The sequence below is a fragment of the Homarus americanus genome, unplaced genomic scaffold, assembly GCF_018991925.1.
Source record: "Homarus americanus isolate GMGI-L3 unplaced genomic scaffold, GMGI_Hamer_2.0 scaffold49667, whole genome shotgun sequence".
Lineage (NCBI taxonomy): Eukaryota > Metazoa > Arthropoda > Malacostraca > Decapoda > Nephropidae > Homarus > Homarus americanus.
This window is the reverse complement of record NW_024738608.1, coordinates 9,333,767-9,385,332: the sequence shown is the minus strand read 5'-3', so window position 1 is coordinate 9,385,332 and position 51,566 is coordinate 9,333,767. Positions and strand designations below refer to the sequence as shown.

General features: G+C 38.4%; 1 protein-coding gene across 1 annotated transcript; it reads left to right on the top strand.

The window, feature by feature from the left end:
* Positions 1–16,704: 16,704 nt before the first annotated feature.
* LOC121874264 (sorting nexin-27-like) lies at positions 16,705–51,248 on the top strand. Its single transcript, XM_042378368.1, has 10 exons — positions 16,705–16,971; positions 21,953–22,055; positions 26,145–26,407; positions 37,790–37,919; positions 41,695–41,872; positions 42,167–42,279; positions 43,449–43,598; positions 45,519–45,659; positions 49,095–49,223; positions 51,122–51,248. The coding sequence occupies exons 1-10, from the start codon at positions 16,760–16,762 to the stop codon at positions 51,176–51,178; spliced, it is 1,476 nt and encodes a 491-aa protein (XP_042234302.1). The 5' UTR covers positions 16,705–16,759; the 3' UTR covers positions 51,179–51,248.
* Positions 51,249–51,566: the final 318 nt, after the last annotated feature.

Below are 51,566 nucleotides of genomic sequence, written 5' to 3'. Positions count from 1 at the left end.
GCTGGTATTCAACCCCGGGTGAAACTGCTGGCTAAGGTGTTACTTAGCAGAAAATGCGGTGATGAAAAGATAGTGACATGATGGCCAGTGACATCATGAAAGCACAAGAATTCAGTCACATTAAAACAAAATTAGGAGCCATGTTGCAGTAGCTTATTATAACCACGCTTTAAATAATATCAACTGCACGAGACTTTTTTTATCCCAAGCATGGCTTAAGATGCCATAACACATAAAAAGTGCCCAACGTAAAAGAAAGGGTCTGCTTACAAAGTAAAAGATGAAATATTACAAAAAAAAATTAACTAGCAAAATAGCGTATTTACCTCTCAAACTTCAACGGTGCGTATGACAAGGATATAAATTTGCTGTTTTATGTTGTAGAGGGGTGTAGACCTAAGCTAAGTGAGAGTGTAAAAACCAGAATTCTAACTTTGAACTCAATATTTGGTTGAAGGTAGAAAAAAAGGACTCAAAATACCTTTGTGCAAAATAGTGATAGGCGTTTTGGAGGTAAGTACCTAAAATTTATGATATCTTATTGAAAGTTATGTGATCCAGACTGCTATCATATATTTATGACCTCTAGAAACAACAAACTAAAGCCCCCAATACAAGCTAAGTTCGACCTGTCAGTCCGACTGCCTAAACCAGTTTGCGCAGTCCAATTTGTGCAGGTGTAATGGTAGTTTGAATTGAAGGAATGGCTCGCGAACTTTTCCGAAGGCTTGGCTCTCGAACTGAACTGAAGGCTTGTAGGGAATACCTACCTAAAAAGTGGCAGGCCTCGTTTCAGTTGTGGCCTGACTGGTGCGGTGGGAGGCACTTTGTGACGCGCTCCTACTCCAGTACGTGATGACAACCTCACCTGAAGACAAGGCGTTTTGGACGGAGTTTATTAAACTACATCGGGCAAACCCTTGCCTGTGGGAAATAAAATAAAGGGTCTATTTCAACACAAACAAAGAGGCAACTGCTTATGACACATTTGTTAACAAATTAAAAGAAAGAGATGCCACCAGAGATACGGCATCAAGGAAGCCTAATATGAGAAAATTTATCTTCAGTAGTTAGTCCTTAGACCTTTTTTTGCGAGAGCATCTCCTTTTTCCAACACCATATATACACCTGCAATACTCAACGATATTATTGGAACGTCTTCTGGAGCAAGCAGAGTGGCCATGGCTGTCATCAAGCTACGGTGACCCTGTGAGAACTGAGGTCTGGCCATTCGGCAAAACTGAATCGTGTATGTGGGCAAACGGCGCGCTCCCCAAGCCTTCAGTTCAGTCAGATTGATAGGGCGAATTGAGCGTGTAAGGGAAGGTTAACCCAAAAATCATGAGACATTGTGCCCTGTTTGGTACTGACAATCCTATCTGGCTCATGGACTATCTCTAGATCACCTTTCTTGGCCTTTCTTGTATTTCCTATCCCTTTGTTTTTTCTCCAATTTCACCTTTCCTTCCTGTGCGTTTTCTGGTATTATTTCTCAGCCCTTTTTATATTTTATCTTATTTTTCACCAGCCTTTCCCATGATTCCATTCATCAGTAAAATCATGGCTTCATTTTATTCTTATTTACTACATATTTATCTTTTCATACCTCACTCGTCCGACCTTCCCATGATATTAATACATCTATCATCACTCTGTATATCCCTATTTCATTTTTTTTTTCACACAGTCGCAGTCCATCCGTGTAAAATTACTCCATCTTTCTTTCCTAAGTGTTCCTGTCCTTCATTCCTCCCATATTACGGTGCCTTCCTTCCTCACTCCCAAACCCGTGCCAGGAAAAAAGTCACAGTAAAAAGTTGACCAGGAATATTATCACAATTTGGGCAAAGGGAAAAGTTACAGGATATAAAAACATATTTTGTTAAATTAATTAAATAAAAGTCGGACTAAATTACGTTTGTGATTTTTTTCTTGTGACTTTTTTCTCGATAACTTTTTCCTGTGGCGATTTCTTCCAGCATTCCCCTCACCACGCCAGCACATCACAGTCATCGTAACGGGCAATTCAGTCGTGTTATAACTGTGTGCATGTAAGAGGCCATGATTAATCATTTTCGTAACCCGACCTTGGCTTACTTCAGTGTACATGCGTTGTGATGAAAAGCTGTAACACAGACTGTGACTGTGGCCTTGCACACCTCGCCACCGTCGCCAGTGAGCGGTGCACGCGAGCAATGACCTCCACAGTTTGTTACATCGTTCACCAGAACAAATTATAACTGTACAATTATGTTGGAACTTAAAACAGCTACATAAATACAAAAAAAAACGAAAAGAAAACATAATAGATATCTGAATAAATAACTTATGTAAAATATTAAATTACATCCTTAAATCTATCTCATTCAGTTTTTAGATCGTGGTTATTACATAAGGTCACGTAGGTGAAACAGCAAAATTTGATTGATTTCCTTTTCAGGCGTGTTAGAACTTAGTGAAGATTGGCACAATATTGTGCTAACACACACACACAAAATGTCACTAAAGAGCCCGACCTAAACTCTTGTTGAAATCACGCATTTCACCTACTAAAAACTGAAATATAAACAAAATATGAAATATTGCACTAAGACAAGAGACAGACAATTTAAGAGACAGTGAGACTACGAATGTGACGTACCCATAAAACGGAGGTCGTGTGCCACAACCCTATGTTGTCCGTCTCCCGGGATACATTTACTCTGACGGACAAAATATTATGTGAAAATATAAATTAAAAGAAACTTTTCTAAACATACCTGATTTACAATTTATTTTTTATTGGACATTGATATCAAAGAGAATTTATGAACTATATAAAATATTCCTTTTATTTCGATAATATGTATATTACTTGATTTTTTGCAACATTACTACATAGTCAACGAATTAAGTTATAAGGTGAGCTTAACATACATCGGTAAGGGGGGGGGGGGTTAACTCTAACTAGTAATTTCCGAGAGAAATATAGGTCAAAATCGTTCATAACACATCGCCAACCATCAGAAAAAACATAGTTTGCATGTCTAAGTACAAGGATGACCAATACTTAAAATTTACCCTAATATAACTTATCTCGAATCTCAACATCCAAATACTTATGGTAATTAAAGTAAAAATTTACCCATTTCTTCACATAAATGATGATATATGCCAGTGGTTCATTAGTGAATCATCAAAACAATAACAGCACTATGTTTCATGCTTACCTAGCATCAGGCATTCTCAAAACAAAGTCCAGACAATGTCATTACTTCTAAATTTACTAGTATATCTCCATCTAGCACTGATGTACTCTGTAAATGCAATGAAAAAAAAAGAAAGTCTAGCAAGTAAGAATACATGACAGCTGAGCTGGTGTGAACTGGGGAGTTTTTTATGTCCATAAGCTGCCTTCACGGCACATTTCTTCAATTACGAAATGTCCATGACTTAGACCATAAAAAAATACCCTTAAAACTTACCTGAACGTGGCATTTTGGGTCTGAAGAGGCCATCCTTTGTACAGTATTACCTACGACTGCTGCGGTGAGTTTGTTGAAAAACGTCCTCTGCCGGGAAACCGGTGACGTCATTGGAAATGGCGACCCTGTTTCTAGAGAAATAAACTTGTCTCTACTATTATAGCAGGACTTTAAACTTTTATTACAAATTATATATACTGTACCACTCTACGAACGTGGCAGAGTGTATTTCTTGTGTTTACTCGGAACCGACAACTCGTCCATTATTCCCGCTTTGGATGACAATGTTGAGGCGCTGGAACAATTAACTCGGCGCTCTGGTGTCTCTTGTGGTTTTAATAAGTCTGGAACTCAGCTCAGTCACGAACTTTAGTGACTTGGTTCCCCAGGCTCCCAGACTCTCTGACCCTATTGGAACAAAGCCATAATCATGGCTCAGGTTCCTGTACTTTGTCTACTTCTGGTTTCCCATCAAGCTTGTTGCTCTCATTTCTTCACCTATACTGAAAGGGACATAAGTAGGCTCCATGGTGGAATCGCGTGTGTATTGCCACACTTACTGTTTTCCGTCCTTCAAGGGGGCATTAATTTCGAGGGCGTGGCTGCCATATTGGAGTGCCCTCTCGTTGCCGCAGATTTACTGATGAACAGTGTGGACAAGGGCGACAAGGCGAAGAATACAGCGATATAGAGGGCCAAGGGATCGAGGCGAGTGTCTAACGAGGACTTTGGGGTGGACAAAAGAAATTCCCCGGCATGTGGAACACTTACTGCCTACAGTGTTTCTTAAGCATATATGAGGCAATCTTCTCCACGATGGGTTTGTCCAGGTGGGTTTGTTTGCTGTTCTTTTGCGGGCTTCGGTTTAGGTGTTTGGGATATGGTGGTCTACCACTGCGTGACTGCCGCCCTGGACCTTGGATCGTTTACTCTGCGATCGCTCTCAGATGCTCTGGAAAAAATCATCCCACCCAGTTTGTCCAATGCCACTCAGGACGACAGTTAGCAATGCGGTCTGGGAGTCTTGCACGTGTGTGTATGTGTGTGTGTAAATGTCGGGTTGTCCCTGTTTCAACACACTAATATTTTGTCTTTTGTCACTCCACGGCGAAGAAAGAATGACTGAGTTCACTTAGTCTTCTTTATACTGACGTTATTTCACTTTCACACCTTTAAATTTTGTTAAATAAGACTATTTACACTGTAAGTTTAAATTTGCAATTTAGCTAATGCTGGTAATTAATGTGGTAATGTCTCTGCTTTCGTCTGGGCTTATTCACGAATTTTAATAATCGTCTGTATCAGTAGTCGAGTGTTTTGTACGTGTTTACATTACCAGTTTACGCTGCCTTAACTGTGCAACATTAAGGCACAGTACCTCCACACTATCTTTTTTTCTTTTGTTCACGTAAAATAAAACCATACTTCTAGGTAACTTTATAATGTATATTGATTTTTACTTTCTGTCGTCCTTAAGGGACATTATGCATGTATGCATAAAATGGTGACAATAAACAGTATGCCTAACGTCCCTTTGTCTGGTCTGCCGAGTGATACACACTGGTAAGGGTGTGGTTGAAGCAGGTGCTGGGTTCTGTGAGTCGACCCTCGTCTGGGAGCCGAGACTCACTAATGGCTGCAATGTCGATGTCTTACCTAGCCAGCTTTTTTGCCACAGGGACGGTTCTTCTTTCAGGACACTCGTTTGTGCCAGTATCCAGAAGGGTCCTGACATTCCATGTAGCAACCATAAGAGGCTACAATGTTTCTGTAGTCGGCAAGCAACTCTGGGAGCCTAGTCTTGCCTTGAAGGTGATCAATTACCTTAACATGTGGTGCTATTTGATCTATCCTCTCCTGTCTGGTTTGTGTAAAGGAATGTGTAACACTACCAATTGGGAATTGCGTAGACTGTAGAGCAACATTATTATGGTAAACCAGAAAACCACACAAATAACAACCTTCCTTCAATATTTTGAGAGCGCCTTTTTATTACGGGATTAGGTCACCAAGGCCTGGGGACGAAAATATTATAATAATAATTAATAATAATAATAATAATAATAATAATAATAAAGGACCAAAAATAAATACAAACATTAAAAATAAATAAATCGTGAGAAACGATATACAGTATGTACAGGTATGTTGTGTTGTCAAAGTAAGAGAAACAATTGAAACCCTGCAATTGTGTGTAAATGAGGCAGAAAGTCAGATCAGCAACCTGATACTTGGTCAAAATTTTTGTGATGTCATATGGCAGCAGGGTCGACCCTTAGACAACACATTATGCTTCTAATATCTTCCCAGGCGGTAGTACCTTCCTGTCACCTATTCTCTTCCTCGTCCGTGTATGTTCAATGAATATTCTCAGCGCTTCCTGTGAGTCATGGCCTTTGTTCTGATTGTTGATGTGACGTATCTAATCATCTCCTTGCATATTGTGAACTTATATAAAGGTTTTGTCAGCTACATTTTCGTCGACTTTAGCGTTCTTTCCTTGGAGATGGATTCTGGCTTTTCTCGTGCAGGTTTCCTTAACTCCATAATTAGAAAGTTTGCATAGATTATCGAAAATGCTGAAGTGGTTGGAAGCGGTGCTCGCTGGCTGCTGCTGCTCGTGTACCCCTCCCACAAGGTCTTCATGGGTAGAATTTCAATAACGAACTCCTTGACGTCAAAGCTGCATGCTGGACAGTTTTTAACTAACGGTGATGACAAACAGGAACGATTTTAGGGTAAACTACAAAGGATAAATTGTGTTTTTTTCAGTCATTTTAAAATAAGTTCAATGCCGTTTATAATTTAAATGTGGTTTTCTTTACGATGCATATTAAATTTGTGAAATAGCGAGTTCAAGTTTTATAATGTTAGGTTTAAATTCCTAGTTTAAAATATCACCAAAGTAAGAAACAGCACCATGATGCACTTTGATTGATCTATAAAATCTTCACTAATGAATCTATGATTTGTTATTTCTTCTTGTTTCCTAACTGTATTAAAATGCTACGACACCATGCGAAATCAGTCTTCAGTCCGAAGACCACAGTACGATTTTAGAAGTGGTACTGCAGGTCTCATCGGTAATGTTTGAAAACAGTAATATATAATTACATCAAATTAATATGGGTAGTGTAATACTGTAATTGACTGCATTTTGAAGTGTTTTTAACCACATAAATAAGGCATTCATATTACTTTAATTTTCTTATTACCATCTTGTACACGTGTACACGATTAGCAAAAACTTGGTATGTCAAGCTTACACACACAACATGGATGGCAAGTGTTGAGACCATTATTGGTCAAATGACTCAAAACACATTGTAATTAATCATATTTTGTAATGATTAGTCGGTAAAAACTCTGTCAAAAGTTCCTGCCTATCACATGAATTGTAAAGGATGGTGAGGTTACAGTTCACTAAACATTACCGGCAGTATACTGTACTGTACACCTTTTACTCAAGGTTACCACAATGTTCCGCTCAGCTGCACGCATTGCGAGGTTGTCAATTTCTCATATAAAGCACAAAGTTCAACTAGCTTGATATTAATTTAGCAATAAAAAATTAAAACTTCTTACCACTAAAGTATACATAAAAAGAGTTAATAATCTTGATATTTTTTATGTAGGAATTTTTGCAGCATGATAATGTATCTTGAATAATTAATCTTAAATTATATTTTTGAGCCAGGATTTATCATTACAGCTAAATGTTATAAACTACAGTATATGTATGTATAGGGAAAGACATTACGTGAGGGGAAATTTCACCGATTTGCCTTAGGTCGTGTCTTACCGTGTGGGATATATACAATGACACACTAATACACACACACACACACACACACACACACACACACACACACATATATATATATATATATATATATATATATATATATATATATATATATATATATATATATATATATATATATATATAAATATTCGTGAAAACACAAACACCAACACAAATATTGAGGTAATTACCGATTAATCGCCTTAACGGATTACTATACCACTGAAATCCCACTGTAGGAAATGTGTTATGATTTGTGTGGTATGACATAATTTCTTCAGTTAGGTTAATATATCTTGTCCATTCTCAAAATTAAGCTGTCACCTGTACTAAATTATTTTGTATTAACGTGTTATTTTTACTAGTTAGTGTCTTGATGAAGTAAAAAGTGGGTGTGCGAACACCTGGGAGAGCCACACCCACCATCAAGGATGAACGTGTTCAAGGACTCCAGCTTTACCGCTTGTACCTCCCTACTCCACGGTGGCTGATGTTATAAATAACATGTGAGAATTTACCACCTGTTGCAGCTCTCTTTCCCTCCTCTTGTTCCACCCTAAACTGATTTATTGACCAATACACATGTACACAACAGGCCGATACTCTAACCGTTAAATGTGCTCAAACTTCATGTACTGCACGTGCGAAGGGATTATATAATGAGGGCGTGATGCTGTACACTGTGTAGAGTGTACTGTAGAGGGACCCCTACCATCTCTCCTCACTGGCCACTTCCTTGCCCAACGGCTGTTCCACTCCGGACAAGGTTGTCTGACTCATCTACGCTGCCTTACCACATCCTCTGTAGTTTGTTATCCTAATATTTAGTTGCTTCGCCTATTACTTTAACAAACAGATAAATTATCTATAATTGTGCTTAAAGTTAGTATAGACTCTCCACCACTCTAGTGCTCAACATCTTCTCATCTTAATATAATTGACTTAACGACCATCCCAACTGGGTGTGACCATACAGTGGTCTGTGTAGTCTTATCTCGGGCTAATGTGAAGCCTAGTACTGTTCTTGCTTCCACAGCTTGGGCTGGTAGACTCTTCCTTGGGTTTATTTTATCACCCTCTGTTTGAAGAAGTATTTCCTTATATATTTTTTTTTTTATTGGGCACCCCCCTACATCCTGTGTGTAAGGTGAGGCGCAGAAGCGTTTACAGCGCCCAACAGGGAAGCATGCTAAGGTGATGAGTTCCCACACTTGAGAGTTGTCCCTTAGCAAAGGCTATTTGTTTCATCGTGAGATATGATGTACCCCAATAATAAAATCTAAGCTTGTAACTTTGCTTATGGCTCCGTACAGGCCTTTAGTGTTATTTGTTATTGTTCTTCTGGCCACTGATTCACAATAATTTTGCTTGTGTTTGTGGTTGTGTAATCACAATATTTGTATCTTTGTTTTATACTTCCAAATTATTCTATCGTTTTGTAAGTGTAATGAATTAATTCCACCATGATTGAAATTTGTTGTCTTAGTTATGACCGAATGTAGGAAAGAAAGTAAGAGGGAAAAAGTAACAGAAAAGGGTAACAAAAAAGGAATCATGAAAAAAGTAACGGCTAAAAAGTAACAGGAAGTAAAGTATCAGTAGATAGGTGGTTTCGTCCAAACTACCTAATTACCTCTTTGTGCGGCCTAACCTAACCTAACCCAAACCAGCCTAATCAACCCTAACCTAACCTAATTTATCCAACCCTAAACCAGTCTAACCAACCCTTACCGAACCTATCTAACCTTAAATCAGCCTAACCAAACCAAGCATATCCAAACCTAGCCTACTAACCTATCCTAACCTATACCCACTTAACCTAACCTAACCTAAACTATTATATCATATCCTATCCTCACCTAATCTAACCTTCACAAGTTGAAGACCCGACTACTACTTCAGCAGTTTATGAACACCTCCCTCCCCGCCTCCAGAAGCTGTCAACACCTCCAGAAACTAAAGAAACCTCTTCACCACCTTCGGGATGTCATTATACCTACTGTAGGGAAATAATGTAATAATGTGTATTTTATCAATAAAGTCCTTGTATATATGTTTTTATTCACATATTATATCATGTACATGCTGTTACTTTTTTCCAGTAAATTGATACTACCACTGATACTTTTTCCTAGCAAGATTTGTTACTTTTTTCTTGCTATTTTCTTTCCGATCACCAGTCTGACCTCCCCTGGTAATGATATTTATTCAGTAAATTAGTCATACAAGTCCACATTGAGTATATATATATATATATATATATATATATATATATATATATATATATATATATATATATATATATATATATATATATATATATATGTGTGCAAGTAAATCACTGTAGGTGCGCGTGATCTAGGTATATGCTGATAACCGCAATGAAAGAAGAAAACACGAAGTTCCCAAGCGCTTTCGTGTAATTCACATCTTCAGGGGTGAGTGCAGACTTAAGAGAAATACAAACCAAGGTGTATATATACAGAGGAGGGTGAGACCAGGTCCACAATGGTCAGGTATTAGGTAATGACCCTACTAATCTTTAAATAGCACACAACGGTTGGTAGTCAGGTCAGAGGGTAAGGTGACCCAACTTTCTCACCTGGTTACAAATTTTCTTAATTACAAAATTTTCCAGCTTGTACATGCCATTACTCAAATTCATGTTGAATGCTTCGGTATGTTTAATAAGACTAGATTCTATGATGTTCCTACTATCAATTGAATTACAAGGTAATATTGAGGAGGCATTATCCCAGTCAATGCAATGTTTGTTATCCCTCAAATGAACAAACAGAGCATTGGATTCCTGGCCTGTCCTAACACTGTATTTGTGTTGTTTAATTCTAGTTGCAAGATCTTTACCTGTCTGGCCTAAGTAAAACATATTACATTCCTTGCAAGGAACTTTATAAGTGCAACCAATTGTGTTGTTGGGGGAGTTCTTGATTAACATTTGTTTAACAGTGCATGAGTTTTTAAATACCACTTTGACGTTCCAGGTTTTTAGTTGTGAAGGAATGTGTGAGAAATTTTTGTGAAATGGTAATATTAAGATATTCTTATGGTCATGGGTGGGCTTGGGGTCAGTTCTATAAAAAGTTTTCTTAGTAATGTTTAGGCATTTGTCTATGAAAGATCTAGGGTATTTAAGGTTTGAGCCAATATTATAGATATATTTGTATTCCTCATCAATGAATTCCGGACTGCAAATTCTCAAAGCACGTAAAAACATTGTTACACTAAGCCTGCATCAAAGGCTGACACGTCCCTAGACCTAAGAGAATAAATACACATATTATAAGGCTGGCTGTGATGAGACTCGAGAATGCGTTGGAGACGGAACCACCACAGGTCGACACGTTGAAGAGAGAAGAAGAACCAAGGAGGGAGACGGTGGGAAGAACTGACTGGCGCTACTCTGGGGTACCAGGAACCCTAGAGACTTCTACATTGGCAGACAGCGAGCAAGGGAAATATGTTACATTCCCACCCTTGAAAATCTCGGAGGTTCCACGCAGAATAGCTAGAGCGCACAGGAGACCATCCTGGTTGGGCTACACTGCTGGTCCTCGCGACAAGTGTCTGCCAGTAAGTTGTCTTGGCCACAGATGTGGGAAACTTGTAGATTATATTCGTGTAGTGCAAGAGCCCATCTCATCAATCGTTGATTAGATTTCTTCATTCTGTGTCGGAACAAAATTGGATTGTGGTCAGTTTTTACTTCAATAGGATGAGGAGTGTGTCATGCAGGAAGAACTTTAATTTTTCCAAGGCAAGTAGAAGTGCCAGAGTCTCTTTCTCGATGGTGGGGCAATAGCTTCGAGGCGTGGTAACAGATTGGGTGAAGCAATTTCGTTTTTGGATCAGTTTGTAGGACAGTTCATGTTCCAACGTCGCAAGCGTTCATATGTAGAATGTATGGTTGATTGAAGTTCGCAGCCTGCAACGTTGGAGCAGTTGCAAGAAGGGATTTTATCCTGTCAAATGCTTCTTGACTGGTAGGAGACCATTTGAATGGTTCTTTTGGAAAGATGAGATTAGTAAGGAGTTCAGAATAGCATCCACTATTGTTGCGCAGGGGTCTGTCTTCCCTTGCCCAACGATGTGTCCCAGGTAAGCAACGATAGCTTGGGCAAGTTACATTTAGCGAGATTGATGACTAGCCCGGCCGACTGCAACTAATGGAAGAGCTGCTGCAGTCGTTATAAGTGCTCCTCCCAGGTATCAGCCACTAAGATGATGTTGCCCAAGTAGGCCTCGGTTTCTTCTAGTCCTCCGGTGATTTTGTTCATCATTCGCTGGAAGGTGGCTGGAGCGTTTTTGAGTCCGAAGGGCATAAAGAAGTATTGCCACAAGGTTTCGAGCGTTGGGCGTGAGTGGTACCTGGGAGTAGCCGCGCAAGAGATCAACTTTGCTGACATATCTCGCTGTTCTACTGGTGTCGATGGTGTCATTCGGATGAGGTAGTGGGAAGAAGTCGTTAACCGTGAGGCGATTCACGGCCTTCAGGACTAGCAGACTTGGGGAGGCCCATGGACTGTCACTCGACTCGATGAGGTTGTTGTCCTCCAGGTACTCCAAGGCCTTCCTCATACATTATTTCTTCTGGGGACTGACTCTGTAAGGGACTTGTTTTATAGGTTGAGCCCCTTCAATTAACTTGATGTCGTGCATCATCAGGTTACACACACCAGGCATAGCTGTACAGATTTGAGGAAACAGTCTTAGTGAATCTATCAATTGGCTACATTGTTCTACAGGCAAGTATGTCAAGTAAGAAGTTAAGTGTTGATATATTATAGAATTCTCGAGATGAAGGGAATCTTTTGGAACAGTCATAGGATCAGGAGGAGATAGTTTGGTAGTGTGTTTCGACTCGTGGTTTACTCTCAGGTCTGACTCATTGACTCTGGAATGATAAGCTTTAAGTAGATTTATTCTGTATGTACAAGTCTGGAAGATTTCCTTCTACCTGAGGTGTTAATAATATAATTTAGATCATTTACTCTCGTCTGGACAGTGTAAGGTCCAGTAAATATTGTCTGTAAAAGGTTTGACTGATTTCTCAAGAAGGCAAGAACTTTATCACGAGGACTAAAGGTCCTGTGAGCAGATTTTAAGTCATAATTTTCTTTCATGTGTGCTTGATAATATTTAAGGTGTTTCTTGACAAAATCATAATTTTTTAAAGTTTTGTCATAAAATCATTTACGTACTTAATTGGATAAGTGAAAATAGTTTACTTTTAATTAATGTTTATTTTAAAACCCTTAATGGATCTCTTACCTCTCGTCCAAACAACAAATGAAATGGGCTAAATCCCAATGACACGCTTTTACTCTCCCGTATAGCAAAAATAACAAAATCAATGCCTTCATTCCAGCCATTCTCATTCTCATTCTCTAGACAGTAAGCTCTTAATAAGGATTTAAAAGTCTGATAAAATTTTAACGGGGCTCCTTGAGATTCCGGGTGATAAGCGATTGACAAGTATTGTGTTTCACCAAACTCTTCCATTACTTAACGAAATAATTTTGAAGTGAAATTAGTCTCTCGGTCAGACTGAACAATGCGGGGAATACCATGTTTGGTGAACATTTGCCAGAGAACCTTAACAAGGGTTTTGGACTTTATTTTACTCAAAGGAATTGCTTCTGGATATCTGGTAGTGGTACACATCACAGTTAACAGACTTTGGCGGCTTTTCCTGGTTTTAGGCAGAGGACCTATGCAATTTATTATAATTATCTCAAAAGGCTCATTTACTATAGGAATGGGTTTCAAAGGTACAGGGGGAATTTTCTGGTTAGGTTTACCTGGACGCTGACAAATATTACAAGATCTGAGAAATTTGGCTACACAAATTCTTAAATGTGGCTGAAAGAAATTCATAAGAAATTTGTCACAAGTCTTACTACCTTGCCATGGGTCACCCTGTATATTTAAGCCTCTCTCTGTCCATGTAATCCAGTTGCCTCTGAAGATGTCTTGAACAAAGACGAAAGCTAAGGTGCTCCGTTGTTTCCCTTTTCCGTGTGATTTTATCAAGATTTATCTTGTCCACGTTTTCATTGTGGATCTATATATATATATATATATATATATATATATATATATATATATATATATATATATATATATATATATATATATATATATATATATATATATATATATATATATATATATATATATATATATATATATTTAAGTATATAAAGCTGACTAGAAAGTTAAGTAAAAACAATAAGTATCAACTGCCCTGACAGTTTTCTGAACTTGTGGCTGCTAGTGGGACGGGCATTCGCCAGTTCCTGGTATAACCACTCGACAGATTACTGTAATGTCCTCTAAGGTAATTATAGACTTCCATTAAATCACTCATTGCCCGCCTACAGTATAAGCAAGGCAGCTGCATGCATTGGCTGCGTTGAACACAAGAAAAGGACAATTTATATCACTTTTATGATAAAGTTATTCCATTGTTTTTTTAATGGCTAGGGATTGTCCAAAAAAGCAGACAGTGCATTGATATTGTTTTATAATCGTCATATTTTTAAGAAATAAATTTTTTTTAGCATTCCTTATCTGATATCTAATTTAAACAAGTCGCCCCACACATTCATTTTCTTTGGTGATCTCAAGACAGAAAATGAATTATGGATTAACTCCAAGTAACCAAATATGAAAACGCTTCCTCACTGACAAGTAATTGATTTATTGATTTATAACATAATTTTATGGTACCAGGTGTCCGCATTCAAACAATAAACGTTCTTTTTTGTAGGTAAAGAAGACTGGAACAAATTTTCTAACCATATTAAATCCAGTAACAGTATAAAAAAGCGAAATTACTCATAACCCGAGCATATGAAAACCCTGCCACAAAACGTTACTATGGCAGGATAAATATCGGAACAGTGACGCTGTTACTGGTAATCAATGTAGACACTGCTGGAGACTCTCCTATCATCATTTATTTAACACTTGAAAACCATGTGTTATCATTGCGCGAGCCATTGCCATGGCAATACAAGTACTGTACTTGGCCAGTTTTCACTAATATTGTATAAAATCTTTATTATGTGGAACTTGTCACATGTTGATCAAACCTACCAATATTGGTGCAAAATCCGTAAACCTGTTTGTAACTGCCATAAGCGCTGCCAGTAAGGCCCACTCACACCTCGTGACGTGCCATTGTCCCAGGGAGGGAGGAGGCGCTGTGCCACTAGGCCTCGAGCAGGTTGGAGTCGCACTCACCAGGATGATGGCAGCTAACAGGTGCTATGTGTTAGTTTGGTATGGGTTTGACTGCAAGGACTTGGGCGCAACGTCACCTCATCTGGCTCTTCGCGTAGTCTAATTCCCGCGGGCTAACTTTAGAGTGCACTAGAGTGTATCAATTCAAAAAAATTCCAAATTGACTCCCATTCCTCCTGCGGCTCAGGGAGAGGGTAAGAGTGTGGCCTTTTTTGACCATTTCCCTGATTTTTTTAGGTACAGTAATTTTGACCAACTTCTGGCAACTTGACCAACTCGAAACCAATCATTGGAAGGGGTGCCCCCACCAGTCGGGCCATCCCTGGTCTCCGATTGTGAGCTGAGCAGTAGTCGACAGTCTACTAGTCGCTGGTATCTCATTCTTATGAGCAATTATCTTGCCGGAGACCAAGTTTCATATTGCCCTGTAGTCTCCACCAGACCCACTTGTGAGAATGACACTCAGGGGTTAGAGAGTAAATTTCCGAAGCCTTTTCCTGCTTGTATGATCACTCGCAGTGTGAGCTGTAAGGTGCAGGAGACCCATGTAACAAAGGAAAATTCAATTAATCGTGTACCTAAACAAGTCGATGAGCCTTGTGATAGTCAAGATGTCCTCTGGAAGGGTTATTAGCTCAGGAATTTCTTTAATGAGACCCCTCACGAGTTCAATTCCTCACTATCAGGTTCAACGATACTTCCAGTCCTAATGTCATCACCTGTAGGGATTCTCCCATCACTAGAGCTAAACTCATTCAAGAGCAGTATCGTGATTCCAATTTGAAACGGCACTACGATCACCTTATTGGTGAGTCTGATTTGGATAACTTCCCTATTTGTTTTTACCTTAAGTCTGGCCTGCCCATGCGTAAATTTAGACCCATAATGGCCCAAGCAGATCACCCCAGGAGCATCAGGACATCTATGGAGATGCACCTCATCTCTCCCCCCCCCCCTTACTGCAACATGACGTGGACACCCGAGGAGCCTATCCAATATGGCATGCCCCTTATCGCCTCAATCCAAAGCCCAACCAGAGAGTGTAGTACATTCAGGAGCCGGTGCATGCCCAGTACTGACCAACAGTGCGTGACAGAGACGTGACCGATCGCCCGGGCGGCTAGCGAACCGATCTTTTGGTGAAGAGGATAAATGAAAAGGAAAAGTAATCAGAGACGTGACCGATCGCCCAAGCGGCTAACGAGCCGATCAGTGGTGAAGAGGATAAAAGTAAAAATTAAAAGTATGCCCTCCTCTCCTCTTCCCCATCTCTTCCTATCTCCCTTACTTCCTTCCTCCTCTCGTGTGTTAAGCAATGAGGGGATAAGGCAATACATGGAGAGAGAGAGAGAGAGAGAGTACAAAGATGGATACTAGAAGAAGAAGAAGGCAGGGAAGGAGAAGATGAGAAAAAAAGAGGAAGGGGAGGAGGAAAAAGGTCCCATTTGGAGAGCTGAAAATTAAGTGAGCAGGAGAGAGGGTGAGAAGAGGAGGAGGAGGGTGGGAAGTAAACGGGTAAGGGAGACAGAAGACAATAAGGAGGAGAGGGGGAAAGAAAAAGAGACAAACAGGGAGAGATAGAGACAAAATAAGAGAAGAAATGTGAGAGAATATGTGTAATAGTGTGAAGGTGCTTGTGGGCTATAAAAAAAAATTCCCTCATCACCCAATAAACCTATCCATCTACAGAAAATCTATCTATCAGTTTATTCTAATTTTCATCCATCTATCTATATTTTTTTTCCACACACACACACACACACACACACACACACACACATATATATATATATATATATGTGTGTGTGTGTGTGTGTGTGTGTGTGTGTGTGTGTGTGTGTGTGTGTGTGTGTGTAAAACCCTTTTTTGGAAGTTAAACTATTTGAATGTATAATAACACCCACTTGCTTCCCGCCACTATGGAATTCGTCTGATACAGAGAGCAAGACTCGTTCTACTCTTATGCGCAGAGACTTTACCTTTGAGATTTTATGATAAAGTTATTTATCTTTTCTGCGATACAAATAACGATGTCATAATGATTTGCGTAATTAAATATATATATAATAATACATCATAGATTTAATACAACTTCTTATATAAACGAAAATATATCTATAATTACTTCGTGAATGTAAAGTAACTAGCTCAAGAGCTTACAGGTATCATGGTAGAGACAGGACAGTGAAAACAAACCACAGGGAAGGAAGGGTACAGATCTACAATGAGCGGCTTTAACCCTGGTCCACGCGTTGTGACCATCTACAAAACTGATACAGGGTTTGGGTTCAATGTAAGAGGTCAAGTAAGCGAAGGAGGTCAGTGGAGACCTATCAATGGGGAGTTATATCCTCCTCTTCAGCATGTCTCAGCGGTGTTAGAAGGAGGGGCGGCAGAGCAAGCTGGTATACGGAAGGGCGATCGTATCTTGGAAGTGTAAGTAATGTTTAATTGTTGCTAAACTCTTCATTTTATTACCATGGACGGGCAATTGATTAAATAGCTATGGAATTTTTTTCATAGGGGTTCAAACGATATGCCAGGTGTTGTATAGTGAGCTCAACATGTTTATTTTATCCATTAGTGATAAGTGGTTATAGGTATGATATGACATGTCTTTGGAATATAGGCAAGTAAGTCTTAGATAGTCTGGTTAATTTACGACAAAAGTTAAGTAAAGGTTGTAATTCAAGGGACATGTAACCATATTAATGTATCAGAAAAAAAGGTTGTGTGTATGTTTTGTGGAGATGATAGGTTTAAATAGTGGGAACCTAAGAATTGTGACTTAGTAGAAATTATACTTAGCAAAACAGTAGTGGTGGTGGAGATGTTTAGCGCCAGAAATAACTTAGGGAATTGCACCAAAATTTCTGGAGAGGTTATTTAGGACAATGCACAGAACCTAAGCAACCTAGGTAATATTGCAGTAAACAGCAACCACAGAATTCCGGAAATTCACTACACTCAATCGATAGAACTATTTTTTCTGTGATAATTTTCTTATGTTACACTTCCGTCACAAATTGATAATAAGGAAGTTATTGAATTTTAAAAAGAATAAAATCAGAGACCCTGAATCAGAGTAAGGTAAGAAATACTGTAACGGCTATTTATATTCTCGTGGAGGCTGACCACGCGACTCTGGGTTATTACATAGCATCTGGAGGTCCGGGGGCAAAGCCCCTGGCTAGGGCCACCGGGGTTCCAGGGGCGGAGCCCCAGGCTAGGGGATTAGGTAAGGTTTAGTTTGGTTATGCAGTATTGTATAAGTTAGCAATCCCAGAGTACCGGGAATTCAGAACACTCAATCGATAGAACTATTATTTCTATTATTTTTTTGTAAATAACAGAATTTCTGTTGTGTCATGTGTTCTGATGTTTTCTTGTTGCGATTCGGACACTTTTGGAATTTGCTTCTACCACAAATCACTCGTTTTGGCTCTTCTCACCCAGAACCCCGAATTCCCACGCTTTCCCCCATTATTGTTAGAGGGAGGGGGGGGGGGTAAATCATAAACAAATGTCAGATTTGAACCAAATCGCATCAAAAAACATCAGAAAAACAAAATTTTGTATCAGACTCTTTGGTTGTTATAATCTGCAATTTTATCCCAACCTAACCAAACCTACCCAACCTTACCTAACTTCCTAACCTAAGGGAGCTCTGCTCCCTGGACCCCTTGGCATATAAAGCAGAAAGAATTTACAGTACTTTGAAATCATGTACCAATGAAAGCACTTTTCTTGAAGCAGCATTGGGTAATTTTATGTCTTCTCTGGACGTAAGAGTATGAGCATTTGTTAGACTGAAACAAATAATGGTAAATATTCAGTAGGTGTTGGCAACTACTTATGTATTGAGTCTTGTATAGGGAGAAAGAGAAAAAAATATAAATAATTTATTCAATAGCGTTTTTGTCGGAAATTTATATTTTTCAAGTATTGCAACTGATAAAATTAGTAACAATATAGTACTTGTATTACTTTTTAAAAGTGGGCAGAACTTTGAAGTAGATTGAACAAGTGGGGTAAAATACTGAAAAAAAACACAACAAACAAGTGTTTGAAAACCTTACCTTACCTTTTCTAAGCTGTAAGAATCCTAAAATTATAAAAAGCGTAACTTATTCGTGTTTAATATGTTAAGGTGTTGTTTTCGGTGTTTAGTGTGTGATGGTGGTACTTTTGATGTTCAGATGAGAGGGACCCATAAACTAGAAAATGCGATTCATAACATTTTTACAAGTTTAGAAAGATTTGGTAAGATTTTTAAAAAGTTTGTTTGGGTGTTCTTTTTAGTATTTTACCCAACATTGTCTGTCTACTTCAAAGCCCTGCCCATTTTGAACAACTAATATTGTTGTTCATTTTATTGGTTAAAATACTTGATAAATTTTAATTTATCGATGTACTATAAGTGGGTGTTGGCAACTAATAAATATTAACCTAAATAACATTAGTTCTTTTGATTAATTGTGGAAATTACATCCCTGGCGATGCAACAGCTTAAGTTATATGTCGCTGAATTAAAATTAAGGCTTAAAAGTAATCAGAGACGTGACTGATCGCCATTCGGCTAACGAGCCGATCAGTGGTGAAAAGGATAAAAGCAAAATCTAATAATGCAAGGTAAAAAAATCTAAGTAACAAATTGAACACTTGCATGTCTTTCTAACTAGTACATGTTGACAGATGAAATCTTACAGACAGTCTTGATCCTCCACAAGTGCAGATAACTTGCAATGCGATACTGAACAGGACGCCATAACTACGTCATTGAAAAACAACATAGCTTGCTTCTCCTTAAAGAAGAAGAACAAGTACAGCGGTATATGAACAGACTGTTTACTTAGCTCCAATGATACTTGAAAGAATTTGGAAATTTATCCAAAACCACGTTATGGGATTCAAATCTAACTTTACGAATCTCATACTTTATATATAGAAGAGGTTCAAAACCATATGCACGAAAGAAAAATGGATTAGCGGAGGCCGTAAACAAAAAACCCAGGAAAGTGAAGCCTATAAAATTGAAAACAAACGACAACCAAGCCAATATTTATGGTAATAAAACCCCTGATGCAAGGTTCATTATTTTTATATGTTTTAAAAGATTGTGTTCACTACTTTATAGTTTAAGAGCAGACGGGAGAATTGGTGGTGGAATATTTATGGTAAAAAATTTCTTTCTTCTTCTACAACGCACGTAAGACATGAAATTACTGCCATATGATAATTTTTTGCCTTCTTTTTCTCCGTAAATTCCCACTACAGGTGATTTTTGATCGAAAATCAAGAAAAAAAAAGAAAAATTTGTTCTATCATTTTTATTACTTGCTATCATCCGAACAACACCTGTGAAAAACATGAACAAATTCTATAAACTCCTTTGGGTGCTAACCGTCTCCTTCTATATAATAAAAATAATGGATGCCCCTTGAGATCGAGGATGGTCGGCCCTAGTGCCACTTAAGTGTGAATTTGTTTTAAGGTGTAGAAGCTGTCGCCAACACAACAAGGTAGTAACTTGAAGTTACGTAAATCCTGAGGAGTGTGTATAACTTTAATGGCCTCATCATATTCAATGACGTACTGATCGAAGTCTTTCTCTGCACTCTCTAAAAATTGCCACACAGATTCTTCATGAACTAAATCATTGATTATTGATGCCGGTAACAGTTCAGTTTCATTATAAGACGGAGTTATGGGCTCACTTTCACTAGCATTCGTTGGGTCAGGCTCACTTTCACAAGCATTCATCACTGTCCACTTCTACCTCCTCACAGTCTGTATGTTCTTGTTATGATACATTAGTGTCACTGTTTGTGTTACCATTAGACTCACTTTCATCATTTTCATCTTCACTTTCATTGTCAATATTGTCGTCGGTACACGTCATGTAACTCTGTACCAGAACACACAGGTTGCAAAAAGGTCTTGTTATGCATAGCAGTCACTTTTTGTATTTTGAGTACAGTATGCTGTACTCAGTTTCATCTATTTCAAGTTCACTTTCACCGTCGTTATCATTGTCAATGCGTGCCACATTGTCTTTTAACTCGTCATAGTCAGCAAAAAGATCTTCGGATGCTTCATAGCGGCTAAAAAGTTATTCTGTGCATTCAAAGTGTTAGTCATTATGATAATCACTTTCACCATGCTGTGAGTCATTTTCATTGTCGACAGGTGAGTCATCTTAATCTCTAAAAAGATCTTCCGATGGTTCATAAAATGATGTACAGTATTGTTTTTTTCTGCAATCACAGTGTTACTGTCAATAAGAGCTCACTTTCATCCTGTTGTGGCTCATTATCATCATCCTATTCTGTATCTGTTTCATCACAGTCGCATTGAGTTTGTACAAGCGGATGTCTCGCCAACATTCTCATGCACATCACCTGCACCATCGTCAGTAACACTTGTATCACCATAATCAACACTAAATTCACTACCAAAATCACTATCACCAAGAATTACTGGGGTTTCCACATGAGCACTGGCATCACTAAACACACGCTCAAGAATAATGGGCTCCTGAACCCACACCAGAAGGCCTGGCCTTACTCGAGTCATTCTCTAATATCGGCCATATATTGCACAGCACTTCTCACACCCGTGGAACGCAAATAATGTCAGAGATTTTACTTGAAATTTTACAAATTGCAGACAAATTATAAATTTGTCAGTGGGTACAGGTACTCCTTGACTTACGACCTACGGTACTCAACTTACGACCACCCGGACATACGGCTGCCGCAGTCGTATGAAATATTTTTCAAATTACGTATTTTCGAGTCCCGACGTTAGTGATCGCGCTGTGTACCGACAAAATTTTTGTTTGTAATTCCATTTAAAATGGCTGGCAAGCGTAAAAGTGAGATCTCTCGTGGTGCTGAGAAGAAAAAGAGACACCCATTTTAGATTTTCTATGTATTATTTTCGCATTTTCGAGTTACGACCAATTCGACTTACGACCTGGTCGTCGGTCCCTAACCCCGTCGTAAGTCGGGGACTGACTGTACATCGGAGCATGATGCAATCTCTCAAAACTCCTGGAAAATTTGTTCCCGTGCTCAGAATGGAGAAATTTTCTCCTCGGAAACTCATTCTTGTGCCCTGAATGGAGCGAGTTTTCCTGGAATTTCCCGGGAGGCTCAAAATTCATTCCGGCTTTTAAAAAGATCGGGGGACCAAAGATTACGGCTAATGAGGAGATTACTGTACTTGAGGTCCAGTGGCCTCACAGCCATGTGAAGCAGTGGCTATGCAATGATAACAGACATAACAGGTTTTGTGGTTCATGATTACGATTTTAAAATGATTTGTGACTCTTAGTGTCCTTGTATTTGTTTGCACTTAATTTTCTAAGATATTGTATTAATAATAAACATTTATTCTTCAAACCATCTTTCAGAAATGGAGTGAATGTTGAGGGTGCTGAACATCGTTATGTTGTTGAGCTCATAAAACAAGGAGGCGATGTGCTAAAGCTGACTGTGATCTCTGTATCTAGAAAGGTAAAGTTTAAAGTTTCACATACAGTATATATATATGTAAATATATACTATATATACAGCATGTCCTTAAAATTTGCATGGATTAGGCTCTCAAAGTGGCTGTGAATAGCCAAATCTCTGAATAACATTTCCTGATGGGGGAGAGGGGGGGCAATTTTACTCTTGTGCAAAGAAATGTGTATTCCCTTTGTGTTTGCCCTTAGGACAATTATTTCTTTTCCCTGTATTGTATATATGTATGTGCGATTTCGAAGATTTGCGATAAGCAGATGGTGGCTAGCTTGCGAGCCTTTTCCCGCAGCGCAACGAGTTACCCCATGCGCCCTCGTTCAACCATTGCCTGTGATGCGGCATCTCTTGTTGTACTCTCAAAAATTTATTGTTTCTGTGTGAAAATGGCCCCTAAAAGACTGTCTAGTGTCAGTGCTAGTGATGCTAGTGAAGTGAAATGTAAAAGGCAGAATTCACTGATGACCCTGGCAAAGAAAGTTGAATTATTAGACAATTTAAAGGAGGGGATAAGTGCTGCTGCGGCTGGTTTAGTGTGAATGAATCCACTGTGCGGTATATAAGAAAGAATGATCAAGCAATTCGTGATTCTGTTAAAGCAAGTGCTCCTGCAAGTGTTAAAGTGGCACAGGTTGTTCGTGACAAGAACATTGTGAAAACAGAAAAAGCACTGAACATTTGGAATGAGGACCAGCACCGCAAAAATGTGCCGATCGACAGCAACGTGATTCGTGAGTAGGTTAAGAGTCTTCATGCCCATTTTTACGAGTCAACAGGTGGTAAAGGGGCAACTGAACCAACTTTTAGTGCCAGTAAAGGGTGTTTGGAGAAATTTTTAAGAAAAGATCCTCTCTCCATAATGTACTCACAGCTACCATCGGACTGCAACTATAGTCAATGGTTGCGACCAGGTGATGGCGACTTACTCCACACAGGAACAAGACCCTCGAGCTGCAGCGTCAATAGATGACTTCGACACGCTGGCCCAGGACTTGAATATCTTCCTGTACACAGGTGATGGGAAGTTCGAAGGCCTGCCATTAGCTGATAAGCAGATGTTTGAAGGTTCTGCTAAGAAGTTCCGGCCCCCTAGAAATGGCAGAAGCCGAGTAAACACTCCAAGTGACACCCAAGCTACAGTCTCTGAAATGGCAGTCGTTAACAGGATGAAATTTTTTCAGCATAATGTCCTGCACTGGTCCCTTAATAGGCATAATGAACTGTCTAACTTATGCTATCAATTAGACCCATACATTATTCTGCTTAACAGTACCGGCATATAAGACGAAAGTAAACTGGAAATTTTTTGGCTACACTCTATACCAGAGGAACATGACGAGTGTCGCTGTGGCCATCAGGTCACGGCTGAGTCACAGTGTTGCTAGACTTCGAGGATTCAGTTCTAGGAGTGCAGGTGGCGACCACCAGGGGACCTGTTATATGCACAATGTACCTACCTCCTAGAAGTCCTTATTTACCCGAACAAAACCTCAATCAGTTGCTGCGCCACAGAAAACCAACATAAATCATTGGGGACTTATACGTGGCACGCCATCCTTGGACACAGTAATGAGAACAACGTCAGTGTGGCGTTGTTTGGCACCATCAGAAGGGAAAACTGCAACACCTCGGGTCAGATTTCCCAACACTGATCAGATGTGCCAGTGCCACAACACCCTATATAATCCTCTCTAACAATGAGGCCGTCCTGAACAGGCACGTTACCACCGGACCCATCAGTACCAGCGATCACCTGCCAGTCGTTGTGACGCTCTCGTCCAATCCCATTATGATCCCCGCCAACATCAGATCAAATCTCAAATGGGCAGACTGGGACTCCTTCAAGGAATCTCTCAGTCTCAAGCTGGGGAGAAACCTGGAAGAGGCCAGTCCCAATGACATCGATGACGCGGTCGAACAATGGTACACTGATGTGAGGACGGAGATAGACAACAACATCCCTACCACCACCCACAGGACCATTCCCCACCCTCACACTAGTCACCAGCTGAGGCAGCTCGGTGTCCAATACGATCATGTGAGATAGCTAGCCAGTATCCGCGGGTGGACGCAAGAGCTGAGAGACCGGTACCGAGAGCTATAGACTGACATCCAGCACGAGGGCAAATGTCTACATGAACAAAAGTGGACCGTCTTCGTATGGGAGGCAGCCAACAACTACCGCGATTCTGCTGCCTTCTGGAAAGGGATCAAGCGACTGATGGGTTCCGGGTTCCACCTCTAACTCGGTCCCTTACCTGCTCGACCAAAACAACGTGAAAGTATTGAGGAGGAAAACCAAGAACAATTACTTTGGCGATATTTATGGAAGATCTTTACCATTAATGAACATGAGAATGAGGCTTCGACAGGGAGTTTGAGGAGGACATTTTAGGTCAGTTGCAGGACCATCAGCACCTGCTGCAGCCACTCACATGGACTGGCTTTACTAGACTGGTGGACGACAGCTATCTGATGGAGCACCCATTTTAGATTTTCTATGTACAGTATTGTTTAAGCATTTTCGACTTGGGACCATTTCGACTTACGACCTGGATTTGGGTCTCTAACCCCTTCGTAAGTTGGGGAGAAGCTGTACATAGTACAGTCATCCCTTGGTTATAGCGCACTTGGTTATTGCGTTTTACGTTATCACGCACTCGGCGCTGTCCCAATTAAGCGTGATAACCAAGGAATGACTGTAATTAACAAACAGATTACACAAGGCACCTTTAAAACACAAATAACACCATAGGAACCATTAACCACAAATGATTATAAATAATGCAATATGGAATACTCACAGATAGCAGGTGACCAACTGGGTCAGAGAACGGGAGCCAAATGACAACCATATGGTTACACCCTGCACTAAGACTCGGTTCGAACTACCCATGAGCAACACCTGCTTCAGATACAGAGAACAAACTCGAAACTGAACAACAGAGTTCTAACAATCACTGGACTGGAATATAAACCTCTTACAATAATATACTGTATACAGGTACTCCTCGACTTACGACCTACTCGCTTTACGACCACCCGGACATACGACTGTCCCAGTCGTACCAAAATTTGTTCAAATTACATATTTTCGAGTCCTGACGTTAGTGATTGAGCTGTGTACTGACAAAATTTTTGTTTGTAATTCCCTTTAAAATGGCTGGCAAGCTTAAAAGTGAGAGTTTTGTGGTGCTGAGAAGAAAAAGAGACACCCATTTTAGATTTTTTATGTATTATTTCCGCATTTTCGACTTGGGACCAATTCGACTTACGACCTGGATTTGGGTCCCTAACCCCGTTGTAAGTCGGAGACCGCCTGTACCATTAAATGTGAGGAATAAAGTAAATAGTATTAATAAATAAAATAATATGAAAAAATACTCTATTCGCATTTTGTTGCTGGACAACGAAATTTGTCTACACACGAGAGGCAGTCAAAATCCCTTGCTCCACCCTCCCCTATTTAGCGTGAACTCTTAACACACAAAGAAAGTTTATTTCCTTTTATGTTTTTTTACTTTATGATAAATTTGTTTTTGTTCATTCTGTATGTAAGATTGCATGTAACTGAATAAAAAGTAAATAAAGTCATGTATATCTACCGGAAAATACGAGTTCAAAAATAACCATAACACCTCACAAACAGACAACGAAAGCCTACCATGAGCATGTCTCTTGTAGCTATTCACCATAAATACGCAATAAATTTGAAATTCTACCTCCGTAAAACTGTCTGGAACATCGGAGGCTCCAGACCAGTGATTGCCGGAAAATTGGTGGTCAATCTGTAATACAATACACAACTACAATAGTTCACAGAAGAGATAGGGATGGGGGGGCAAGTATCTATGCATCCAAGAATTATCATCTTTTGAACCGGATGCCTGATTGACTTGAAATGTGATATTGAATGGAGTGTCATTGTAGAAAGTTCCTCTGTATTAACTAGTAAGCCAGGGATTTGATCTCATGGTTTGTAGTTGATGCAGCTGGGAACTTTGGCAGTCTCTAGCAGCTAATAGGAATAAATATAATCTAAGAAAACAGTTTAATCTAATTTTTGTACTCTTCTTACAGGAAGCCGAGAGGTTAGAACCAAGTGAAGAAACCTCAGGATTTTCCTATATCGACTACAGTGAAAAACGTTCCCTTCCAATATCAATCCCAGACTACTCTTACATTGAATCTGGTGGAGATAAATATGTGGTGTTCAATATTTACATGGCTGGGCGTCACCTGTGTGCTCGCAGATATAGAGAATTCTCCAATCTCCACAATAACCTAAAGAGGGAGTTCATGGATTTCAACTTTCCCAAATTACCAGGAAAATGGCCGTTTTCGTAAGTAGGATTGCATAAATTTTTCCTTTTGTACTCCAATGAAATAAGATACCTATGGATGAATAACTGGCAGCATGGATACACAAATAATTATGAGTTAATAGTCTCAAGAGACATACTTATTAGTAGGTTTAATGTACTCCTGTTTCATGACTGGGAAACTAGAGATAGGATCTCCCAGTTCATCTACAACCCCTACGAATATTGGGTAGAACTGATGAAACAGTTGCCTGAAGGAGGAGCTGAGAGTTAAGTAGTCTTAGTACTGCAGGCTATAAAAGGGGGCCCCACACTATGTCATTTCCTCAGTCACTTCTCACATGGTTTCCTGATTTTATAGATAATTTATGCGTGTGTGAGTGCGTGCGTGCGTAGACTTCTTGGTGCACAGTCCTTCATAATAGAATCTACAGTACTTTAAAACTATATTTTCATGTTACTGCAGTGATTACCATTGGTTAATCACCCAGTTGGTAGTAAATTGGTGGCAGGGGCGCATCCGGTTGACAGAATTTCAGTAAAAAAGGGGAGGGGGGTGGGCGGGTGGGCACTGTTAGCCCGCTCCCACAATAAAAAGGTGAAATTTTACCAATTTTGGAGACATTTGGAGACCATATGAAATGGATATTTGGTAAATATTAAGTACTTCTTTCAGTGGGATGAATTACTTTCATAAAATAATAATAATAAGCATTTTATTCGTAACTGAGTTAATAGCTTTGAGGTTTACCGCAAATGATAGCTTCCAGAGTGTATAGTAGTTGATGGCGTTTTTGTTTAAGACAATCCACTGAGTCAAGAATTATAAAATGCATTTACTCCAAAATAATTGTAATAATAAAATACACAATAATCATATTATTACAGTAAACCCTCGAAGATCCGGACCTGGTAAATCCGGATTTTGGAAGATTTGGAAAAAAATTGGGGCTTCTGGCCTAAGAAGCCTCCCAAAGAAGCAATTCCAAAAGTTTTAGTCCTTTAGTGTAGTAAATTTGAGTACAAATGAGTACTTCAGGGTACGTGATAAACACACAATGCAAATGAGAGCACAGAGAAAAAGTAGTGCTACTAAAATTATCAAAATTTTCCTATAAATAGCGATAAAAAATTTATTTTGCAAGGGAAATCGGGTAGGAAATATTTCAAATGTACCGCCATGGCAAACAAATGTGTTGTTTGCTCACCAGAGGTGCCACTGTGGCTGCTCACTCACACATTCACGCTCGCCCGCTCAGTCTTTCCAAGTGAGTGACAATAAAGCAGTCGACTCTGCTGCAGATTACGATAAGGTGAGTGTAAATGGGTTGCTGGTGATGTGAAAAGTGAGGTAAAGATAATGGAAAGCTTAATGGAAAAAATGGACATTTTCCAGACTATTCAAGGTTACCCTAAGCTGAATAAAATCATTTGGCGGTAGCCAGAAAAAAATGGCAAGTGTGTGACACGCGGTGAAAGAGTTAATAAATAAAGCACAGACTTGAGGTATAGACTCACATTTTTTATTTTTTCTGATTACAGCTACTCCCGAACTTACGATGGGGTTAGGGATACAAATCCAGGTCGTAAGTCGGAAATGCAAAAAAATAATACATATAAAATCTAAAATGAAATACAGTACAGTAAAAGTAATCAGAAATGTGCGATTGACGACGGTTAAGTTGAGCAGTTTGAAGGGTGGAGCGGAGTGAGCTGTCTGTGTTGACCACTGGTTAGCGAAGTTTTAGCTGGGACAGCCCGAAGGAACGAGTGTTCCTGACAACTAACTACGTGGGACCAGCGTCTGCCCTCGGTTGACAATCGTTTGGGGTTACCAGATCTCCCCCACCTTGGCTCACAACACCACCTACCTTTAATGTAGTCAGCTGAATGCACACGGGGCCCCCATAATTTTCTATTTACAGGTATACATGGAGACTATATTAATTGCATGAAACAGAGGAGGAGACAGGGCTGGGTGGGTCATCAATGTCGCTTTCTTCAGACAGGTTTATGTACAGGGGAAACTTGCTGGTTGAAGGTATTGGATCATCTTTAGAGAGTGAAGAGGCAGCACTGGTAGGGCATGAGGAGGCAGCAATGGGGGACTTCTAAAAATAGATGTCCAATTTAGATTGCACAGTTTGCTTTTTCTTTTCATTATAAATCTCCCTGTAGCAGCAAGTGCATCTTGGACCATTCTGTCAACTTTGGCAAAACTCCTCACCATTTTGATGCATTCTGTCAAACATTTGCATTCCCTTATTAGTTGTAGCAAATGCCTCTGCCATTTGCTTCACTGAAATTTTTTTGGGGGGTGCAGGTTCTTCTTCTACATTTAGACTCTCTTCTTCCTCTGCATTTTTGTGTGCTTCCAGTTCGATAAGATCCTCGTTACTTGGCTCTTCTGCTACACTTTCAACCAACTGTTCAACATCTTCATTATCAATTTCTAACTATCTTTTTACTAATCTCAGAAATTACTTCATCTTCATTAAATCCTCTGAGACTGTTCACATATCTTTTCAGGACTTTCTTCCATATTCTATTCATGCACTGTCCTCTAACCTCATCCCATGCTGCACTAATGTTCTTTATACATTTCAAGATGCTGTAGTCCTTCCAAAACTCTCTGAGTGTTTTCTCACCTTCAGTAGCAGCAACAGCCTGAGCGAAGGTCGCACGTAAATAATTAGCTTTAAAAGCTGCAATAGCACCTTGATCCATTGGTTGGATGACAGAGGTAGTGTTAGGTGGAATGTAGACTACCTTAACATCAGGTTGCATGTCGTCCAGGTGTGGCTGGTGAATGCAAACCCTTGTTGCAGACAATACTCCTTGGCTCGAGGAATGAAACAAGTCATGAACCAATCCTCAAACAGTACTAGGGTCATCCAGGCTTTCTTGTTACTTCGATAAAACACTGGCAGTGTTTGCTTGCTGACATGTTTAAAAGCCCTGGGGTTCTCTGAATGATAGAATCATGAAGGGCTTTATCTTGAAACCAGCTACATTCCCCCCCAACAGAAGTGTAATTCGGTTCTTGAATGCCTTGAATCCTGGCAGCACCCACATCAGCACTAGCTGCCTCTCCACTCACCTTTACATTATGTAAACTGTAGCAGTTCTTAAATCTGTTAAACCAACCATGACTTGCTGTGAAGGTTTGCTCGCACCCATCCCCTGGCTGCTCCTTCAGGCTTTCGAAAAGGCTTCTTGCCTTAGCCTGTAGGGTTAGAAGGCTTAAGGGTACACGCTTTTGATCTGGTCTTCCATCCATATCACAAGTAAATAATACGGTAATAAATAAATGTAACACTGTGAGGTGAGCTGATGAGGTGAGGGGTGAAGTGATGAGGCAGGAGGAGTACTCAAAAGGAAGCACACTAGCTATAGTTTAGATGTAAAATTAGAAATGATTAGGTGAAAGAAGAGTGGGAATGGACAATCCACCTAGTCCTGTTTCCTTTTCATCCTCCAACTAATCCTCCATCCCCCAACACCCACCTCCATCAATCCAATCAAGCCAAACTTCTCTACCTTTGAAGCTAAGTACAGTACATAAAAATATTGTACAGGTATTATGATAAAATTATTTATTTGTAAAACATTATAATAATTATTTTGTCTCAATGAACCACTGGAGTGAGTGTGCACCAGCAACGGTTTCTGCTGATCACCGGGTCGCTGGCACACCCTACGTTGCCTCAACACACCGACCCCAATGAACTTTAAGGACGTTAGATAACTTATAAAGTTAAATTATTTCTTAAAATAATGTGTTATCAAATGTTTAACAAATGTTTCTAAGGTAAATAATTGTTAAAAGATATATAATTTTATTTTGAGTGTAATGTACAATGTCATGGTCCCAATTTGACCTATTTCCATTAGTATTTCTTATGGGATTAATTCCCTGCTTCAAGTGGATTCGTTATCAGAGGCGTTTTTCTGGTCCCAATTTACTGCGGATAACAAGGACTCCCTGTAATACAATATTAACATTACTTTTGGGTTAGGTAGGATATAAATTTTGGTGGGTTGGCCTGCAGAAACATACTGAAATTGTAATGTTGCCCTTGACTAAGGAAAGGTTTCCCATACCTGGTGTACTGTAATTCATTTTTTTAGGGAAGAAAATTATGCCGAAATCCAAATTACAGTACTGTACTGTATAACAATCTGAATTAACAAGGGTACAGTGTATTAGGAATTAAATAAGTAGGACTTTTTTGTGGGGGTTATCCATAGGAATGCATCTCCAATTATTTAATTAAAGCCAATGGAAAAAGAGGTTTTATGTAATGGAATTTCGAGTTACAGACAACTTTTCAGGAATAACACTTCTATAAATTTAGTGTTGCCTGTAAAGTGATAATCAAGATACATTGTAAGAGAGTTAGGCATTGAGTCCTTCAAATATTACCTGTCAGACATTGGGATTTCCTGTGAAGAAATTTTGTCCTGGAAATTCAGGAAAAATTTTGCTCATTTGGCACAGTAGATTACCTTATTTTTTGTCTAACAAATGTAAGGCAAAGGCACTTGTTATATCTACATGTATTCACCCTGGTTCTGCCTTCTCAAAGGCAGAAGGAAAAATACTTTGTGGTAGAGAATTTTTGTGTACATTGGGCAGAATGGACTTCAGAGTCATGTGTAGTAGTAGTGGTGGAACTGTAGTATTGAGTGTAGCATTTCAGAATACTAACTGTCGAAATTTAAATAGAATAGGAAAATCAATGAGATACTGTACCCTTGTGAATGTGCTATGCTGGATGTTTATTTGTGTGGATATTATGATTGATATGTTTTGATGGCTTTTTCTGCATTGAATCGAGGAAGTGTACAGTAGTGTCTTAACACCACACCCAACCCATAGGTGACAGCATTATTCCATCTGAGAGTGCACATGACTGTCAACTGTTCATCAGTAAAGCTTGAAGAGAGGCTGATGCCTAAAACCACAATGCTGTGTGATGATGGGATGGTGGGGGTGTCAAAACTTATGTTAAATTGTGAGAAATCATGTGTTACTAAATATTATATATTTTGATTTAGTAGCATTGAAGGAAACCAAGTTGGCTGCATCCTAGACACCCACAGTATTTGTGCAAAGTGTGCAAGGTGGTGATGATGTATGTTGTCTGGCATTAAAAATTTCATCATTTGAGACAGCCCGGGCAGTCACAGTAAAGGATCTCTGGAGTCTTGAGTCATGGAGTGAATAGAATTTTTTGTCACTGAAAGATCATTAATGAGTTATAGAAAGAGAGTTAGTTTAAGTGCAGAACTCTGACATAAGTGTAGTGAGGGTTAGATAATGGACTTTTCAAAATTTAATGTACTCTGTGACCAGACAGAAAAGAAGAAATTAAAGGGCATAAGGACGAAAGGCCATGAGAGTGTGATTTTGTACGTATGAGTCGGTGCCAATTGTCTTAAATGCTTTAGAAATGTGAAGGGCTACTACACGAGGTTCACCATTGACTGATGGAGTGATTGTGTTAATAATAGAAGATCAACAATAGTATGTCTGGTGCAGAAACCATAACCATTGTTGATCACTGAGGATAGTGTAACATGAATAGGGCATTGGTTAGTTGGTAATTTTTTTTTTATTGAGGTGAGGTGAATTAGGAGGAGATATGTAGGGTTTGATAAATCATATTTCTTTGGTTGTTTTTTGGCATTTTTCCATGAGGTGAGTAAGGATGAAGTGTGACGAGACATTCTGAAGAGTCTGGATATAAGAGAAGAAAGTTCAATAGCTCAGCAGAGCATTTTTTGAGAACAAGCGGGAGAATCTCATCTGGGCCTGGAGCCTTGTCAGTTTTCAAAACTTCCATGATTTTTTTTATATCTTTTCTTTTAATTTTGAGGGCCAATATTTCAGGCACCTCCAGATCCAGATGAGGAATCATCTGCTCATCCTCCTGCAGGGTTGAGTTAGAGGCAAAATTTTGAGAAAGTAGATTGACCTTCTCCTGGGAATCTGAGATCACTATACCATCAGGTGAGTTGAGAGGAGGGATAGATGAATGGCTACTGAAGTTAGAGCTGAATGCATAAATGCGAACCAGAATATTTTGTTATTGTTTGGGTTGTTCAGCAGACTGGTTGATTGTTTATGCAGAAAGATTGATATGGATACCTTAATACTGTACTTGCTTTGGCATGATCTGCATGTTTGTAGTAACAGAGTGTCTGTGCAGGGATTGGATTTGTATTTTATATATGCCTCCTCAACAAGGGCACGGAATGGTTGGATCATGTTGTGAAACTGAGACATTTTAGGAATGTTTAATTAGGTGTGAAACTGCCCATTCCAATGTGCAGGATGTCAGTGATGGATTCAACAATAAAACAAGGATCATCAGAAAAGATGGAAGACTTAGGAAAAGAAAAGTCCATTCCTGCCAACATGATTGTAATGTTTGTTGTGCACGTACAAAATTTCTGTTGGACAGGCTTTGAGAAAAGAGTTGGTCACAGAGATGTAGGCAATGGCCAGAAGAGCCAAGAGGAGGTAAAACTGTAAGAGTTGTGGGGATTAGTTAAAGACAGATCTAGCATGTGTCCATCAATATCATGGATCTGTCGGGGTGTGTTAAGGTGTAAGGTTAAGTGAGGTAACAAGTGCTCTTTATTCACACCACCACACACACAGTCACTCAGCCATTAGTGATATCAGAAAAAAATAATAATATTGATTTACACCTGTATAATATATTAGTGAAACTACTGCAACCCCATACAAATACGCGAGGTAAAAAGATGAGGTCCTACTCTACCGCATCTCTAAATAATTTCACCACTGTCACACCATCATATTCTCTGAAAATTAAATTCACTTTCTTTATAACTATAAAATAAGAGTAGTCTATGCCCTAATTCAATGGAATTCCCTGTTATAAGTAAATACCCGGTAACAAAAGGTCTACAAGTTTAAATTACAACTCATAGACTCATACTACAGGTATTATAAATTTAAATTATCCATGTTACCAGCCTCTATATTGTATATCGAATGATGCTGAATGTAGTCCTAAATCCTTGTTATACCTGTACTGTACCGCAAAGATGTTTTATTCCAGTCAAAATGTTATGACCAAATCAAATAACCTAACTAAATTGTTCCTGCAGATTAGCACTGGAGACAGTCAGGATTAGATAGCTTAAATTTCTACCCATACAATACAGTATAACAAAAGGCTACTGTATCTTAGTTATGAAGGGTGTGGCATCCCTGGATCACTAGGCTGGTGATGTTTTACTCCATCACTACTTTGGAAGACTAGTTAGGTGATATTCTTCTACTATGGTCTATGCACAGAATAAATTAACTTCTGAAGATATAGAATTTGTTGTTTGAAGACCATTGGCTATCTAATATTCATAAGTTGAAGTTAGCAGGTCTGTTAGTTTTGATGTGGTGTGGAGCTCTCCCACATGGCGTCACAGTGCTGCGTCTTTTTGTCACGTGACCCGGTTTACCTGGGAGAGATCTTATCTTACTCCCCTGAACTGATGTTATAATAATTTATATCTAGTAATTTTGCTAATTTACTATGAGGTAGTTTTCTATTAACTTTTGTTAAATAAGCAGATCTTAGTTTAAGGGAGAATATTTTTCCACACCATCCTGAAAAGAAAGTTTCTGGCTTACTACAGTAATAACTCATGTGGGTCATTAAAATTCATTTAATTTTCCAACTCATTTGAGTTATTAGGTACGTAAGCCTTTAAATAACTTAATAATATACTACTTTGTATAAAAGAACTTTTACGGGTATATTTTACCCAATTCTACGTAACTACTGTATGTACATTTATTGCGTTACTTTTCACGACAAGTGTGATTGTCAAATTTATATTAAGTTTTTCATGTAATATTGTATATGGGAAATTGATAAAAAAAAAAAATAATACTAAATCTATAGTACAGTACAGTGGTCCCTCCATTAATGACAGGTCCAATTAACTAAGTGTCGGTTAGCGAATTAGCTCCCATAAGGATTTTCAGTTCCATTTACGAACAAATCTTCGATTAACAAAAGCCTTACGAGAAACACCCTTTGTTGTGCGCATCAGCTGATCGGCTAGTCCGCCAATACAGTACAGTGGTCCCTTGGTTAACGAATTACCTTCCATAAGAATCTTCAATTTGGTTAACGAAAAAAAATTCGATTAACGAAATCCTTACGCAAATCATGTTTTGTTGTGAGCATCAGCTGGTCAGCTGATGGCCCAGTCTGCCAATTCAGTAATCTGTTCTATGTTTATATATGTTTCCAATGGAGTAAATATCAATAAAGTTGTGCTTTATAATAGTTTTGCATATTTTATATTAAAATTATTAGTCATTTTGACATTTATTTAACATATTGATAATATATGCAGTACAGGGAACTGCTTGTTGTGCACCCATCAGATGCGTGAGTCGGTCACAAGGCTCAGTTGGGCTTTGAAAACAGCGGAGATAGCATCTATTTTGTTGGTGTCTTGAATATTTTTGCATTTTTCATTGAAATTATTGGTCATTCTGAACTTTAGTTAACATATTGATAATATATAGCGCAGTGCAGTGTTGATTTAAAGAAAATAATCTTGAATTACACCTAGTGAACTTAAAATTTTATTGGTGAAATGACGGCATCAAGCATGGGTCCCCTGAAAGGTGATTTCTTCTCCATCCCCATTTCCTTCTATTCTCCCTTCTCCTCCACCCCCATTTCTAATTCCCATCATCATCATCAACCAGGAGCCTTCTACATACACACCTCAAAGTAAATGTACTTTACTGCATTTTTTTTTTTACTTTGTATGTACCTTTTCTGTGAGCTGGAACCAATTACCTAATATCCCACTGAAACAATGGATTCAGTTAAAAAAAAATTTTGGTTAACGAACGACCTTCTGGAACTAATTGTGTTCGTTAACCGAGGGACCAGTGTACTCACTCCCAGCCAATCTTACCTTTTTGTACTGTCACTCTGTTGAAATGCCCTGTAGTATTTCCTTTTCTTTCTTCTTAATGTAACAGACAGTTGGTTCATTGATGCCATACTCCCAGCCACACACGGCAAAGCTTTGGCCACTCCTAAGTTTGTCCAGCAGTTGTATCTTCTCCACTAGGTTCATGACCTTTTCTCTCTTCACTTGCTTGGGCACCTTCCCGCAGCTGGATGAAGGTGGTTGAGGGCATTTAGGAGCCATCACAAGCACAAGGCGAGGCGGACAAGTGTTTTGCCCGGACTGAGACGGAGGGAATGGGACCAGTCTTCCGGGATAAGAGAGACACCTCGCGGGACACCACAAAACTTGCAGGCTCTCTGTACTGGCTGCAAAAATGCCGGCAACGTTAAAACTACCCGCAGACATTCTTGGGTATATCCAGGGTGTCATCCACAAATAATAGAGGACCGTGAAATAAAAATCTGCGAATTATCTGGGCATGTTGAATTATTTCACCACTTAATTATCAACTTATTAACTGTTTGGGCAGTTGGTCTGTTCTTATTTACTTCGTTACGAACTTTATTGTCCAGTATTAGTACAGAAGGAAATCAGAGTACCCTGAGGAAACCTGTAATGTTTGATACATCGATTACATTGGGTAATACCCTTTCCACATATGTCTTGGGGCCAAGATTTGGATCTATGTCACAGTGATAAGAGAGAGGCATGTTACTGCTGTACCACAACACTCTACTGTAATTGCTTTTCTTCATGTGTTTGTATCTGTATTTCCTTTTAGTATTTTGCTCTTTCTGCAGATACATGATGGAAAAACCAACATTAAATAAGTAAGCATACTGGTAATAAATAAAATACCCTTCTTTATTTTGGCCTTTTTTCATTATTAACCAAATGTTTTGAGCAAATATTGTTCTCCAGCTTCAGATCAAACTCCAGAACTGTGTTCCCAGTCGAAATATATTGAGTGCTTCTTGCCACTGCTTCACGTTGCAGTCCTGTGAGCCATGATAACTAAAACACTGTTGACCACTCTTAATATGTTGTTTTTAGTTTGTCTTTATAAATTGACCAGGTCCTATATGGGAAGCCCTAAGATGACTGTGTAGGCACTTAGCATCTTCCAATGCTGAAAAAAAAAGAAAATAATTTTTTTTATTAAAAAAAAAAAACGTAAATTGAGGTTTTCGGTCTTAAATGAAAGTGTGGGACCTCCTCCCCCCTCCCCTTTCCATAACTTTAAATTTGGTTCAACTTACAGTGTATATGTAAGTATAAAACTATTGAATATTTAACTTGCTTATTTCTCCATTAGAGGGGTTGGAAGGCAGGCCAAGTGGGGCTAGGTGCATGTTAAATTTAAAACAGGGACCATTTGTCAACTTGTGCCAACTTATTTGTAGGTTTAAGTGGGTATGCTTTCATGATGGGGATAATAGTGTCAAATAATTTCGTATGTAATTGTGTAGACTTGCATTTGACAAGGAACAATTGTATTGAAAGATGGGAAGTGGTGAAGAACATGATTTTTCGCATTCAGCAGTACTGTATAAGACTAAATATATCTCACATAGGTACAGTGAATTTCTGGTAGAAATAGGATCCTTGCATATAACTAAATTTACAAATGCTGAACTCGCATGTAACAAGGACCTCCCAATAGTCTTGCGCCAGCAGATGACATCCAAATGACTTTATAGTGTAACATGCACGATTTTGCATGATAAAATGAATCATGGATACTAATAGATTAGCAATATTAAAACAGAATAACCTTGTTCAGTTACTGTACAAGTAAATGAGTGAGGCATGGTGGGAAAAACAATGCAGATATGCAAGACATTGCACCCTGGATGGTGAATAAACATAGACATAAACCTTGAACTTGCACAATAAAGAATGACTTCTCAGGTGGTGAAGTTTCACTGTGCTTGAGTCACCTGATCAGTGCCTGACTGTGAGATAGGATCTCAGGATCAATCTGTCATTTATAGCTGAGCCACCAAGTAGTGAATGTGGTTCCACCCACCTCCCTGGGATATCATAGATTAGCTGAAAATGATGTTGGTATTATTTGTATGCTGTAAGGCTGAGTCAGCTAATTGAGGAGTAGCTTTTGCAACAGCTGTGTGGCCTAAGACGCCTCACCTTTCACCCTTAATTAGTAAACATTTGTTCCACTGCCCCATTTTAAGGGATAAAGTTTTCATGGGAAAATTTGCTAAACTCTAGTTCCCATTAGCTTAAGTTTAGGGTTCCTGGGTCCAAATCCTAAAACTTTGGTGGGCATTATACTGTAGTTGAGTAACTCCTAATGGTTCTATTATATAATATACTTTAAGGATCAAGTCCTCAGTTTTCACTGTTTTATTTGTTGTTTTGCATAAAACAACATTTTGAGATGATTCTTATTTTTCTCCACAGACTATCAGAACAGCAGTTAGATGGGCGACGCCGAGGTTTGGAACTGTACCTTGAGAAAGTTTGTGCTGTGAGGGTTATAGCAGAATCAGATATCATGCAAGATTTTCTTAATGATTCTGATGATCACCAAGTGAGTTGGCCTACTGTGAAAAATTTATCTCATTTTTCTCTATTGTTCAGAGAAGTATTTGTTGTTCTTATATACTTGCTGCTTCTCCGCCTTCGATGCACCAGTATATTTTCATATACTGTACCGGCATTCCTCATTTATTACAAAGGTTCTATTCCTGAAAACCCTCGCATTGTGTGAAACGGCAGTATGCGAAAGTAATTTTCCCATAAGAAACCATGTAGACTGCATTATAGGGGGATGTTTATATGGCTGTGAACTTTGAGGCTATTTTGACTGGGTTGATAGAAAATACTGTATGTATAAATATATATGAAATAATATTAAAGGTACACTTTAAAAGTTAGTACATGTTATCCTCTTTAATTTCATTTATCAACAGTTGTTCCTTCACCATGCTTATGTCACTTAATAATATCTAATACTGTATCACCTATAAAATGACTTACTTTCACTATTTTGTGAGTCAAGGTGTGCTTGGTATAGCACTGACTGGTCTTTTTGTACTAATTGTGGATGATTTGGGGTCATTTTTAAAGAAACAAATTTCTTTCATGCATAAACAACTCCCACAATGTCTCCTCGGTAGCATGACTGGTAGGAAAACACACACCTTTCAGTAAATTATTCATTATGACAACTTATATACAACAGGGTACTTCTTTTATGCATTTATTACATGTTTATTATTTTAATGTCATAAAAGGAATAAAAATGGCTGTAGGTGGTGGTGGCTTGTGGTGGGTTGCTGTTGGTCATTTGATGCACAGCCATAAGATGGGACATGCACATGTCTTTCAATTGAATTTTCTATTGGATTTCATATACAGGATATACAGGGTGTTTCGAAAGTACGTATCATAATTCTGGGGGTGTATTCCTGAGGCAATCTTTCCTCCCTTGAAGTCCTACCGACACCACAAGTTCCCAGTTGGTGGTTACACAAGGCGAACTGGGAGTAGATCAAAGAACTAGTGAAGGCAGGCAGAAGTACTGTATTGAAGAATTTCCCTCAGATGATGCGGTTGAATGCTTAGCCAGTCTCCTCCAATAGGCTGGCCACTGCTCCATTCCTTGGACCTCTGGTCGTGTAGCTAGCCAACCTGTTCCTTGGTGGCCGGAGGAGTACAGCCAGGCAGTTGTAATATGAGACCACTAATCTCTTTACCCCACCACCACTGCAAACAAGAGAAGAGTTTAAGTACAATGGGTGGACCTTACATTACAACAGGTCAGGTCAGTGACATGAGACCAACTAATCCCCTACCACACCTTCATCACGTTACGGAAACTTGGTTTTTGGAAATTTGCCTTTACGGAATTTTGGAAATTTTTAAATTAAAAATAAAGCGATTTTGACAAAAAATTTCACTGAACTTTTAAAATTTATTTTGTGTGGATTCTGGGTGGTTGTTACAGGATGGTTGAGGACCCAACAACAATAACAGGACCAACAGTGTCACTCTTTTTTAATTCATTCCCCAGCTTGTGTTCAGTTTTGCGTCTGTGTCCAGTACTGTATTCGCCCTTACTGAGCGACCTGTGGTGTAATGGTCAGCATGCTCGCCTCGCAAGTGAGCGGACCCGGGTTTGATCCCCGGGCTGGGTGAAACTATGGGCAAGTTTCTGTACGCAATTTGCCACTGTCTACCCAGCAGAAATTGGGAACCTGGATGTTAATCGATTTGCCAATCGTATTCCGGAGTAATGGTTAGCCAGTGCAGTTGGCGAGTTGTCCGGTCTTTTCAGACTATTCCTTGACACCGGGTCATGCAGCTCGTTAACTCAGGGTGTAGTTGCTGTGTTGGCACCTTTGTCCAAGCAACTGATGGATCAAGCAGCTCCCATGGGCCTAAAATGTTCTTTGCTCTGGTTTGGGAATGTTCTTAGGGAAACTTCTAGGAGGCGTCTTATCCCAGAACCCCCAAATTTTTTGTCTGGATCTTCTGAAATCCGGATTTCCCGGGTCCGGATCTTCGAGGATTTACTGTATTTACTTTACACTCATGATTGTCAGGGGTGCTGCTGGTAAATCACAAAAGAACTGCAAAGTTTAGCAAGTCAAAATGATGTGCATGCGAGGTGAATGTGGTTTGGGCAAAAATAAGGCTGAACCTGCTACTGAGGACATCAATAAAATAGAGTTATGAAGAGAAAAACTCAACTCTGGCCTTCATGCTGAGAGTAATTAGAAAACCCAGGGTGGAAGCCTGAAAAGTTTTGTGAACGAACATAAGAGCAGGGAGAGAGATAGCCACATAAATCATGGTATTCATATTAGCACGTGTATAATTGGGACAAAGAAAATTGTATATATATATATATATATATATATATATATATATATATATATATATATATATATATATATATATATATATATATATATATATATATATATATATATATATATATATATATATATATATCTTTCTTCTTTCAGTGAAGACGAGCCTGGGAGGGCTCAACGTCATTCACTGAGTGATTTGAATTGAAAGCAGAGGATATTAGTCATTAACGATCTAGCAACTTCATAATAGAAGACACGCTGTGGTCGCCATGCTGACCAGATCATATAAGAAATTGTCCCAAACACAATATCTGAGAGACATAAACAAAATAAAAGTCACTCGATTTCCTCACTGTGTTAAGATGTATAAATACCGTATATAAAATCCTCGTGGCACTTTGTATTTCAGCTATTACAACACAAATTCGCGGAGCCGCCTTTGTGTGTATTTACAGCTGATTCGCCAGGCAAGAAGATGAAGGTGGCAGTGCGTGTGACTGAGGGTGCGGGAGGGAGGGGGTTTTGAGAATTGCAATTAAATTCCAGGTAGCGACGTGTCCTCCTAATATTACTTATTAAGTAATTATTAGATGTTTTAATTGCCTGTACTGTATGTTGGCCTGGTGAGTTATTGCTAGGCATTAACATACTTAGGTATAAGCTAGGCTTCGCATTCTGGATTGAACAAAAATATTAGTTACAGTATTAAATCTTTTCCGTTAAGCTTTCCATTCTCTTCACTTAACTTTTCACATCACCAGCAACCCATTTACATTCACCTTAGAAGTCGGAATCTGCAGCCTAGTCGGCTGCTTACTCGTCACTCACTCAGAAAGACTGTGCGGATGAGCGTGAATGCCTGAGTGTGCAGCCACGGTGGTGCCTCTGGTGAGCAAATAACATATTTGTTTGCCATGGCGGTAAATTTTAAATACTGTATTTCCTGCCCAATTTCCCTATATTTTGGAAAATGTCGATAATATTGGTAGTCGCAATATAAAAAAATCTTTATAAAAAATTGCTATATATTCCGACCCTACTATACTGTTGTGTAGTTGCAAAGAAACTGTCCAGGAGACACCAGGAACACATTTATATTTTATTAAGCTGGAAATGAGTAGTGTAAATATCGTGAGGTGTGAATCCATGTTAACCGAGGAATACATGTACAGTATGTACAGGGGGGGGGGGGTGTATAATGCATGTGGAGAGTAACAACATTTGTTTACCTTAATCACTGCATGGTATTAAAGGTGAGGCTAAATATCTGGTAGTTAATGCATAAACTATACTGTACAGTATTTACAGAAGTTTTGATTAGTGCATTGGATCATGTATTTGGATTACAGGGGCATTAACAGAGGAATTTATTAATCTTTATGCTGTTTCTATTGTTAATTGAGGACTTTAAATTTATCAATTCAGAACTTACAAACACTTGTTTACAGATTCGAGAAATACTGTACACCGTATTTCCTTCCATAGGGCAACAGTATTCGTGTGGACCTGAAGGTATTGCTGCCAGACAAGAGTGTGGTAACAGTTACACAGGCAAAGAATGTTCTTGCTCATGAAGTTTATCAAGCTGTGGTTGAAAAAATTATTATCCCTCCAGAGACTGCTAAATGTTTTGCTCTTTTTGAAATTGTAGAATATAATTTTGGTAAGTCTTTTGCCTACAGTGCTGTATTTCATATGATTTTTTTTTATTAATGTTGCCTTTATAAAAAATTATTTGAAGAATTTGAAATATTTTGGAATGTTGTTAAGAGAAGGCTTTGTAGATATTCCTATGAAGTTATTTTTTCTTCTTCACTAGTATTACATTTGTATAAAGTTCTTAATGTTTCCACATTGTCTTTTAGTTAGGAAATTTACTTCCTTAGTAAATAGAAGAATGGAAACAGAATGTTTATCTTGGTGATAAATATTTAATAATTTCTCTTTCCTCTTGTAGAACGAAAAATTAGTGATGATGAGTTTCCTCACAATTTATACATTCAGAACTACAGTACGGCAACAGCAACATGTCTTTGTCTTCATCGATGGATCTTCAATCCACACAGAGAAGTAAGTGTACAGTATTATAATTGTTGTATACAGTGAAACTTCCTTAATATGGAATAAGGACATCACCCTGGCCAAAACAGGGACACAAAATAACCATAATTATCAAGTTGCCAGCAGGACTAGTAGAATTTAGGATTTACTCACTGGACACAGCTACTGTTAGGCTTCCTGTCTTAAAAATAAAAGTGATCTCCCCGTTTTTGGCTGATAGACATGATGGTTAGGTGGGCAATGAGTTTTCTGTCCAAGGGTTAAACATATCATCATTGAGTGGTTTGGCAGTCAGCAAAGGCAACAATACTAGATTTCCAGTTGCAGATGATGATAGATCATAAAATAGACACATCCATCATATTAGACTTATAAAATTGGCCATAATTTATACAAAGTTTGTTGCTCTATGCTTTCTAGTTCCAAAGTTATGACTGCCTCAGTTTTTCCCATGTACACTGGTGGCCATTTTGGATTTGTTCCCCAACAGTAGACTGTCTCCTAAATCAAAAGTCTAACTATGATAGCTTTGATGTTCAAGAGTCATACAACTCAAATTAAGTGTCAAACTTTGAACAACGTAACTTTTATACAAAAGTGTAGTGCAGAGCCAGGACTAACAACCCTACACTTATGTTTTCTTACATGTTTTCTTATTTTTATCTTTATAATACAGTACATACTGTACATTGTACAGTTTTCTCTTTATTCATGAAATAAAGTCAATTGTTAATTACATATAAAATTTTACAGTATTAAACAATCATCTTAGTGAAAACAGTTGTTGACAACCAAACTTGTTGAAGCACAGTACTGTAATAACATTACAGATATAACAATAACTGATATTCATGAATCAGTCCAATTAAGCAGTGTTATGTCCAGACCCCCTCCCCTCACCGTAGATTCACTTCTTTCGGACCTTAGTATTTTCCGGGCTGGGATCTGCCCCAATTAGTCCAATGTATTGAGTTACTACTGTATATTACAAGAAGCAGTTGGTTGTGGGCGTTACTAGAAAAACTAATTTCAGGGCCATTCCTCCATTAATGTGCCTTTCATTTTCATGTCTTAAGTGTATGAAAAAAAGAATTATATTGCTTTGTATTGATATACTGTACCTCCTATGGGTTTATTGCTGTATTAATATTGTGTTTCCTTTTTCAATATTTTTTCAGCTTCGTCTGTGCAGCTCTGATGATATAGCACATACGTGGTTGTTCTGGACAGCAGTAGAAGATGTTAATAGAGGACACATTAAACCAACAGATCAATTATATCAGTTAAAGGCACTTCAGGATGTAGCTCGCAAAGAACAGTATTTACAGGTTAGTTTTCTATGGTAATTGACAATTTAGGTAAGTACAGTATACAGTACCCTCTATTTAGCGGAAGGAATTTTTTCTGTTATTTTTCACTTGATTTAATGAACTAGATCGCTAGATTGAGATTAATTTCCTTAATATGCTCACACCTACGGAGACACCTCAGACACATGATAAGTACATATAAACATAAGAAACATTATTCATGGCTTACCTTAAACACCGACCCCAACACCACCCACACACCCCCAACACCACCCACACACCCCCAACACCACCCACACACCCCCAACACCACCCACACACCCCAACACCACCCACACACCCCAACACCACCCACACACCCCAACACCACCCACACACCCCAACCACCACACACCCCAACACCACCCCACACCCCAACACACACCCCCAACACCACCCACACACCCCCCAACACCACCCACACACCTCAACACCACCCACACCCTCCAACACCACTCAAACACCACCCACACATCCCCAACACCACCCACACACACCCTCAACACCACCCACCCAAAACCTCCAACACCACACATCCCCAACACCTTCCAACACCACCCACCCACACCCTCCAACACCACCCACACACCCTCCACCACCACCCACACACACTCCAACACCACCCACACACACCCTCCAACACCACCACCCACACCCTCCAACACCACCCACACACCCAACACCACCCACACACCCCAACCACCCACACCAACCACCCACCCACACAACACCACCCACACACCTCAACACCCCCACACACCCTCCAACACCCCCCACACCCTCCAACACACCCTCAACACCACCCACACACACCCTCCACCCACACACCCTCACCCCACACACACTTCCACCCACACCCTCCACCCTCACACACCCTCCATCCATACACACTCTCCACCCATACACACCCTCCAAAACCACCCACACACACACTCTCCAACACCACCCACACACACACTCTCCAACACCACCCACACACACTCTCTCCAACACCACCCACACACACTCTCCAACACCACCCACACACACTCTCCAACACCACCCACACACACTCTCCAACACCACCCACACACACCCTCCAACACCACCCACACATACCCTCCAACACCACCCACACACTCCCTATTTCTTATGGGGAAAATTGATCCGCTTAACGTTGTCGTATAACGTCGCGTTTTGAGAAACGTAACCCAGACGTTAAGCGGGGACTTACTTAATAAGAATTCCTTTCAGACATATAGTGAAGACGTGGGTTTTGGGAAGTGGTTTTATTGTTGCACAAATCATATCACTGTGCTATGTGTCATTTACTCTAACTGCAAATATTTATGAAACTTGATACTGTGCTGCTCACAAAATTTGGGGGTTTTAATAAATACTGTACTATAATCTGTTCATTTTAAGTTAATGAAGTGACTTCAGACCCCAATGCACCTGATTGATGGATACCAGCAGCGGGACAGTAGGCCATCATTTTGGTCCTCAGTCGAGCCCAGCCACCATTACATACTTTGGTCGGCTGTTACCCTCTATTCTTTCATCCTGCTTCTGTTGTTTCCTTATATTTCTCTGTTTTTATTTTTTCTCTTTCTTGCTTTCTCTTTTTTAACCCCCATCTCATACCAGTCAGGATTTCTTGGATGGCAGTGTTGACATCGACTTTGGCTGTAAATATTAATTTCAGATAGTTCACAGGGCTAATATTTTATCTTAATCTTTTTCCTGTTTCCTCAACTTTTGAAGTTACGTAATCACTATATTTTTATATATGCCTTTTCTATAAAACAAATTATATCCTTTGGAATGCATCATTTGGAATACACCCAAATCTTAGAACCGAGCCTTGAGTCTCAATGATGAAACGGACAATCAAGTGATGGATTTATCTTTCTGTTCCAGGTTGTTCGGGGATGTGAAGGCTATGGTGATATTGTTTTCCCTCACTGTCCCTGTGATTCCCGGAAGAAGGGTCATGTAGTTGCATATGTGGGGTATAAATCATTTAGGTTACAAGCCTGTAAAGAAGATGGCACCTTACAAGTAAGTACAGGAATGATAAAAAAAAAATATTTGTGTATCATTCTCAGTAACTGCTTTACCAAGGTGCTGTAAATTTCATCAAATTCAGCCTATTCTGTGTACACCAGGCTACTCTTTGTTACTAATCAGATTGCTATAGGCCTACTGAGAACTAAGACACTTGAGTATGTATGCTGGTTGGGGCTGATCAGGTGCTGCCACATTGTCAGGTTTATTTATTTATTGATTCAGTATTATATTCTCATATGATTGGCCTCTTATGGTTTATGGTTCTTCATGATAAATATAACATCTTCAGTAATAGAGAAAAAATAAAATACTGTATGTAATTTGTAATATGACTTGAAAATGAAAGGATAAGCTGTATCAGAAGGTTATTTACTCAAGATGCATTCATGTGAGAGCTTTTGGTAGACCAGCTTACAACAGGGGTCACTATAACACACTGAATAGTATTTGATATTAAGATACCTTCTTAAAAAAGTTATTTACTACCTTTGAGTGTTATATGATGATGCAGTTTGGCTACTTGTATTTAGACAAATGATTAATGAATAAATCAGGGTATATGCAGATGCATAATACTTTACACTACAATAGTATTTATTAAGTGGTGATAAACATACACTGCAATAATATTTATTAAGGGATGATAACTACACAACTGTACTGTACTAATATACTAAGTGTTGAAGACAGACATTGTGGTAAGCTGATCAGCTGTTTGCTCTTTGTAAACAAATGAGTATGAAATGACTCATGGTGTTCAGTGTGGAATTCTTCAGGAAAGTTGATTCTTTTAGGATAATATTTTATCAATCTGAAACCAAATGATCCTAAATTATATGAGAATTGTGGTGGAATTGCATAAAGAAGTGTTAAAGGATTATTGTGGGAGAGGGTGGGGGGAGGGAGCCACCCACCCATGCTACCCCCCCCCCTCTGCCAGCTGCTCCCAGATAAACACTCGTCTTCCACATCCAATATGCTCATACACTTATTTGTTCTTATTTTTATCTTTATAGAACTGTACATTATACAGTTTTATCTTAATTCATAAGACAAATTCTGTGGTTACTTGCATATAACACTGCTGTCTAATAGTAGACCCTGCTGCCATATGGCATCAAAAAAATTGTCTCAGGTTGCTGATCTGACTTTCTGCCTCAGTTACACACAATTGCAGGGTCTCAATTGTCTCTCTTACCATTGACAACACAACATACATATACTGTACAGTGGTCCCTTGATTAACGAACAGTTCAATTAACAAATTTTCAGTTCCATTAACAAACAAAACTTTGATTAACGAAAGCCTAAGAGCTTAGGAGAAACTCGCTTTGTTGTGTGCATCAGCTGATCAGCTGATCGGCTAGTCCGCCAATACAGTACTGTAATCGATTCTATGTTTACATTCGTTTCCAGTGAAGTAAATATCAACAAAGTTGTGTTCTTGAATATTTTTGCATTTTTAATGTTAAAATTATTGGTCATTCTAAAATTTAGTCATCCAAGCTCTGTCTACATAAAGTTTTTCAACTAATATTTTTGGCTCGATTTATGTAACTTTATCCATTTACTTTTGCTCATTTACATGCACACACTGTCCTAAGGGCAAAGCTGTACTGTACATGTACTCAAAATAATGTACAAAATGATTACTAAAATTTTTGTGCAAACTATAGCATGTTGTAGATTTACATAAATTTCTTCATTTATTTTCATTCATTTACATGCACACACCATACTAAAAGAAACGTAAAAGAAATAAATGACCTGAGTGCAAACCTGTACTGTACATGTACTAAATGATTACGGCACTAAAATTTTTATGTCTAGTGCAAATTATAGCTTGTTTATGTTCAAATTAATCACTATCTTACAAGAATCCCAGCAACATAAATTATATTCTCCCAGGTCATTTCAGTGGCATTTTATAAGAGAAAAGCTTAGTCACTCTTAAGGACTAATAAACACACATTAGACCTTCGGCGCCAACTGCCAAACATATCACCTCACCTCCCCCTCCCTCATCTGCCCAGCCAGGGTTTTAGGCTTACAGTTTTTATCTTATATAATGTCACAGACTAAAGTTAGAATATAATTTGTATTGCTGGAATCCTTGCAAGACAGCGAAAAATTTGAATATAAAAGTCATATAATTTGCATAAGAGCGAAAAGTTAATCACCTGTATTACATTACAGTAGTGATTTAAGAGTAAGAGTGTATATGTACGTATATATATACACAGCTCCTTCCCGACTTACGACCTACTCGACTTACGACCACCTGGACATACGACCGCCTCAGTCGAACCAAAATTTTGTCAAATTACGTATTTTCGAGTCCCAACGTCAGTGATTGAGCTGTGTACTGACAAAATTTTCATTTGTAATTCACTTTAAAATGGCTGGTAAGCTTAAAAGTGAGAGTATTGTGGTGCTGAGAAGAAAAAGAGACACCCATTTTAGATTTTCTATGTATTATTTAAGCTTTTTCGACTTACGACCATTTTGACTTACGACCTGGATTTGGGTCCCTATCCCCGTCCTAAGTCGGGGAGGAGCTGTATAGCTACTTAAGGGCGATTTTGGTGATTTGTAGGAGTGCTTCTGACTTTGTGTGTTTTTGGGCTTTACTTTGTATGTACTTTTTCTGTGAGTTGGAACCAATTACCCAATATCCCATTGAGATAATAGATTCAATTAACAAAATTTTTGGTTAACAAACGACTCTGTGGAACCAATTGTGTTCATTAATCGAGGGACCACTGTATTGTTTCTCACTCTTGATCTTTTTTTAATTTTTGTATTTCTTTATGGTTCTTTATTATTATTACTGTATTATTACAGTGTTATTATTATTATTATTATTATTATTATTATCATTATTATTATTATTATTTTATTTAAGATTTTTTTATTTTTTTTATATAAATTATATTTCCCATGAATTATTATTATTATTATTATTATTATTATTATTATTATTATTATTACTGTATTATTATTATTATTACTGTATTATTATTATTATTATTATTACCTGTATTACATTTTGGCCCCACCCAGGCCCCAGTGTGGGTCAGTGACCTGTGCCCGGGTGGGCTAATCCCTGTAACAAAAAAAAAAAGAAGAGAGCAATACACACATTATAGACAAGAGCAGGCTCTATCTTCATGATGCCTAAGAATTGTACATCTTGTACGTCACTTGCTTGTTTCTGGCCATAAAATGGAATTTTACACCCCTATCCTCAAGTTAATATAATCATTTTGTTTGTGTACCATTCTTATTGCTATTTTTTTTTTTTAGTATATACTGCATACTTAGTAAAGTGGGAAATGAATTATTTTGTATTTTTAACTTTTATTTTTAAAGATAATGTATAGTTTGGTCATTAAAAAAAGTTTTAACACTGTTGAATATTTTCAGACTCAAGTAATTGACTTTGCATGGTCAACTGTTGAGAAATTTGAAGTGGATGATGAAGCAATGGCATTTTGTTTTCTCTACAGGCAAACAGAAGAATTAATCAGATGGGTTAAGATATTTACACCATATGTAAGTTACTGTAGTAATCTAGTTTTTCTTCATAATTGTATTCACTGGAATGGGTCCTTGCATGTTCTCAGTATGATATATGGTTTGCAATTCTATTTATAAACAAATGATCAGGGACACCTGCATATCCTTGAGAAAATGGGAACTGGGTTAATTGATTTAAGTTGAAGCACAATTTCAAATCTTTCTAGTACTCTTTGATTGTTAAATTCTCTTTTGAGTTATGTTTACTATAATGTGTATGAAACTGCAGATAATAAATGACTGAAATGTACCGTTGGGAGTAAATGATTCTAGATATAGGGTTTGAAGATAACACTCAGGAGCATTAAATGGTAGATACTTTTGGAAATCCAAAGTTTACATATCTAACACTACCAAAAGAACGTGAATTGACAAAAGAACCTATTATTTGATTTTCCAAAATTATTTTACTGTACAGAAAATAAAGCCCATAATTTCTCGGCCCAATTAATGGCAAATCAAGAATGATGTAAGTGAGTGTTCATATTAGAATTTTTTTTTTATGCAGTCTTTGTGTACATCAACGATCTTTTCATTCAGTCTTTTTATGAATGCTTGGAAGATACGGTGAAAAGCATGTCTTAAAATATAGAGAAATGTTAATGTGGGTAATTATGGGGAGAGGCTTTTGTTTGGAGGCCCATAGTTAGCTTGGATTGGTGCAGTGATCAGCAATTTTTTTTTTTTTTTTCCTTCATATAGGGTCTTATGACAAGCCATTTTCTTTACTTGAGTAATATGTTTATACGTAGCTCGTTTTGTAAATAGATAAGTAATTACCATTGCAATAAACACAATTGCCAACTAGACATAATCCTGACAGCTCTGTCCTCTTGTTCAACATTATTACTGTACAACCCATGTTGTACTGCTCCCCCATTCTACTTATGTTTTTCAATTCTACTGTAATTTATTTATATATATATATATATATATATATATATATATATATATATATATATATATATATATATATATATATATATATATATATATATATATATATATATATATATATATATATATATGAAATAATAAATAAATAAAATTAATAAATATTGAAGTGATAAACCGTGGTAACATTATGAGATGTTCTTATTACCACCATGCTATTGTACTACTTCAGGTGATACTAAATGTTACATAGTACTTCCTTGAGATGAATATATAGTATATATCAAGTGCCTAAAAGAGAGCTCAGGTTCTCAACTGGCTCAGCCATGTTAATATTGTTATTATTATCCACTCTGTATCTGTGTTTTTCTGGCTAAATAAACTGTTTCAATTCAATTCAATTCTATATATGGGTGATTAAATCCTGAGATACAATTTATTGAGAGATGAGCTGTTGGTTCTCTTTTCCCACCCCCCTACCTTCAGTGTAGATCATCGATGGCCAGGTCTGATTTTTGACAGTGAAAGTAGTGATTGATATTGAGGGACCCATTTTCTGTGACTGAGGGGAGAGTCAAAGGTGTGATCACATCAGTTAAAGTTTGATGGGTTTATTGGGATACATAACCAGTTGACCTTTCTGGTTTTAATTGCAAAACCTATACCAAAGGAGTACCTTTTATTTTATAATAGAGATTGGCCAGTTATGGTTTGGACTGCTAACTACTGTACCTTGGTATTAACCCAGTGCTGTATCCAAGGGATGACAATAGGTGGCATTGTCAAGATGGATAACAAGAACACTATCTGCGTACATCATGATCATGAAATGGGATTTTAGTATTCTATCACTCATAATAAAACATAATTAGCTGCAAATGTTTTATTTAATACAATATATGTATTGTCTTTATACTAAAGAACTTTTATTTATACATAAATGAGACTTAATGATTGCTAATGTTTCTTATATTTTCCAGTATCACTTCATGGAGGAATGTTTCCAGCGAATCCAAGAAGAACAGCAGTGGACGTAGGGAGCTAGAAATCATAGCAGATAGATAGAAGGAATAAAGGATGTATATGGGACTAAAAATGTTCTAAATAGAAAAAAAAAAGCATTTCCATTCATCTAGATTTAACTGAAGTGCAGTTGTATGGAGACCCAAATTTGGAAAACTGGAGAACAAACAACATTCCAGTTCAACTTAAACTTGGTTTAAAAGAAAGGGAACAATTCGAATTATGAGTATAAGGGTAAGAAGGAAGGGGAATATAGAGAATATGATGACAGGTGATATATAAAAAGGGGAACAGTAATGAGATAAAGAATCATTTAATTTTGAATTCTATGGCTGGGATCAATGAATTTATGGGTATTGAGATGAATTTATTAAGCCAGAAAGACAAGATGTTATTACCTAT

What these genes read in the sequence shown, in the direction of transcription:
- LOC121874264 (XM_042378368.1), top strand. Translation starts at nt 16,760, where the DNA reads ATGAGCGGCTTTAACCCTGGTCCACGCGTTGTGACCATCTACAAAACT. An exon ending in GGCGATCGTATCTTGGAAGT is followed by an intron (nt 16,972 to 21,952) that starts GTAAGTAATGTT and finishes ACCATCTTTCAG; the next exon opens with AAATGGAGTGAATGTTGAGG. An exon ending in CCAGGAAAATGGCCGTTTTC is followed by an intron (nt 26,408 to 37,789) that starts GTAAGTAGGATT and finishes TTTTCTCCACAG; the next exon opens with ACTATCAGAACAGCAGTTAG.